The 72,089-nt window shown below is 37.7% G+C and overlaps 3 protein-coding genes across 3 annotated transcripts; 1 reads left to right on the forward strand and 2 right to left on the reverse strand.

Moving 5' to 3' along the window:
• Positions 1–8,229: 8,229 nt before the first annotated feature.
• LOC104239965 (auxin-responsive protein SAUR32-like) lies at positions 8,230–8,577 on the forward strand. The gene has a single exon (XM_009794736.2). The coding sequence runs from the start codon at positions 8,230–8,232 to the stop codon at positions 8,575–8,577; it is 348 nt and encodes a 115-aa protein (XP_009793038.1).
• Positions 8,578–16,611: 8,034 nt separating this feature from the next.
• LOC138870775 (uncharacterized) lies at positions 16,612–18,354 on the reverse strand. The gene is made up of 4 exons (XM_070148614.1): positions 17,955–18,354; positions 17,650–17,792; positions 17,356–17,592; positions 16,612–16,956 (listed from the first exon to the last, which is right to left on the reverse strand). The coding sequence occupies exons 1-4, from the start codon at positions 18,352–18,354 to the stop codon at positions 16,612–16,614; spliced, it is 1,125 nt and encodes a 374-aa protein (XP_070004715.1).
• Positions 18,355–25,528: 7,174 nt separating this feature from the next.
• On the reverse strand, positions 25,529–25,990 carry LOC138870776 (uncharacterized). The gene has a single exon (XM_070148615.1). It carries the CDS (start codon positions 25,988–25,990, stop codon positions 25,529–25,531), a length of 462 nt encoding a protein of 153 aa, XP_070004716.1.
• Positions 25,991–72,089: the final 46,099 nt, after the last annotated feature.

Raw genomic sequence — 72,089 nt, forward strand, 5'->3', positions numbered from 1 at the left:
GCCTCGGCCTCTAGCACGGCCTCTCCCTCTGCCCCTGATAGGAGCTGGGGGCTCAGGCTGCTGCGCGGTAGAAGAGGAAGCACGTGTTCTCACCATCTGCGAAAGAACAGAGTAGGAGGACGATCAATACTTAAGAATCAGAATCGCACGACACGAACGAACAAAGTGAAGTTTTCCTAACTCAGTAGCCTCTGCGGGATAAATACAGATGTCTCTGTACCGATCCCTCAGACTCTACTGAACTTGTCCGTGAGTTGTGAGACCTAAGTAACCTAGTGATGTGATACCAACTTGTCACGACTCGGATTTCCCACCATCGGGTGTCGTGATGGCGCCTACTATCGGAGCTAGGCAAGCCAAATATATAAAACATTTTTCCTGCTTTCTTCCAAACAATATAATAAACGAGACAAAATTTAAACGGAAGACTTTAAATCTAAAGCAACTGAGAACCAAAAGTGCGGAAGTTTAATACACATCACTACCCAAGGTCTGGTGTCACAAGCTCACAGACTACTACAGAATACTACAAACATTGTCTGAAAGGAAATACATCATGTTTGTCTGATACAAGATGAACAAACGAAAAACATGGAAAGGGACTTCGGCCTGCGAATGCCAGCTAGGCTACCTCGAGAGTCCCTGGACTGAAGAAAGCTCCCAGAAATCCTACTGCTGTGGTCCGTAAGCTGCTCCCTGATCTGTGCACAAAAATGCACAGAGTGTAGCATCAGCACAACCGACCCCATGTGCTGGTAAGTGCCTGGCCTAACCCCGGCGAAGTAGTGACGAGGCTAGACAGTACCTACCACAATTAACCTGTACAGATATATATACAACAAGTGCAAGAAAACAATAACAAGATAATACAAAGTAAAACTGGGAGGGGACATGCTATCGGGGAGTAACAGATAAAAATGAAATATCGGAAATAAACAGAAGAAACTCCGGTTTCCATGATATATATATATATATATATATATATATATATATATATATATATATATATATATATATATATATATATATATATATAGTGGACGGCGTGCCACACGATCCCATAATATCATATATAAGTGGACGGCGTGCCACACGATCCCATAATATCATATATAAGTGGAGGGCGTGCCACACGATCCCATAATATAGTATATAAGTGGACGGCGTGCCACACGATCCCAATTCATATCATATATAAGTGGACGGTGTGCCACACGATCCCATAATATCATATATAAGTGGACGGCGTGCCACACGATCCCATAATATATATATAAGTGGACGGTGTGCCACACGATCCCATAATATCATATATAAGTGGACGGCGTGCCACACGATCCCATAATATCATATATAAGTGGACGGCGTGCCACACGATCCCATAATATCATATATAAGTGGACAGCGTGCCACACAATCCCATAATATCATATATAAGTGGACGGCGTGCCACACGATCCCATAATATCATATATAAGTGGACGGCGTGCCACACGATCCCATAGTATAGTATATAATATCTGACTTCATATAGTAGACCCCTTCAGGGGAGAATAACAACTCAATACCTTTAACCCGGCAAGGGTACAGTTAACAGCCCAAAATATCCCGACAAGGGAGAATATATATATCAGTCTACACATCCCGGCAAGGGAGTATTCACAACACATTCTCCTTTTTAAATCCATTCTTCCTCAACTAACACATTCATGTTCGAGCTAACGCTCCAAAAGTACACCAATCACAATTTTACCTCAACCGTTCACATTATATGAAACTCATCAAATAAACAAGGAGCTTGTGTCACATTATTCGAATTAAAAGCAATCAAGACTCACGGTCATGCTAGACTCCGGTGCATAGATAACCGTCACCATGCCTATACACCGTACTCCACATTAGCAAGTAGCAAATATCATCCTAATCCTATTCCCTCAAGCCAAAGTTAGAACAAACACTTACCTCGAATGCTCCAAACTCAACTCACGCTTCTAGTATAGCTTTACCTCTTGATTCCACCACCAATCCGCTCGAATCTAGTCATAAGTTACTTAATCACATTAATAATTACTAAATGAATCATCCCCAATGCATGAAAATAGATTTTTCAAGGTTTTTCCCAAAAAGGTCAAAAATACCCCCGGACCCACGTGGTCGAAACTCGAGGTTCGGACCAAAACCCGGTTACCCATTCCCCCATGAATCCAAATATATGATTTGTTTTTAAATCGGACCCCAAATTGAGGTCCAACTTCTCAATTTGTAGAAAACCTAGGTTCTACCCAAAACACCCAATTTTCCCCATGAAAATCTTTGATTTGAAGTTGAAATTATGTTAAAAGATGTTAAGGAATAAAGAAATTAAGTTAGAAATCACTTACCAATCGTTTTGGAGAAGAAAAGTTGTTTGGAAAATCGCCTCTTAGGTTTTGGGTTTTTGAAAAGTGAAAAATGACTGAGATTTTCCGAACTTGTATACCTTTCTGAGGACCTGGCGCGGACCGCACAAAAATGTGTTGCGGCCGCGCCGAGTGGGAGAAAAATTGGGGCTTCTCTGAATCCTTCTAGCGCGGACCGCACTGTTTTGGTGCGCGGCCGCGCTGGTTGACCTAATACCCTAGCCCTCAGACTCAGCCACGTGGACCGCACAGAAAGGCATCACGGTCGTGCGGCTCCAGCGCCGACCGCGCGGAAATGACCGCGGCCGGGCTGGTGTCTGCAACACCTGAACCTGCATTTTCTTAAGTCCAAGACCTCCCGGGCCCCATTCAAAACTCACTCGAGCCCTCGGGGCTCCAAACCAAACATGCACACAACCTTAAAAACATCTTACGGACTTACTCGTGCGATCAAATCGCCAAAATAACATCATATACATAGGATCAAGCCTCAAACACATGATTTTCTTTCTTCAACTTTCATAACTCAAATTCTCCATTTTTAGTCCGAAACACGTCATATGACGTCCGTTTTTAGCCAAACTTTACAGATAGTGCTTAACACATATTTAAGACTTGTACCGGGCGTCGGAACCAAAATACGAGCCCGATACCTATATTTTCTAACTCCTTTTCATTTCAAATTTTCATATCAAATTTCAGAAAAACAATTTCTTTCAAAAATTCATTTCTCGGGATTGGGACCTTAGAATTTGATTCCGGGCACACGCCCAAGTCTTATATTTTTCTACGGACCCTCCGGGACCGTCGAATCACAGGTCCGGGTCCGTTTACCCAAATATTGACCGAAGTCAACATTATGCATATTAATACCAAAAATCATCAAATGTTTCACATAATTCACATATTTTAACATAAAAACTTTCTGGCTACGCGCCCGAACTGCGCACGCCAATCGAGACAACTAAAAGCGAGATTTTCAAGGCCTCGAAAGCGCAGAATAAGGAAGAACTACGGGGATGACCCTTCGGGTCGTCACAGTAAAGGAAAATAATATATGTAAACAAAGCAAAGCATCAAATAAATTAACAAATTAAATATAGAATTTGTTAAAGTGAAACATGGTAACAAATTTGAGTAAAGTAAAACATCAAATGGGTAATAATTTTAATTTGAGAACCATTTAAAGTAGTCATTATAACGATATAAATATAGTAAAGTACCGAGTCAGATGACAGATTTTATCTTAAGAGTCACAACAAGTAAACATGTTGACAATTTAAACCTGTTATGTTACCAATAACTCAACAGAATATGAGACGATGAATCCCCACAATAAATTCATCTTGACAATAAATTCACCAAGTAACAATGGTAGCACAAATTGGCACATTAAAGTAATACAATGAATCACGTAGAATACATGACCCGCACAAGAAGCACTATGGTTCAAATACTAGAATGCCAAAAGCCAACCAAATATGATAAAAAATACAAGTGAAATGATGTAAGAAAAAATAATAATTATTCGCCCGATAAATCGTTCCAACGTAGAATGTACCATGAGAATCACAACTGATGATAACTTTATTGTCACAACAATTACAACATATCAATTTGTTGTGGCATGCAACCCGATCCCACATATATCATATCATTTGTCCTTATCTCTTCATATCATATCATATCATTTCATTACTGTTGTAGCGTGCAACCCGATCCCCAAATAATATAAATTGAACAAACAAACTACAATCAACTACGGCGTATCACAAAATTAAATGCAATAAAGAAACGAAACAAAGAAAGTCACAAGCGGATAAAATAGTTACCTGATAACTCACAAAATCAAATAGCAAGAAATGACAACTCATAAATAAAGTCAAGGTGTCAGAGATTCAATTAACAATTAAGGCACAATTAACAATTAAGGCACATAACAAATAAGGCATGAATACAACAAGTAATTGCAGTTAACAATTAAAGCATGTATGAGTGAACTTGACAATATAAGATAGAACATGTACTGACAACTTCAAGTAAAACATGTAAGAGCAAGCCTAACAATAGAAGATATAACATGAAATGGCAACTTCAATTAAATGCATGAAAGAAGTCTAATAGTCTAAACCGGTCAAATACCGAATATAAGCCTGTGTACACACTCGTCACTTCGTGTACACATCTTCCACAATTTTTAAAAAGTACAATCAACCCAAATCCTAAGGGGTAGTTTCCCTCGTACAAAGTTAGGCAAGATACTTACCTCAATAAGGCCAAATAAATACTCAAAATAGCTTTTCCTTTAAAGGTCACCTCTACTCAGCTCAAATCTAGCCAAAAATGTCTTAATAATATCAATCAATGTAAGAGAAACCAACTTCAATTAAAAAAAGTTATGATCTTTATTCAATTCCCCATAAATCAACAAAAGTCAACCCCGGGCTCGCCTAGTCAAAATTCAAGTCGAAGGGTAGGTCTTGACTGCCTATAGACCTATGAGTTCATATATGTATTTTATTTTAAAATTCGAGTCAAATTCGACTCTCAAATCTCAAGTTTTTATTTTTCAAAACATAGACAAAAATCCCTAAATTTTTCTTTCAAATCCTATGATTTTGATGTTAAACCACAAAAATAATCATGTAATATAATTGAAAATTAATCAATTTCATTTACCTAATGGTTTAGTATGAAAATCTCTCCACAAAATCGTCTCCCACCGAATCTAGGGTTCAAAATATAATAAAATAAAGCTAAATCTCGAAATACTCAGCTATAATGAAGCTACAGATGTCACATTTGCGACATGGGGTTCGCAAATGTGAATCCCGCAAATGCAAAAACTTAATCGCGAAAGCGATCACAGACCAACTCTGTTGACATCGCAAATGCGTCATAAAGCTCGCAAACGTGAAACTTGGAACTTCGCAAAAGCAACAGGAATGTCGCAAATGCGGAAAATCCCAAGCCTAGTTGGAATCGCAAATGCGATCAATTTATTCGCAAATGCATACTCCACTGTGCCACCCCAACCTCACAAATGCAGAACCCTCCTAGCAAATGAGAACAGAATCTCGCATTTGCGAGACCTAGAGCACCAGGCTAAAAACTAGCAAAACTTATATTCTTCCAAACACTCCCAAACGCGTACAAAACTTATCGAGCCCTCGGGGCTCCATATCAAACATTAAAACAAGTGCATAAATATCGTACAAACTCGCTTGCACGATCAAAACGCCAAAATAACATCTAGAACCACAAATCGGACACCAAAACGCATGAAAATCTCAATGAATTTCAAGAACATCTAGAATTGCAACCAAGCATCTGAATCATATCAAACCAACTCCAAATGATACCAAATTTTGCTGACAAATCAAATAGCAAAATGGACCTATTCTAAGTCCCAAAATAAAAATCCGAACCCGATAGCCATAAAGTCAAACCATGGTCAAACTTAAGAAAATTCTAACCCTTTAAATTGCCACCTTTCTGCCTAACAAGTCAAATCAACCTAGGAATCTCCGAATTCAATTCCTAGCATACTCTCAAGTCCAAAATCATCATCCAGGCCTAACGAAATTATCAGAACTCCAATCTGAGGTCAAATACATAAAATCAAACCTTGTCCACTCTTCCAACTTAAAGCTTCTAAAATGAGAATCATTCATCCAAACAAATCCGGAACCACTCGAAAATCAAAACCAACGATACATACAAGTCCTAATACACCATATGAAGCTATTTATGACCTCAAACCGCTGAACTGAAAGCAAATGCTCAAAACGACTGGTCGAATTGTTACAGTAAGCCCCAATACTTTACCACGTTCTTAAAGAATAAGTTGACAGCTTTCTTGGTTGTTTAACCCAGTGATGCAGGCATGAAAGTAGCATATTTACAAAAATTATCCACAACCATCACAATAGTATCATAAACGTCGGACTTGGAGTAGACAAGTGATCAATTCCATATTCACGCTCTCCCACAGACCCTCCGCAATTGGTAGTGAATCCAAAAAAGATAAGGATGAGTTATTTAGAAAGTGTTTGGATTAACTTTTAAGATTGTCAAATCAGCTTTTTAGTTTTTTTTTCAGTGATTAATAATGTTAAAAAGTGCTTAAAATAAGATAAAAACTGCTTAAAACAAACCAAAAGCAATAAGCTGCACGTGATAGTCTGTCCAATTGAAGTATATATTTGAATGATAGTATAACGGTAGGTCGAAATAACCAAATAGTAGAAGGAATGATATTTTTAAATACATGGTATATTTAGCCCTTTTATGTAAAATATGAAATAGAGAAAGTAGAGCACTTTCTTTTTCCTCCGTTTTTGGACTAGATCATTTACCACACGGATATGTACCATTTTAGCTATTCATATTTTTATCCTTCGAAGTATAGAAGTATTCCTCATGCCCCTATAAACCCTACGCATATATATAGACTTAGAGCGGTTAATATGGGCCAGACCGGGCTAGCCCGGCCCGGCCCACATGGGCTTTAGCAATTGACGGGCTGGGCTAGGCTAGCCCACCATTTTGATGGGCCTTATAATGGTCAGCCCACCCCAGCCTTATGTGGGCTGCGGGGCCCCACAGGCCGGCCCATCATTTTTAAAAATATAATTTTATATTTTTTCTTTAAGTACTAACCTAAAAAAGATATAATTATTTAAAAGTTAAAAAATATCTTATTGGAAAAATTTTGCAAAACTTAATAGCTTTTTATATTGTTCCAATATATCATAATAAACACTAAAAAAAAGTAAAAGACAAGACTATATTTCATTCACTAAAAGTCAAAACTTAAAACAAACTATTCAAGAGAACATTCATGATGCTTATGAGATATCCAACACATCATCTTCATCAAACACATTTGAATTCGCTTGTGACAAGGTTATCGTAACATCTTCACTTTCATCTACAATTCGTATGCAATATTAATTAATTAAATATTAAAAATAATTAAATTTAAAAAATTAATAATATTTAAATTCACATAAAAAAATATTAGTAGTTTGAGTTTGGAAAAACCTGTGCAGCCAATTTCGAGTAGTAACAAGTGTTTGAACATTTTCATAATAATTACAACTTCTGTACTTAGTAAGAACACGCTACCAATGCTAATTGTTGATTCCGATGCTACAATAATAATAAGAATATTAAGTACATCACTCACCATCATTGAAAGATCGAGATATTTTCTAGAATTGTCCTTCCAATACATGACAACATCCATCTCTTGAAACTTCTCAAGATCAAGTTTTGGTAACATGACAACATCCTCATAGTAAAGATCCAATTCTGACTTTCCATCTTCAAAGGCATTATACTTTTTATTTTTTATATATTTTAAATAAATATTTTATTAGGCCCACGGGTCGGCCCGGCCCAGCCTCAGCCAAGCCTCTCGGGCCGGGCTTAAAAATCTCGTTGTTAAACGGGCTACAAAAATTCTAGCTCAACCCTGCTAAATCACGGGTTGGGCTGGGCTGGGCTGGGCTGGCCAACGGGCCAAGCCCATATTCACCGCTCTATTTAGACTTCTCTGTCTCTTGGAAAAACTCCGACTTTCATCATCAGAATTTTATTCAGTGCAAGATTTATGCAGTAGAACATGAGCAACATCCCAAAATCCTTAACCGAGTCTTCCTTTACCCTCTTTAAACTTGCCATCTCGGCTTCTGATCCTTGGCCTTTCTCTCTTGTTTTATTATAACCTCTTGTATACTCTTTTGTCAAACAAGAAAAGAAGTCCCTCTATATAGCGGTTTATAGGGTATTCTTGTTTTTCAATTAATTCTTCAATCGTATAGTGATGGGACATCATCATCTGAATTTCCATTTTCATGTGCCTCAAATTCACTTTCATCATAACCATGGCCATGGAAAGAAAGAATTGAAAGATATTCCAAAAGGGTGTCTGGCAATTACTGTGGGATATGGTGAAGAGCACCAGAGGTTTGTTATTCCTGTCACGTACATCAATCATCCGCTGTTTATGCAGCTATTGAAGGAAGCAGAGGAAGAATATGGATTTGGTCATAAAGGTCCAATTAAGATTCCTTGTCATATTGAGGAATTTCGACATGTTCAAGGGGTGATTGACAAGGAAGCTGCCTCTCACAATCACCATAATCACAACCCTTGGTGCTTCAAAGCGTGATTTTCTTATTTTAGTTTGTGATACTACTTTTCTACTCAAAATTTTATTTGTGCTTGCCTTTTCCTTTGTGTTTTCTCTTCTATAAAAAAATGTTCATATATCAAAATTATGTTGAAACACGATGACGGAAATTGACTGATATTGTAGTAATGCGTTTTCTTTGTTCACATTGGAGGAATCTTAGTAGCTTGGCTACCTAAATTTTTCGATTTCCCACCTTATAATCCCCCCCCCCCCCCATTTTCCCCTTACCCTACCCCCAATTAAAAAAAAAAATATTTGAATCTTGATAGATTGTTAATGTGCTCTCAAGACTGCTTTGTATCAAGAATATGAGAGATGAGAGAAGAATGAATGGCCTAATAAGTTCATACTTACTATTTGTTGTAATTTTTAAAGACATTTACGTATAAATTTATACATCTTAAATAGAATACTTCAAAGCTCCATTCGCATCTAGTTGTTTTTCTTTTTCATATTTGTGCGGTCTAGGAAGTAGGAAGTAGGAAGAAACATAATTTGCAATTCTTAAATCTTCAACTGTGTTTCTTTTGTTCTGTTTTATTTGATTGCATAAATATTCTTTATAGGATTAGAGTGCATAAAACTTGCACGCTAAAAATATTGAGGGTTTGGTGGACATCATTATTTCAACGGCAAAAAACAGAAGGGTTAGAAAGTCTGATCAGATAACATCAGGTGGTGGGTGAGCCAGAAATGAGTTTTGAGAAGGTATAGGGGACGTCCCAACTACTTAATTGTCATCAACTTTGTTCTTTTCTTTATTAGGGTGTAGACCCGTTAAATTGGCCCTTTTGGCTCCCTAAAATTCTCAAAGTAGGCCTCAGTTTGCTCATACTTTTGGTTTTTCTATGGCGAAATACATAAAATGCCACCAAATCTTGCAGTCAAATCTCTCTTACACACTCGGTAACTACGGGAGTATTATTATACACCCAAAATTTTTAAAGTATGTCTATTACCCACAACTTTAGGTAGGCAGCACTCCGCGTATCCTACACATGAATCAGGCGCGTGAATAGAAAATTTTGTATGTTTGAAGCTCTCTATGGAAGCCGTGTGTCCAACTGTTTCATTTTTTCATTTTTTAAATTTTATCATTTTCCCAATCGTTATCCCTCGTCTTCAGGTGACTATTATCCCCATTTTCAAATTCAAGTAAACCTCCATTGTGGGTAACCCCATTTCTATTGGAGTTTGAATTTTGAGTTGTTGAATAAAGCGATATTGGGTGTTGGAAGTTGATTAATTAACTACTTTGGATCGAGTATTATTACTCACTCAAATTTTCGAATTTGAAGAGTAAAAAAAAAAAGAGGTACCATTGAAGAAGCCTTCAATTGTACTCCTATTTAAAAATCCAGATTTGAAATCCGAATGTATTGGCGATTTATTGTTAAAAACTGACCTGGGAAGTCTAACATGGATTACCATGTGCACTTCACTAAATTTGAGCTCAAAAAAATATAAAAGGGAAGCTCAATCGCCGGAAAATATGGATGTCTTGCCGGAAAATGTGATATTCTTTTGTCAATCAGTGCACTTTTTTTCTTCCTCTTTATTCTCTCTTTCTTCCAGTTCTATCCATATTTTTTAACTCTTCAAATTCGTTTTCAGTTATGTTCAACACATCATTCAAGGGATTCAAAGCTAAGAGAAAATCTTAACTCGATAGAAAATCAACTGTTGGGTGGGGGAGATTAAAGAATCGGGGAGGGGACTTGGGGAAGATGAGGATAGGGGTGGAGGGGAATTTCTTTTCTGTTTTTCTTTTTTTTTTCTAAAATATTATTATTTGTGGTGTAAATTAGGTTCTTTTTTTTCTTTTTAGTTATGACACGTGTCACACTCTAATTAGTACGTGTGATGCAATTTTCAAAAAGAAGTTGTCAAACACAAAAGTGGCGTATAATAGACACACTTTAAAATGTTTAGATGTCTAATAATATTCCCGCGATTACAGAGTGTACAAGAGGGATTTGTCTACCAGATTTAGTGTCATTTTATTTATTTCGCCTTTTTCAATCAATTCTGCACTTATGATTAGAGATGATTATTTTATGTATGCTTTTGGCGCTCCATCATCCCAATACTCTTGGATTCCCTTTAGTGGGAGATAACGGTAGTGGTGGAGTGGGAAATTGAAATTCATTACCAGTTCTAAAATTTTAAGATAAGTATAATTATAACTGGACAACTGTTATCTTGTTTAACTATGAAAACACATTTTCTAAAGGAATTTGCATAATTCCTTCAAAAATAAAATATCTTGAAGGGTACAGAGAGCTCCTTCTCACTTATTTTCAGAAGAGATATAGTATCTTTTTGTGTATGAATATTTCCAACTAATAATTGCTACTTTGCTTAATGTCGAAGGCTGGTTATGATGATGTAATGATGTCGTACTATTGAGGAAGGAATTTTTACATTCCTATGTCATATAGGAAATATATTATTCTCAATGTTTAAGGTTTGATTTAATTATATTTAGTATACATAATTATCAATTCTATACCATAAGGTGTTTTAACTGTACATTAATTGTACCTTATATCACTCCTAAATTAATGGTACTGTATATTCCCTCATATCCCCACCCCCACAAGTTTCTCTCTCCTAAACCCACAACCTCACCCACGTATCACGACACACACACGATTCTATCCATTATTCCCTCTGCTAAAATCAGAAAAACAAAGGTAACCATCTACCATTAACGTCCAAAATCAAGGTTTTTCTTCTACAAAACCAGTCAAAATTGAAGTCAAATCTTCAATTTCGTTCATACACACATTTAGCTACAGCTTCAAAATTTCTCAATGAAGAAGAACAAAGCTTCAAAACATAGCCCTAAAAAAGATCTAGAATCAAATGTACCTTCTTTCGATTTGGGTGTATTATCACCACATTCACCCCAAAAGCAAGGAAAATCCGCACATGCAATTGTAGATATGAAGCATAGTGTTTCTCCGCGTCAAATCAGGGCTGAAGCTAGAACTAAACAAAAACATGATTTCGATGTTGGAGAATCTTCGAGGTCAATCAAACAAGCGGATAGGAAACGAAAAGGGATAGTTCTAGATGATGATTTTGTAGAAGATGTGCCTATTAGTAAACCTGAAAAGAAATCTAAGGTGGCTCCCGGTTCAAAAACTCCCAAAAAGAAGAAATATTCAAAAAAAGCCCCTAGTGTTAAAACTCCTAAAAATGTTCGAAAACACTCATTGGTGAAGGTAAGAAATTTTTAATTTCTTCACTACTTATTTCGCCTGTTTTAGTTGTTAAAAATCTACATAATCTGTGGGTTTTTTTATTTGTAGATTTTTATAGAAATGTTATATATAAATTGCATATGTATCTATGTTTTTAAGCAATGAAATTATGTGAGATTAATTGTCTTAATTTTGTAGTTTAATTGTAGATTTGTTGATCTATTTAACATTGTTGTTATATTGTATATTTTTGAAGTTATTTTGTAGAAACATACAAATGTATCAGTGTTTTTTAATTACTGTATTAATGTTAGATTACATTTGTTGAATTTTGCAGAATGGACATTTTTTTGCATCCCATAATGTTGATTATGGGGTGCTTAGATTCCAGACATTATGTGACCCTAACATTCCTAGCCAAATTAAAGCGCTTTTGTCTCCAAATGGTTTGAAGCTGTTCAAGAAGACATGCTTTGGTTATGTACTGTCATTTCCCAATTTATGCATGCAAAATCAAGCTATTCATCTTCTTATGAAGTATGAATTGAAATCATCTGATGTTTCCTATTTTATAGCTGAGTTAAAAGGTGAGAGGTTAAATTTTGGATTGAGAGAGTTTGCAGTAATAACTGGTCTTAGATGTCATACTGAGGTGATAGACTTTGGTTACACTCCTAGTTATGTCAATAAGATAATGAACAGTTACTTTCCAAACAAGGTAAAAGTGGAGAAGACATACCTAAAACAGATAGTAACCACCAAAAGCTGGATCAACGATGAGGATGCAGTTAAGTTATGTATTCTATATCTCATAGAATATTTCATTTGTCCTTCATAGAGAGACCATATTGGATTGGTAGATCATTTTAGATTTTATTTGGTTGAATCCGGTCAGTACGAGTCATTTCCATGGGGTGTTCAGTCTTACAGACAGTTGATTGAATCTGTTAGGCACAGGCTAAATCCTTTCGTTCATTCTTATCTCATTCAAGGATTCCTACTAGCCATGCAAGTATAGTTGTATGAGTGTTGCTCCTCCGTCAACATTGATATAGCTACAAAGATTTCGAATTCAATCCCTCGCATACTAAACTGGTCAACTACTAAGGGTCAGATTTGGTTAGCTGCAGTTGAAGACAAAATGATCAAGCCTGAATGGATGAAGGTAAATGGTCTTTATTTATGATAATATAATTTATCTACAAAAAATCTACATTTTGTATACATATTCTGCCTTAAACAAGCTAATTTATTTTTTTCATCATTCAGTTCACCAACATAAATGAATCACCTGAAGAGCTTTCAGTGATGTCTTTGCCTGATAAAGTTGAGTACATAATTGAAGAGCTTGAACATGTTTTTGAGAATCCACAAGTTTATGCTCCTCCATTGGAACCCAAAGAATCAATTGGAAAAGAGGAAAATGAGTCTATTCTTCGTAAAATAAAAAAGTTAAAAAGAGGTGTTGAGAAGGTAACATGTAGTTCTAAAAAGCATTCTGATTTTTATATAATAGTGTATCTGTTTTTTAATACATATTTCTGAAGGTAACTATGTATTTTTTTTATTATGTAGGTCGATGAAAAGCTTGAAAATTTTAGGAAAGATGTATTTGAAGAACTAGGTAGCCTTCGAGACCTAATAAAGGATTCAGTCAAGACTGTTTTGCAGGTGATAAACAATCCAAATGATCAAGTTGATGCAAAGGTAACATTTGATTCTTAATCATATTAACAAAACTATTTATGTCACCTCTAAAATATATATCCTAACTAATATAAAACTTACAGTTTGCTGGGAGTTCAACAAAAAATACTGACCAACCAAAAGACAAGAACAATCAGCAATTTCAGTTCAATAGTGGTGAAACATGCAGGTCAGCCCCAGCAAAACAGGTATCTACAATATATCTCCAGTATATCTACAATTACATACAAAATATCTACAAAATAACTACAAATTATCTATAATATAACTACAATTTATCTACATTATATATACACAATATATACAATTAAATCCAGCTTATTTACACAACAATACATATTTATGTAGATATTATGACACACCTTCATATCTTCATAAGTTGTCAAGCCAATATTATCCAGTATTATTTAACATTTTTAATGGAAAAAACAGAACATGTTGAATGTGCACATGGTGAAGAAAATCATCTGGCACGTATTGATTTATATACACATTTTGAAGGGGTCGTTGATGAAGAGAATGCAGGTTTGAAATTGTTTTCAGAGATATTTTTTTTGTTTCAATATTTTTACCATTCTATTAAATTATATATACATGGTGTTTCAGACAGGGAAGATATGCATGCACAATCTCCAATTCACGGAGTGACAGTAGCAGCTCAAACAGAACAACAGAATCTGGAAGATGACAATGTAGGTGAAGAGGCAGAGTATGTGAATGTAGGTGATTTAGAAGAATCCGAAGGTGAGAAGAAGGAGGTTACGCTTGATGATTTCGAGCTGCCTGATAACTTCTCCCAGTTGGTTAAGTTCGGCGAGCCTATGCAAGATGAAACAACACCCGTGCATCAAGGTAGAACAAGGCAGTCGGGAAAGCATGCCCGATCACCATTTCTCCCTTTATACAGTTCTGGTGGCAGCACCTCGGTTGGACCTCAAATATTTCACCTCAAGCACCCGTTTACTAGTGTTATTGGTCAAAATGTAGACCCTGAGTTGTTGGATCAATTCCACAAGTGGTTATACAACGGTACCGGCACAGGTCCAAAGAGGTTAGGTTGCACAATTTGACATTTTTATTCCAGTATTCATCTTTTATACATCCACTTCATTCAACAATTATATTTTAATTTCTATTTGTTTATATAGGAAGAAGGCTCCGTATTCTATAAAGGACAACCAAATTAAGCCATGGTTGGATCTTGGAGTTGAAAAGGTTGACAAGAAGGAGTGGTTCTTTTCCCTGCACACCCAGGACAAGTCTTTAATGACTCGGTAAGATTCAATGTATTTAATTTGTAGATATTTTGTAGATAAATTATAGATAGTTTGTATTCTGAATGAATAGATGCTTTGTATTTCTGATTGTAGAATATTGTAGTTATTTGTAATTTTGTGTAGTATATTTTGAGATAACATGTAGAATAACTGCAATATGTTTTTATTGCAGCACATTAATATTATAATGTATTACTTGAGAAAAAGAGGCAAGTATGACCCCCACAACAACACCAGATTGTGTGTTCAAGACTAGGATTGATCAGATTTATGAAAAGTTCAAAAATTCTCCTCAAGAAAAGAAGTTTTCTATTGCCAAACCCCAGGATGTTGTAGCAGAATATATATTGGGGTATAGACTACTCGCAAATGTTGCATGGGATGAAGTTGATTATGTCATCATGTCTGTCAACATTGTAGAAAAATTCCACTGTGTGTTGGTTGTTTTTGACATTGCAGAAAGGTATCTTTATATGTATGATTCCATGGTCTCTTCACACAGTCACTCTATTGTTGAATCTTGTGTCAACAAGTTTTCTATTATTATCCCTTTGTATTTGTAATGCACCGGATTTTATGGGAAGCGTAAAGACATCAACTTCAAGAATACAAAAGCATACATTGAGAAACCTATTACTGATCCTTTTAACATTCAGTGGATCGTCGGAGAGATACCACAGTAAAAATAAGGATCACTGTAATAAAAATCCTCTTTCTTTCTTTACATTTAACCCTTTTTTCTGATGGTTTGGTAAATATTGATATTTTTTTTATCTTTTGCAGCGATTGTGGTGTATTTGTTGTTGCCTTTGCAGAGTATGTTAGTATTGGAGAATTATCAATTCCGACAGAAGACCTTTCTGATATTGACCAATACCGTAGACGCTATGGAGCGCTACTTTAGGACTATGCTAGAAAGAAGCAGGAGATTGGGGCAATTAGTGATAGTGAGGTGACAGGCATATTGGCAAGGAGGAAAGGTGCACCAGCTTTGAATGAGAAAACAAGAGTCTAGATGAAGAAGAAGTAGTTGTAATGTTTGGAATGGAACATGTATTACAATTTCGTAGTTGATGCTAGTTTATAAGATAGATGGTAGACAAGTTTTTGAACAATTTATTATGTTTTAATTGTAACAAACTTGTTTATAGTAGCCTTTGTTTCTTTTTTCTTATCCAGTATAGTAGTACAAATGGTAACAGTTTGTTGGGTTTATATTCACTTGTTGAATATGTACAGTACTTGATCTTCATTATTTTTAGCATTTAAATCCTTTGCAACTGAAATTTTATACAGTTATTCTGATCTACATTATTTTCATCATGAAGATTCTTTTTACCTGAATTTTAATCTATATATTATATCAGCTACAGATATTGTAATTTTTTTGTAGTTATATTTGTAGATAATTTGTAGAATATTTTAACAGTGTGCTTTGTTTCTTTTATATTCATTTTTTTAATGTAAACAATACTTCATCTACAATATTTTAAGTTTTTAACTGCTTTCCTACAGATTTATAATGTATATATTCTGTAAATTCCAGATAATGTATTTTTTTGTATTTTTATTGTAGATAAACTGCAAACACACATTAACAACTATGTAAAGGATTCCATATATAGTAAAAAAGTTATAGATTATATATATAGAAAACAATCATAAACAAATCAATCTATGAAAGTATTATCTCAGTATAGAAACATCCTAACTAGCTACATTATGATCTTAAAAAAAAACAACGATTACACATCAAAATCTATTATCCAGAACTAAATAATAAATTTTATGAAATATTTAGTTAACTACATAAAATTTTATTTCATTTTGGGTGCATTCTTGCAAGATCTTTTGTTATGCCCTTCTCCTCCGCAGTTGCCGCATGAAACCTTGTACTTCTTTGAATTTATTTCATCATATGTTTTGTATCTTTCTTTTTGAGGTCTTCCTGGCTGCCTTTTCCCTCCTTTAGGTGGATTTACTACTTCTTCAGTTATATGTTGTGGCACATTCCATTTGCTTTCATCAGGCAGTGGATTTATTGGTATTTCATATGTACGCAAGAGGTTCGCCCTTGTGTAATAAGGAGAACAATATTCTTCAAAAGACTCATCCCTTTGTCTTAAAACAGCCAAAACATGTGGACAAGGTAGTTCATCAAGCTGAAATTGCCCACAACTACATTTCTTATTTTCAAGACAAACAATATAGCAACTCATACCATCTATTAATGTATGGATGTACTATGTTAAAGCCCTCACCTACGAGTACATTACAAACAAAAAAACAATTCATATATGGTTAAAATCAAGCTATATACAAAATATCTACAAAGAATCTACATTGTGTTGTTTATGAATTTGATTCAATAAATAATCAGATCCTAATCTAAGCTTGTGCGACAATGTTCTATTGTCATCTAACTCTTTGTTGAATTTGTATCCAAGGTATGTGAATGTACCCTTTGCTTTCAAAAAATTTTCTTTCGTCTAACGTTCAAGAAAGGTCCTCATATACTCTAATAGTTCTACTATCGGCAGCTCTCTTGCATATTTTGTTACAGCATTCAACGACACTGCAATGTTTGATGACATAGTCCAAGTTCTGTTCACCATAGCATGTACTCGAGACCATCTATGATATCCAATATCGTATAAGTATGCTTTAACACGAGGGTCAATCTCCTCAATTTTTGACATCCTTTCATTAAATTCATCAAGTTTGTATGACCGCATCGTGGCAAAGTATAATTCACTTAGCTTAAGATGTCCCTTCTTGAACTTTGCCCGTATATTTGTCTAAATATGCCACATGCAAGAATAATGTGGCATGCCGGGATAACCAATAGATGTTGCCTTCAAGATACTCTCATTCCGATCCGAAATAGTACACATATTTGGTCTTTCACCATACGAGAGCTTGAATTGCTCAAAAAACCACTTCCATGATGCGTCATTCTCTGAATCAACAACAACATATGCCAATGATAATATGGTACCTACATTATGTGGCAAAAAGCAATTAATTGGCTGCAGTAAAAATGCAGAAGAAGACATATATATACAAACTACAATTATTCTACAATATATCTACAATTAATCTGCAAGTACTACAAAAAAACATACAAGCTACAATATTTCTACAAATAAAACTTCAGTACCTGCTGCATCCATTGTACTGGCTGTTAGCATTATTCCCCTGTATGCTAACTTTAAAAAGGTCCCATCAACTACTACAACTGGCCTACAATATTCCCAACCACTTTTTGACGTACAAATCGTAACAAATACATACAAGAAGCAGTCATCGTTTGTCTTCTTCAATTTAACTATAGACCCCGGATAAGTCTTCTCTAGAATATACAAATAACTAGGCAATTTGTTGTAGGAGTCAGCAGGATGACCTCTCAAAAACTGTAAAACCTTTTCCTTTGCTCTCCAGGCTTGCATGTAGGTTAGATTCACGTCGTGTTCAGAAAACATGTCAAATTGAATGTCTTTTGGGGTGTAAATTATCTTAGGATCAGAATATTTTGGAATAACCATGTTGCCAACTACCATGGCAGTAGGTTTGCGTTGTATGAATGTATTGTCCATTAAAGAGCATGCGTGCTGGTTGTCGAAATTTCTGACCTTGAACATTGCAGAATCATTTATGCTAGTTGCATTGAAGTGTCATGTACAGTTTTCACCAACACATATCAGCCACTAGCTACAAAATAAATACATTTTAAATAATGGGTTAAAATTTAGATTAAAAAAACCTGTTGTAGCTTAAAAAATCACATTATACAATATAAATACAACATAACTACAATTCAACTATAATTCTGTTAAACATTATCGCAAGGAAAACTGAAGAACTAAAAAATTACAAATAAACTACAAAATTATAAAAATAATAATCTTTGACTATTCATATGTTATACCTTCTAGCACTAGATCTTTTAACCCTGAATTGGAACTTGTGCATGACAGAATAGTACTTCATTACAGTTGCAATTATTTCCTTGTCTTAGTATACTTGTCATACTTCAATAGAACTTGGTGTACTATCTGTTATTATTATACTTTCATATTCCTCTATAACTGGAGATGTTGGCATATCAAGTAACTTTAGTATTCCAGACGAACTTGCATGAAAATAAATATAAATATTGTTATCACCAGTTTGTAGAAAATTTGTAGAAAGATTGAAATTCAGTATTTCATATTAATTTTTTAATTTTTTTGTAGTTTTAATGTAGAATAAATGTAGAAATTTTGTAGATATTACAGAAATCCATACTTATATATATATATATATATATATATATATATATATATATATATATATATATATATATATATATATATGTATATGTAGTTTATTTGTAGATAAAATGTAGATAATTTGTAGTTCATTTACAAATTACCAGAATTTCATAGAAAAAATAACATCACATACCTGCAGCTGTGTTCTCATTTGTGATACTCAATTCCATATTGAAATCACGAACAGTTATACATAGCGGATATGATCCTAAGTTTTTGTTTTTCTTTTTCGTCTTCATGTATACACGAACACCCATATCATTCCTAATTTCCATTGGAGGACAATGCTCGTTCACAATGTATTTGATTTCTATAATTTTTTCGTATGTATCAATCATTAATTGATGTGATATTGTAGAAACCAATAGATTGTAACTCGCATCGTCATCGACTACAATACCATCGACCTCGAATTCTCTAAATCGACCAAAGCTATCCCAATTCCCATTCGATTGTAACATAATTGGTATTTTCGTCATAATTGCTTTTGTTGCAGAAGAATTGTAGAAGATTTTGTCGATTTTGATTTGTGAAATTAGAGAAAAAGTTGAAACAGAGTCTATCTCTAAAACAGAGTACGGAAATTTTGTAACGAAGTTGACGATAGTTATTACTGTGTGTGATTTGCGTTGTGGAAGATCTTGAAAATATTAAATTCCCTTTTTTTAGCGCGCCTATATAAGGAATCCTACAGTTACAATGATTCCTTATTTAATGCATTATATATATTATATAGAAATACTATTAGTATGAAGGTATTATGCAAACTATGAACATATTTGGTAATATAGTTTCCTATATTCTATAGGAATGAAAATTTCCCTTGAGGAATCCAAAAGTGTTTTGTGGATCTCATAATTTGAATGTGAAAACCACAAACCATATTGGCCCATGTGAAGAATTCTACAAGTAATCATTCTTGATGGCAAATGGGTTGGTGATAGGTGCTAGATTTCTTTAGTCCAACAACGATAAAGTTGAACTTGCAAATAACGATAACTGAAGGATAACATCTACGCCTCATTCCAAACTAATTGGGTAGGTTAACAAGAATCCTCAAAGCGATTAATATTGAGTTATTATTATTTTTAATCCGCGTCAGAAATTATTTATATCGGTAGTCGAAAAAGTGTATAAAATTTGTATAAATTTGTATATAACATACAGAATGTATATATATACAAAAAATATTTTTTTCAGTTATTATTTTAAGAGCTGCTATAAAGGGAGAAATTCAAAAATAGCTAGATTTACAACTGGTCATTCAAAAATAGCCCAGTTTCAAAAGTAATCGAAATTTAGCAACTTTTCATGTAAAGATAAATGTGAGCGAAAATACTGTTCAAAATCCGGAAAATATGCCAGTATATTATACTGGAGTTCCAGCATAAGTATGCTTGAACTCCAGCATATTATACTGGAGTTGGTATGCTGGAACTCCAGCATAATATGATGGAGTTCCAGCATAAGTACACTAGAACTCCAGCATAATATACTGGAGTTCCAGCAAGTATAATTGTCCAATATAATATACTGGAGTCAGCAAAGTATACCGGTCCAGCATAATATGCTGGAATTCATACACAGGTGCACCGAACTCCATTATACTATGCTGGACCAGTCTCTGTTGCAGCAAAATGTGGCTATTTTTCATTGACTTCGTAAACGCTGGCTATTTTTAAATGACCAATCCGAAAACTGACTATACCGTGCTATTTTTACCTGCTATAAAGTGTCATTTTCCTATATTCTGTTTGGATCCATAATATTTTAATACGCATTACTTAAAGATTATCTAACGTTAGGGGTTCTGCAATATATTCTAACAATTATATCTTTAACATACTAAAAAAAGAGTTTTTGTTATAAAATATAACCCAAAATAATAAGATAGAACAAGCAAAAACAAACTAAGAGATATAGAGAGAAAGAGAGGAAGAGGGATTCTTATTTCTTCTTCAATTGTATGTATTTTCCTATCTATTACAAGGCCTTTATATAGGCATAAAAAGTGAAGAAAATATGTCATGGAATATGTCATTGAACATACAAAATATGTCATTGAATATGTTATTAAGCATTTGAGATGAAGATCATGGAAGAAGAGTAGACATCCACCATAATGTGATATTTATCATAACGCTCCCCCGTGGATGTCCAAAGATAATGTGCCTCGTTAAAACATTACTAGGAAAAAACCCTATGGGAAAAAAAATCCTAGTGAAGGAAAAAGAGTACACATGATTAGAAATACGCCCTTTTATTGCCTCGTTAAAAACCTTGCAAGGAAAACTCAGTAGGACAAAACCTTGTAAGGGAAAAAGAATACAACGCGTATTAACTCCTCCTGATGAGAGCATCAACTCACATTCTTGAGCCTTCGCATCCCAATTTTGTACACCAGTTTCTTGAAGGTTGATGTTGATAGAGATTTGGTAAACAAATCAGTCATATTATCACTTGAACGAATCTGTTGCACATTGATATCACCATTCTTTTGAAGATCATGTGTAAAAAATAACTTTGGTGAAATGTGTTTTGTCCTATCTCCTTTTATGAATCCTCCCTTCAATTGGGCTATGCATGCTGCATTGTCTTCATACAAAATTGTGGGTAGTTTTTCACACTTCAAACCACATTTGTCTCGGATAAGATGTATTATAGACCTCAACCAAATACATTCTCGACTTGCTTCATGAATAGCAATTATCTCAGCATGATTAGAAGAAGTAGCTACGATTGATTGCTTAGTCGATCGCCAAGATATGACAGTGCCGCCACATGTAAACACATAACCTATTTGAGATCGAGCCTTATGCGGGTCAGATAAATACCCAGCATCGGCATAACCAACAATATCGGGATTGCAATCATTGCCATAAAATAAGCCCATATTGGTAGTCCCTTTTAGATATCGCAATATGTGTTTGATCCCATTCCAGTGTCTCCTTGTAGGAGCAGAGCTATATCTTGCTAAGACATTAACCGAAAAAGTTATGTCAGCCCTTGTAGTGTTAGCAAGATACATTAGTGCACCAATTGCACTAAGATATGGTACTTCAGGACCAAGAAGCTCTTCATTCTTTTCTTGAGGTCGAAACGGGTCCTTATTCACATCAAGTGATCGAACAATCATCGGAGCCCTTAATGGATGTGCTCCATCCATGTAAAACCATTTCAATACCTTTTTAATGTAGGCAAATTGATGAATAAAAATCCCATTTGTCAAATGTTCAATTTGCAAACCGAGACATAATTTTGTCTTTCCGAGATCTTTCATCTCGAATTCCTTCTTTAAATAATCAATTGCCTTTTGGAGTTCTGTAGGAGTTCCAATAAGGTTTATGTCATCGACATATATGGCAAGTATAACAAATTCCGATGTTGTTTTCTTTATAAAAACACATGGACAAATGACATCATTTATTTAACCCTCCTTTAATAAATACTCACTAAGACGGTTATACCATATTTTTCTTGATTGCTTTAGACCATACAAAGATCTTTGCAATTTGATTGAAAATATTTTCCGGGACTTTGAATTCTGTGCGTTAGGCATTTTAAATCCCTCGGGAATTTTCATGTATATCTCATTATCAAGTGAGCCGTAAAGGTAGGCTGTAACTACATCCATTAAATGCATGTCAAGCTTTTCATGGACAGCAAAACTAATGAGATAACGGAATGTTATAGCATCCATAACAGGAGAATATGTCTCTTCATAATCGACACCAGGCCTTTGTGAAAATCCTTGTGCAACAAGGCGTGCCTTATATCTTTGTACCTCATTTTTCTCATTCCTTTTGCGTACAAAGACCCATTTATAGCCAACAGTCTTAACACCATTAGGTGTTTGGACTACAGGCCCAAAAACATCACGTTTTGCAAGTGAACTTAACTCTAATTGGATTGCTTCTTGCCATTTTGGCCAATCAAGTCTTTGTCGACATTCTCCAATAGATTGAGGTTCAAGATCCTCACTTTCTTGCATAATGCTAGATGCAACATTATATGCAAAGATGTAATCCACCACTATATCCATTCGATTCAAATTTGTCTCAATATCGATTGGATTTATTGATAGTTCCTTATTTTCTTGAGTCTCAGGCTCATTGATTTCCTCATGAATCTCAGGATTGTTTAAATCGTGAATTTCATTATGAGACTCTTTCGTAGTGTCATCTTGATCATTTGTTTTCTTTTTTCTAGGATTTTGATCCTTAGAACCTAATGGTCTGCCACGTTTTAGGCGTGCTTTTGACTCATTAGCTATGACACTAGAAGATTGTCCAATAGGGACATCAATACGGATTGGAACATTCTCTGCAGGGATATGTGATTTTGTTATCCTTTTCAGATCCGTAAATGCATCTGGCATTTGATTTGCTATTTTCTGCAAATGGATAATCTTTTGCACCTCTGTGTCACAAATAGAGGCACGTGGATCAAGATGAGACAATGATGTATTTTTTCACAAAATTTCATGTTTGGTTTCACTAATTTCTCCCCCTAATTTTGGGAAAAATGCCTCATCGAATCGACAATCTGCAAAACGAGCAGTGAACAAATCTCCCGTTAATGTTTCAAGGTAGCGAATAATGGAGGGCAATTCAAACCCAACATATATTCCTAACCTTCTTTGGGGACCCATCTTGGTGCGATATGGGGGTGCTACAGGCACATATACAACGCATCTAAAAATTCTTAGATGAGATATATTAGGTTCATGACCCAAAACTAATTGCAACGGGGAATATTTGTGATAATTTGTCGGTCTGAGATGAATTAGCATTGCTGCATGAAAAATGGCGTGACCCCAAACAAAAGTGGGCAACTTCGTTTTCATGAGTAACAGTCTTGCTATCAATTGCAGACGTTTAATTAAAGACTCTGCAAGACCATTTTGAGTGTGAACATGAGCTACAGGATGTTCCACTTTTATCCCAATTGATAAGCAATAATAATTAAATGTTTGGGATGAAAACTCAGCAGCATTATCAAGTCTAATAGACTTAATTGGATTATCGGGAAATTGTGCCCGTAATCGGATTATTTGTGCCATTAATTTTGCAAACGCGAGGTTGCGAGATGACAATAGGCATACATGAGACCATCTAGAGGATGCATCTATTAAGACCATAAAATATCTAAACGACCCACTAGGTGGGTGAATAGATCCACAAATGTCCCCTTGTATACGTTCTAAAAACGCAGGGGACTCAATCCCAACCTTTGTTGGTGATGGTCTTATAATTAACTTGCCTTGATAACAAGAAGTGCAAGAAAATTCATTATTTAAAAGAATTTTCAAATTCTTTGAGTTTTCTATGATTCGTATCATCATAATTGATCCAGGATGGCCCAATCGATCATGCCAAAGTACAAAAGTATTGGAAGCAGTAACCTTTTGGTTTAAGGTAGAATGTCCCTCAATTGCACTAATTTTTGTCCAATACATGCCACAAGATAAAAATGGGAACTTCTCAATAATTCTTTTCTGGCCAGAGACATTCTTGATAATGATGAGATATTCCATATTATTCTCATCTATTGTCTCAATATGAAATCCATTTATGCGGATATCTTTAAAACTCAACAAGTTCCTCTTGGACTTGGAGGAGAACATTGCATTCTCTATGATAATTATTGTTCCCATAGGCAGAGTTATAGTAGCTCTTCCAGAGCCATCAATTAGATTACTACTACCAGAAATTGTAGTAATATCTGCCTTACACATACTTAAATGAGAGAAATGTTTCTTCTCTTTGAATATTGTATATGTCGTACATGAATCAATTAAGCAAATATTTTTACAATTGAACTTTGATCCAAGATTGCTTTGAAAGATATCCATATTTGCTTCCCGTAGTTTGACATACAAAAGAAGATTATGAATAAATATTAGTATTTTTAGAGAAAAATGGAAAAGAAATAAAGTTAAACCAATAATTGAATATTAGCCTTTAATGCATTTTCTGGCAAATTCTAATTATTATACAAATAATTACAAAAAAAATAATACAAGTACACATATGACTAATACAACTACAATAAATTTATTTACATGTATAAATTATTTGCATTTTCCTATACATTGTATGAAAAATAATTGATCCGTGTAAGAAAAGAACATACTCATAAAAAAAATTGAGGGTGAAGCAACAAAAGTTGTTCCAGGGTGCTTGTAAACCTTTTCTTAAAGAGAATTAAAGCAATGTAAAGGAAAGTTAAATTTTTTAAAAGATCACTGAGATTAGAATACTAATTAATAGGATATTACTCCTTGTTTGTGAAATTTATAAAATTTCGGAAATAAAAATATTCTTAAGAACTACATAAGAAGAATTATAAAGTGCAATAAAAATTACAAGATGTTTATTCATTACATACTACGAGTAGGAAAGCATAAAAATTAAATTGCTCAATCATCTCTAACCACAGATCCATCACCGATCAAATGGTTTATTTTTTCATCAGGGTGCTTAAAAAAATCTGCCACGTCCAAGTGGGTGATGTCAAATTCATTGTCATAGACAAGATTAGCTTCAGGGCCTTTATTCTTCAGAGATGCTTGATAAAGCTCAACCAAATGTTTTGGTATGCGACAAATTTTTGCCCAATGCCCTTTTCCACCGCAACGATAGCATTTAGTTTCTGAACCCTCTGCGTTTCGCTTCTCATCTTTACCTTTCCATTTTTGGAAGTTATTTTTTGGTGGAGGATGATTAACACCAGGAAATTTTCTTCCTTGGATATGGCCATGACCACGACCACAACCACGAATACGACCACGACCTTTTCCACGATTAGCATAATGGGAATACACCTCATCCTCTTTAGGCAATGGTGTAGACCCAGTGGGTCGATTTTTGTGATTTCTCATAAGAATTCATTGTTTCGTTCAGCCAGAAGTAGAAGAGAAATCAACTGAGAGTACTTTGTGAAGCCTTTCTCTCGGTACTGCTGTTGCAAGACCATATTGGAGGCATGAAACGTTGTAAACGTTTTTCAAGCATATCATAGTCACTGATATTATCTCCACAGAGTTTCAATTTAGAAGTAATTCTAAACATAGCAGAATTATATTCAGAAACAGACTTGGTTTTGAATGATGATGATGATTTTATTGATGAATGAAAATGCTGATTACAATGATGCGGTGTCGAGGGGAGAGACACCAGAAAATGCTTGCTTGAAAATGTTTGATTGTTTGGTCCCCCTTAATAATGCTTAAAAAAATAAACCAACATTACAAGACTAGCCCTAATAAAGCTGTAGAAGCACACTGAAATGAAAATGATGAAAACTAGCCTATGATTACAATGAAAAGGACTAAGACACCGCATCATTGTAATCAGCATTTTCATTCATCAATAAAATCATCATCATCATTCAAAACCCAATTCTCTCTCAGCTTCCGCAATTTGCTCACGACATTGGTTTTCCCGCACGGCACTGACAATCTAGTCTAGCGTGCGGCGAGGACCTCATTGGCGGACAGCAACCGCACTGACATCGGTTGCTTAGCCTTACGTTGCCCTTCCAAAGATCATCAGGAAGGCGTTGCGTAACAGTTGGTATCAGAGCCTAGGCTCGACATCGGACGAGGGAAAACATTTGCCATCATCACCATTTCTGACCATGGTGAATCATGGGGAGCGTCTAGCATCCCTAGAAGAGACGGTTGACCGATTACGACCCATCGTAGAAACGGTGCCTGATCAAAGCAACAACCTAGTGCAAAGGTTGGACGACCTGGACCGCCGAATGCGGCAGGCCGAAAATGACATTGCAAACATCAGTCGTGACTCCGACGAGGACCGACAAACGGCAGCCATTGAAACTGCCAACATCCATGGCAAATTTGAGGACCTCCAACAGGAGCGTGCCGATAACGTGTTATAAAATATAACCCAAAATAACAATATAGAACAAGCAAAAACAAACTAAGAGATATAGAGAGAAAGAGAGGAAGATGGATTCTTATTTCTTCTTCAATTGTGTGTATTTTCCTATCTATTACAAGGCCTTTATATAGGCATAAAAAGTGAAGAAAATATGTCATGGAATATGTCATTGAACATACAAAATATGTCATTGAATATGTCATTAAGCATTTGAGATGAAGATCATGGAAGAAGAGTAGACATCCACCATAATGTGATATTTATCATAACAATTTTAAAGTACTAGTCTTTTAGTTGGTATCATCTACATTATTTTTCTATTTCGATTTTTCTATATTTTGATAAATCTGTATGAATTTTAGGATATTCTAAATCTTTTGAGACTTTCTTTTTTATGGTATATTTTTCTCTTAAAATACATTCAGTATCATCTGGAAGTGACATTCTCTCATTATGTTTCTTGCACCTTTAGACGGACGTATTCATTTATGATGTTATTGCAAATAACTAAAGTACTTTTTTAATCATACTATACTAAAAATAGGAACATCCTACCTTCAAATATATTTTACTGAAATATCCTTTAAAAACTATGTGACCATTTTATTCTTGAGCAAAAAAAAAAAAAAAATATTTCTATTACTTTTATTACATGGGCTATCAGTTTTGTAAGTTTAATTATCTTTATTATTCAGCTTTGATTGTGTATTTCTTTATTTTCCACAGATGATTACTTCTATGTCATTAGTTTTGTAAGTTTAATTATCTTAGTTATTCAGCCTTAATTTCTTATTTCTTTATCTTCCATGGTTATAATGTCTAAAATATAAAGACATCTTATATTATAGTAATAAACGACACTAATACTGCGGTAGTCTCTCTTGTTATCTATACTGGTATTAGTACCTGCACGATGTGCGGATAATATTATGATCCTGTTAAATTATATAAATTAAAAGAGCAAATTATATGAATAACTATTGACATAAACTTAAATATTATAACCTCATATATAGCCGGTGATACAAACAAATAAAAATACAATAAGATTCAAAAATAAATACTCATTCCCTTTCAATTTACATAAAATATTTTTTCTTATTAGTCTGTTCCAAAAGAATGACACATTTATATATTTGAAAATAATTTAACTTTAAATTTTTTATTTTACCCATTTTACATATAATGAGAAGTTCTTATACCCATGCAAATATCATGGTCCCACAAAACTATTAGGATCATAAGTTTCAAAAGTTTTCTTTTTCGTTCTTAAATTTCGTGTCAAGTCAAACTATCTCATCTATATTAAAACTGAGTGAAGTCCTACTATATAGAGTAATAACAAATAAAAATACATTTAGTAATATCTTAATTTAAATTATAAAAATATATTATTTTATTATCTCAACATAATAAATTCTCACATCAACATCAACTTCTACCAACCTAAAATTACACGGGTGACAAATTAATATATACATGATAATTTATTAACAACCAATATATTCTAACTTTTGGGAGTTACTAACTTATAAAACTGTTGGATCGTAATATGCTCAATAATTTTGCTAGTTACCTCAATTTTAACCACACAATTAAAGTCAAATTGTTTTTAACAATTTAAATCATACCTTTGGGATATAGTTAAGATTAATATATTATAATTAAATAAATGTTACCCTACTTTAAATATTTTTCTTCCACGATGCACATGTACAAAAAGAAGATGAGTTCTTACATGTAATTCTTAATTAAATGAATCTTACCTTATGATTTTACGATCCACTTTATTTTGTGCAAATAGCAATCTCAAATAGTGCAATTATATTTATCTATGTGTTTACCCTATCCAAATCTATTTCGTTCTAATTGACACACACACACACATAATATATATATTCGACAGTTGCTCGATCAATTGACTTATACAATTTGAGAGAACATAAATATCAACAACGCGCTACAAAGTCATTGTCCATACCTAAACCATTAGAGAAGAATCTATCCTCCCTTATTGTATATTTTAGCATAGCAACTACTAGCACTAATAGAAAAATAAATAAAAAAACAAAAAAGATGTATGTATTGCTTCCAAACAATTGAGATATAAAATAAATTATAAAATATTGGATAATTAATTTTATCGAATGGCAACACAATTGGCATTTGTTTAGCCAATGTCTGAGTCGATTCATAGTTAAACATTATCCCTAAGGTAGTTACGAAAGTTAAGTTTTGATCCAACAACTCGATAATTATGATTATGGGTTCGAGTCTAGATTTTTTAGTCTTATTTCTAGTAACAAACATGTTTTTATTTTTTCTGTTATTTTTGTTGTGAACTCAAATTTAAAAAAACTTTTTCTCATTATTTAGAACAATTCGCCTCACTCGTTGAGCCTCCCGTTTGAATTGGAGCATTTATGTGTTGATTAGCTTTCCTAATTAATTAATCAATCAATTCAAATTTAACTTTCTTTCCATTCAGATTCAAAAGAATCTTATTTACTATCTTTCTATTTAAATTTAAATAAATATCATGTCTTTCAATTAAAATTAAATACTATAACAAATATTGTCATAATTTGCCAAGTGGCTTTTTGTATTAGCTTGCCACTTGGCTTAATCATAATGTACACTTGCTATATTGCCATGTGACTTTTTATTAGCTTATCGCGCTACTTAATGTCCTTACTCATTGCTCTACTTTTAGTATAATATAATGAATATAGTTTTGTATTACCCTAAAATTTAATTTAACATTGTTCTTTTATTCCGTAGCTCTAATTATTTTGTTTAAATTTATCAATAATATTATTTTTCCTATTTAATTATTTTATTGAACAAATTTAAAGTGCAAACCCCTTCACATTACTTCTATTCTCCTCTATATACATTATTTTCTATCATATAATATTTTAATTATTTTTCACATTTCGTATTGTATCGCTAATATAAATATTATCGTATTATTTTTCTAATTCTTTTGAAAATATGCCAAAGTTTAAACGAAGAAGTTCTTTTATTATTTTCCATAAATCTACACGTTTAGTAATTATTATTTAGTATTATGTGCAATAAGCAATTAATTTTTTTTCTTTTGTTTTCATATAGAGTTTTGACTTTAATTTTTTTATAACTTAACCACATGACAATTTTAATTACATTTTTATATTGTTAATTTGTTGCTTGGTGTTATTTCGTCGTAAATGCTTTAAATTTTAGGTTTATAAATTATGTTTTCAATTGCGTGATATTATCCATATAATATATTTTTTCTCGTAATAATTTTAAAAGTTTTCTTATATCAAACTTAAATGTCTAATTCTTCTATATATCTACAATTATATTATTTGTTTACAAAAAAAAATTCTCTATTTTTTGTTCTTTGTTTATTGTTATTGTGTTACCCGTTACTTAATATGGTTACATTATTACTTAACTTTTTATTAGCTTGGCACCTACTTTATATCCCTATCTGCTACTTCTATTATAATATACTATAATGAATATGATTTTTCTTTCTCTTAAAATAATCTTTTTATTTATTTTTAATCTTTCACTATATAATATTTGAATTTATCAATAATATTTTTGAGTATTAAATATTTATTTGTTTTATTTTATCATTTAAATTAATTCAAAGTATGAAATTCTCTCACACTATCTTTATAACCCTTTTTCTAAATTATTTCCCCTAGTAAGTGTGATATTTGTGACGACCCAAAGGGTCATCACCGGTTTTCTCCCTTTTTCCGTGCTTCTGAGGCTTGAAAACCTCACCTTTAGTTGCCTCGATTTGCGTGCGCAGTCCGGACGCGTAGCCGGAAAAGCTTATGTGTTAAATTATGTGAAGTTTGATAAATTGTGGCTTTAAAATGGTTAAAGTTGACTTTGGTCAACATTTTAGGTAAACGGACGTGGACCCGTGATTTTACGGTCCCGGAGGGTCCGTAGAAAAATATGGGACTCGGGCGTATGCCCGGAATCGAAATCCGAGGTCCCGAGCCCGAGAAATGAATTTTTAAAAGAAATTATTTTTCTGAAATTTATTTGAAAATTTGAAATGAAAATGGATTAGAAAGCGTTAGTATCGGGCCCGTATTTTGATTCCGGCGCCCGCTACAGGTCTTATATGTGGTTTAAGCGCTTCCTGTGAAATTTGGTTGAAATCGGACGTCATTTGACGTGTTTCGGACCTAAAACTCTAAGTTTGAAAGTTTATGAAGTTTGATAAAAAAAATGATGATTTTGAGGCTTGATTCATTGATTTTGATGTTATTTTGGCGATTTTATCGCTCGAGTAAGTTCGTAGGATGTTATTGAGTTAGTGTGTGTTTCGTTAGGAGCCCCGAGGGCTCGGGAGTGATTCGGAGGCGGTTCGGGGTGTTTTTGGCCTTAGGAAATGTTGCAGAATTTCTGCAGTCAGTGCCCAGTCATTTTCTTCTATGCGATCGCATAGGTATGTTTGCGATCGCGTAGAGTTATTTTGGAGTCGCCCAGTTTTGTTCTATGCGATCGCGTATAGGCCATGCGATCACGTACCTCTGCAAACTCATTCTATGCGATCACACACTCCCTTCTGCGATCACAATTCACAAAAGACCCAGCCCCGCTTTGACCCTCTATGCGATCACACTCGTCATCCCGCGATCGCAGTGACCAGCCTACCTTCCCCTATGCGATCGCATTCCCTTTACCGCGATCGCATAGGGCAATTCCGCCCAGTTATTTTAAAAGTCCAAAACAGACCCATTACGGGAGTTCTACCATTTTTCATAAAGCTTGTCTTCTCCAAGCTCTAGGGGCGATTTTTGAAGCTCTTCTTCATCAAAGTCTTTTGGGTAAGTAATTTTCCACCTATTTTCTTCACTTTTCTTCATTAATTACTGAAATTCTAAACCTAAATCATGTAATTTAGGGTAGAAATTGGGGGAGTGGGGTAGAGTTAGGGCTTTTTACTTTTTCTTGATTTGGACCTCGTTTTGGGGTCGAATTTGTAAACAAATTATATATTCGGGCTCGTGGATGAATGGGTGATATGAATTTGGTTCGAACCTCGTGTTTGGACCATGTGGGCCTGGGGTCGAATTTTGGTATTTTGGAAGAATGCTAGGAACTTCATATCTAAGCTATGGGATTTTGTTATCGAGTCTTTATTGATATTATTGAATTAATTATGCCTAGATATCGTTGTTTCGGAGTCGGATTATAAAGGAAAGGCGGTATTTGAGGGTTGATTGCTATTCTTTGGACCGAGGTAAGTGTTTGTTCTAACTTTGGCTTGAGGAAATAGGATTAGAGTGATATTTTCTATTTGCTAATTGTTGAGTACGGTGTATAGGCATGGTGACGAGCATCTATACACCGGAGTCTAGCATGACCGTGAGTCTTATTTGTGTTTATTCGGATTTTGTGATACCTCTTCCTTGTTAAATTGATAAATTTCATATAATGTGAAGAGTTTGAGGAAGAGTTATGATTGGTACATTCTTGGAGCATTGGCTCGAGTATATCATAAAGCGTGAAAGTATATGAAATGATGGAACCCCTTTGGAGCGTTGGCTCAGGTGGTAAAGTGAGATAAGAGGTAAAAGTGAAAGAAAGAGAAAGAATTATTGAATTGCTCCCTTGCCGAGATACTTGTTGCTTTGTTGACTATCTCCCTTGCCGGGATGCTGAAATTATTGATATTGTTCCCTTGCCGGGTTTTTAACTGCTTAATTATGCTCCCTTGCCGAGAGTTAGCTGTTTATTTGTATTCCCTTGCCGGGATTTCAATCATTATTTGTCTACTCCCTTGCCCCTTGTTTGTGATTGTTGCTTGGGTGAGGAAGAGTGATAAAGCACGAAGGGTGACGCCGTGCATGGTTTGCTATTGTGAGGAAAGAGTGTAAAGCACGAATGGTGATGCCGTGCCGCACGATGTACCATTCCGTGCCGATTTTATTGATTATATGGTGAGGAAAGAGAGTAAAAGCACGAAGGGTGATGCCGTGCATATTTCATTTATATGATTGCTTTGGTGAGGATGAGAGCGTAAAGCACGAAGGGTGATGTCGTGTATTTGTTGCTTTCTGATTCTTTGTTGATATCCGAGTTATGTTATTTCTTTCATTACTTGTTCTTATTTGATTTACTTCGAGGTTATAGATTTCCTTACCCTGTTTGCCTTGTGATTGTTGTTTGGGTGAGGGAGAGCGTAAAGCACGAAGGGTGATGCCGTGTATTGTTTTGGTGAGGACGAGAGTAAAAGCACGAAGGGTGATGTCGTGCAAATTGTTGACTTTTGATTCTTGTTGACATTCTAGCTTTGTTACTTCTTTCTGTTATTGAGGATTTATATTTGAAACTGTTAGCTCCCCATAGCATGCTCCCCCCTCTTAGCTTTTTAAATTCTGTATATTTCCTTTTATTGCATATATCTGCACAGGTTGTTTTTGGTAGGTCCTGTCTAGCCTCGTCACTACTTTTCCGTGGTTAGGCCAGACACTTACCAGCACATGGGGTCGGTTGTGCTGATGCTATACTCTGTGCATCTTTTTGCACAGCTCCAGGAGCAGCTTTTGCACCTCAACAGTAGGATTTGGTCGGGAGCTGACTTTAGTCCAGAGACACCGAGGTAGCCTTGCTGACGTCCGCAGGCCCGGAGTCTCTCTCTCTCTTTATTCAGTTTGTTATCTTTTGTACCGAAACAAACAATTTATAATTTTCTTTCAGACGATTGTATTTAGTAAATCTTAGAAGTTCGTGAGCATTGTGACACCAATCTTGGGTAGAGGATTATGTTAAACTTTCCGCATTTCTATTCAGTTTTTATATAAGTTAAGACTTCCGCTTGAAATTTTTAATTATGTTGCCTTTATTACATGTTGATAATTATGGAAAAGAATGTGTGTTAAACGGAAGGTAATTTAAGTTGGCTTTCCTAGCTCCTATTAGTAGGCACCATCACGACCCCGAGGGTGGGAAATCCGGGTCGTGACAAGTTGGTATCAGAGCACTATGTTACTTAGGTCTCACAACTCACGGACAAGCTCGATAGAGTCTGAGGGATCGGTACAGGGACGTCTGTATTTATCCCGCAGAGGCTACTGAGTTAGGAAAACTTCACATCTGTTCTTTCTTGTCGTGCGGTTCTGTTTCCCCAATACTGATTGAATTTCTACTTCGTTCTTTCGCAGATGGCGAGGACACGCGCTTCTTCTTCGACCGCGCAGCAGCCCGAGCCCCCAGTAGTAGCTCCTATTAGGGGCAGAGGGCGAGGCCATGCCAGAGGCCGAGGCAGGGGCAAAGCTCAGCCCCGAGAAGCAGTTCCAGAGGTGGAGCCTCATGTTGATTATGATAAGGAGGTTCCAGCTCCAGCAGCTCTGGTAGGCCCAGCTCAGGTCTCAGAGGGTTTCATTGCCACCCAGTTCTTCAGGACGCCCTGGTTCGATTAGTGGGCCTTATGGATAGAGTCACCCAAACGGGTTTGCTTTTTGTAGCACCAGCCACTTCTCAGGCTGGAGGAGGGGCTCAGACTCCTGCTACACGCACTCTGGAGTAGGTAGCTCCCCAGATAGAGACTCCAGCAGTTCAGCCAGTTGGGGTAGTTTAGCCGGGTGCCATAGCTCAGACCGGCGATGGAGCGACTATGTCCGCCGATGCTTTGTGGAGACTGGATAGGTTCACCAAGCTCTTCACTTCTACTTTTGCCGGTGCATCTATTGAGGATCCCCAGGATTACCTAGACAGCTGCCACGAGGTTCTAAAAAACATAGGTATTGTTGAGACCAATGGGGTTGATTTTGCTGCATTTCGTTTGTCTGGATCTGCCAAGACTTGGTGGAGGGATTATTGCTTAGCGAGACCAGCCGATCGCCATATTTGACTTGGGAGCAGTTTACAGTGTTGTTTCTAGAGAAGTTTCTCCCTGTTACTCAGAGAGAGGCCTATCGGAGGCAGTTTGAGCGCCTCCAGCAGGGTTCCATGACTGTTACCCAGTATGAGACCAGGTTCATCGATTTAGCTCGCCATGCTCTCATCATACTTCCCACCGAGAGAGACAGAGAGGGTGAGAAGGTTTATTGATGGTCTTATTCTGCCGATTCGTCTTCAGATGGCGAAGGAGGCCGGGAGCGAGATCACATTTCAGGAGGCGGTCAATGTGGCCCATAGAGTTGAGATGGTTCTATCACAGGGAGGTGGTCATGGGTCGGATAAGAGGCCCCGTCATTCAGGCAGATTTAGTGGTACCTCGTCTGGAGGTAGAGATTCGTATGGTAGAGGCCATCCTCCTAGGCCCTTTTAGTCAGCTCTCCAGGTATCACATGGTATCTTAGGTGGTCATGGTTCTTAGATGCATTATTTGGATCAGCAGTCCTTCAGTGCACCACCAGCTCCCATCAGTGCACCGCCGCTTCAGAGTTTCTGAGGTGGTCATTCAGGGCGACAGGGTCTGCAGTCTCAGCAGCCAAGGGCTTGTTATACTTGTGGTGATATGGGTCACATTGCCAGGTTTTTCCCTCGAGCTTCGGGTAGTTTTCAGCAGCAGGGTCCTCGTCCTATGATTTAGACACCAGTTGCTCCACAGCTTGCCCAACCAGCTAGAGGTAGGGGTAGAGGACATAGAGGTGGAGGTAGAGGTCATAAAGGTGGAGCTCAGACTGCCAGAGGTAGGGGTCATCCAGCAGCCGATCGTCCAAGGGATATGATTCAGGGAGGTGGGGCCCAGCCCCGATGTTATGCTTTGCCAGCCAGGCCAGAGGCTGAGTCATCCGATGCTGTTATTATGGGTACTATTTTGGTCTGTGATAGAGATGCTTCAGTGCTATTTGACTCTGGATCTACGTATTCATATGTGTCTTCCTATTTTGCACCCTACCTGGTTATGCCTAGTGAGGCCTTGAGTATTCCTGTGTATGTATCTACACCAATGGGTGATTCTATAGTGGTTGATCGGGTTCATTGTTCCTGTGTTGTGGTGTTTAGGGGACTTGAGACCCGTGTTGATTTGTTGCTCTTAGATATGGTGGATTTTGACGTTATATTAGGGATGGATTGATTGTCCCTGTATCATGCGATCTTGGATTGTCATGCCAAGACTGTGACTTTAGCCTTACCGGATTTGCCCCGTTTAAAGTGGAGAAGGACTCCTGGTCATTTTACCCGCAGTGTTATTTCGTATGTGAAGGCTCGACGTATGGTCGAGAAGGGGTGTTTGGCCTACTTGGCTTATGTTCGTGATTCTAGTGCTGAGATTCCCTCTATTGATTTTGTACCCGTGGTTCGTGAGTTTCCTGAGGTTTTCCCATCAGACTTGCCAGGGATACCACCCGATAGAGATATTGATTTTTGCATCGATTTGGCTCCGGGCACTCAGCCCATTTCTATTCCGCCATATTGCATGGCCCCGCCAGAGTTTAAAGAGTTGAAAGAGCAGTTGCAAGACTTGCTTGAGAAGGGTTTTGTTAGACCCAGCGTATCGCCTTGGGGTGCGCTGGTTCTGTTTGTAAAGAAAAAGGATGGCTCGATGAGAATGTGCATTGATTACCAGCAATTGAACAAGGTTACAATTAAGAATAAGTATCCACTGCCGAGGATTGATGGTTTGTTCGATTAGCTTCAGGGTGCCAAGGTAATAGATTGACTTGAGATCTGGCTACCATCAGTTGAGGATTAGGGTATCCGATGTCCCTAAGACAGCATTCCGCACTCGGTACGGGAATTATGAGTTCTTGGTTATGTCATTTTTTTCCAATGCCCCAACAGCCTTTATGGATTTGATGAACCGAGTGTTCAGGCCTTATTTGGACTCGTTCGTGATAGTCTTCATTGATGATATTTTGATATATTCCCGCAGCCGGGAGGAGCACGAGCAACATCTTAGAGTGGTTCTTCAGACCTTGAGGGATAGTCAGTTGTATGCTAAGTTCTCGAAGTGCGAGTTCTGGTTGAGCTCAGTTGCATTTCTGGGTCATGTTGTATCAGCAGATGGTATTCAGGTTGATCCAAAGAAGATTGAGGTAGTCAAGAACTGGCCTAGACTAGCATCAGCCACAAAGATTCGGAGTTTCTTGGGGTTAGCAGGTTACTATTGTCGGTTCATGGAGGGGTTCTCATCTATTGCAGCCCCGATGACCAGGTTGACCCAGAAGGGAGCCCAGTTCATATGGTCGGACGAGTGTGAGGTGAGCTTTCAGAAGCTCAAGATAGCTCTGACTATGGCACCAGTATTGGTTTTGCCCACAGGTTTAGGGCCTTATACAGTCTATTGTGATGCATCTCATATTGGACTTGGTGCAGTGCTGATGCAGGATGGCAAGGTCATTGCCTATGCTTCGAGGCAGTTGAAGGTTCATGAGAAGAACTATCCAGTGCATGATTTGGAGTTGGCAGCCATTGTTCACGCATTGATGATTTGGAGGCACTATTTGTATGGCATGGCGTGTGAGGTGTTCACGGATCATAAGAGTCTTCAGTATTTGTTCAAGCAAAAGGAATTGAATTTGAGGCAGAGGAGGTGGTTGGAGTTGTTGAAAGATTATGACATCACTATCCTATATCACCCGGGAAAGGCCAATGTGGTGGCCGATGCCTTGAGTAGGAAGTCAGCCAGTATGGGCAGTCTTGCTTATATTCCGGTCGGTGAGAGACCGCTTGCTTTGGACGTTCAGGCTTTGGCCAATCAGTTAGTGAGGTTGGATATTTCTGAACCTAGTAGAGTATTAGCTTGCACGGTCGCTCGTTCTTCGTTATGGGAGCGCATCCGTGATCGGCAGATTGATGATCCCCATTTGTGTGTCCTTAGAGACACGGTGCAACGTGGAGGTGCCAAGCAGGTTACCTTAGGTAATGATGGAGTTTTGAGATTGTAGGGTCGAGTTCGTGTGTCTAATGTGGATGGGCTTCGAGAGTTGATTTTAGAGGAGGCCCACAGATCCCGGTACTCTATTCATCCGGGCGCCGCGAAGATGTATCAAGACTTGCGATAGCATTATTAGTGGCGTAGAATGAAGAAGGATATCGTTGCCTATGTGGCTCGGTGTTTGAATTGTCAGCAGGTTAAGTATGAGCATCAGAGACCTGGTGATTTATTTCAGAGGATTGATCTTCTCGAGTGGAAGTGGGAGCGGATCACTATGGACTTCGTTGTTGGGCTCCCGCAGACTCGGAGGAAGTTCGACGCAGTTTGGGTCATTGTTGATAAGCTGACCAAGTCAGCGCATTTCATTCCTATGGCAGTCTCCTATTCATCCGAGAGGTTAGATGAGATCTATATCCGGGAGATTGTTCGCCTTCATGGTGTGCCGGTATCTATCATCTCGGACCGAGGTACGCAGTTTACATCACGTTTCTAGAAAGCTGTCTAGCGAGAGTTAGGCACCCAGGTTGAGTTGAGTACAACATTTCATCCTCAGACGGACTAGCAGTCCGAGCGGACTATTCAGATATTAGAGGATATTCTCTGAGCTTGTGTCATTGACTTTGGAGGTTCGTGGGATCAGTTCTTGCCTTTAGCAGAGTTTGCCTACAACAACAACTACCAGTCGAGTATTCAGATGGCTCCTTATGAGGCTTTGTATGGTAGGCGATGTCGATCTCCAGTTGGATGGTTTGAGCCGGAAGAGTCGGTTGTTGGGTACAGATTTGGTTCAGGAGGCTTTGGACAAGGTCAGGATCATTCAGGATAGACTTCGTACAGCTCAGTCCAGGAAAAAGAACTATGCAGATCGAAAGGTTTGAGATGTGGATTTCATGGTTGGTGAGCGGGTATTGCTCCGAGTGTCGCCTATGAAGGGCGTGATGAGATTTGGGAAGAAGGGCAAGCTTAGCCCTAGGTTCATTGGTCCATTTGAGATTCTTGATCGAGTGGGAGAGGTGGCTTATAGACTTGCATTGCCATCGAGCTTATCAGCCGTACATCCAGTGTTTCATATGTCCATGCTTCGGAAATATCACGGCGATCCATCCCACGTGTTAGATTTCAGCACTGTCCAGTTGGACAAGGACTTAGCTTATGAGGAGGAGCCAGTAGCTATTCTAGACCGGCAGGTTCGCCAGTTGAGGTCGAAGAGTTTTCCTTCGGTTCGTGTTCAGTGGAGAGGTCAGCCTCCTGAGGCATAGACCCGGGAGTCCGAGTCCGATATGCGGGACCGTTATCCTCACCTTTTCCCCGACTCAGGTACTTCCTTCTTATGTCCGTTCGAGGACGAACGGTTGTTTTAGAGGTGGAGAATATGACGACCCAAAGGGTCATCACCGGTTTTCTCCCCTTTTCCGTACTTCTGAGGCCTTAAAAACCTCACCTTTAGTTTCCTCGATTTGCGTGCACAGTCCAGGCGCGTTGTCGGAAAAGCTTATGTGTTAAATTATGTGAAGTTTGATAAATTGTGGCTTTAAAATGGTTAAAGTTGACTTTGGTCAACATTTTGGGAAAACGGACCCAGACCCGTGATTTGACGGTCCCAGAGGGTCCGTAGAAAAATATGGGACTCGAGCGTATGCCCGGAATCGAATCCGAGGTCCCGAGCCCGAGAAATGAATTTTTAAAAGAAATTGTTTTTCTGAAATTTATTTGGAAATTTGAAATGAAAATGGATTAGAAAGCGTTGGTATCGGGCCCATATTTTTGTTTCGGCGCCCGGTATAGGTCTTATATGTAGTTTAAGCGCTTCCTGTGAAATTTGGTTGAAATCGGACGTCATTTGACGTTTTTCGGACCTAAAACTCTAAGTTTGAAAGTTTATGAAGTTTGATAAAAAAAATGATGATTTTGAGGCTTGATTCATTGATTTTGATGTTATTTTGGCGATTTGATCGCTTGAGTAAGTTCGTAGGATGTTATTGAGTTAGTGTGTGTGTTTCGTTAGGAGCCCCGAGGGCTCGGGAGTGATTCGGAGGCAGTTCGGGGTGTTTTTGGCCTTAGGAAGTGTTGCAGAATTTCTGCAGTCAGTGCCCAGTCATTTTCTTCTATGTGATCGCATAGGTATGTCTGCGATCGCGTAGAGTTATTTTGGAGTCGCCCAGTTTTGTTCTATGCGATCGCGTACCTCTGCAAACTCATTCTATGCGATCACACACTCCCTTCTGCGATCGCAATTCACAAAAGGCCCAGCCCCGCTTTGACCCTCTATGCGATCGCATTCGTCATCCCGCGATCGTAGTGACCAACCTACCTTCCCCTATGCGATCGCATTCCCTTTCCCGCGATCGCTTAGGGCAATTCCGCCCAGTTATTTTAAAAGTCCAAAACAGACCCATTACGGGAGTTCTACCATTTTTCATAAAGCTTGTCTTCTCCAAGCTCTAGGGGCGATTTTTGAAGCTCTTCTTCATCAAAGTCTTTTGGGTAAGTAATTTCCCACCTATTTCCTTCACTCTTCTTCATTAATTACTATAATTCTAAACATAAATCATGTAATTTAGGGTAGAAACTGGGGGAGTGGGGTAGAGTTAGGGCTTTTTACTTTTTCTTGATTTGGACCTCGTTTTGGGGTCAAATTTGAAAACAAATTATATATTCGGGCTCGTGGATGAATGAGTGATATGAATTTGGTCCGAACCTCATGTTTGGACCATGTGGGCCAGGGGTCGAATTTTGGTATTTTTGGAAGAATGCTAGGAACTTCATATCTAAGCTATGAGATTTTGTTATCGAGTCTTTATTGATATTATTGAATTAATTATGCCTAGATATCGTTGTTTCGGAGTCGGATTATAAAGGAAAGGCTGTATTTGAGGGTTGATTGCTATTATTTGGACCGAGGTAAGTGTTTGTTCTAACTTTGGCTTGAGGGAATAGGATTAGAGTGTTGTTTTCTATTTGCTAATTGTTGAGTACGGTGTATAGGCATGGTGACGAGTATCTATACACCGGAGTCTAGCATGACCGTGAGTCTTATTTGTGTTTATTCGGATTTTGTGATACCCCTTCCTTGTTAATGATGAATTTCATATAATGTGAAGAGTTTGAGGAAGAGTTATGATTTGTACATTCTTGGAGCATTGGCTCGAGTATATCATAAAGCATGAAAGTATATGAAATGATGGAACCCCTTTGGAGCGTTGGCTCAGGTGGTAAAGTGAGATAAGAGGTAAAAGTGAAAGAAAGTGAAAGAATTATTGAATTGCTCCCTTGTCGGGATGCTGAGATTATTGATATTGTTCCCTTGCCGGGTTTTTAATTGCTTAATTGTGATCCCTTGCCGGGAGTTAGCTGTTTATTTGTATTCCCTTGCCGGGATTTCTATCATTATTTGTCTACTCCCTTGCCCCTTGTTTGTGATTGTTGCTTGGGTGAGGAAGAGTGATAAAACACGAAGGGTGATGCCGTGCATGGTTTGCTATTGTGAGGAAAGAGTGTAAAGCATGAATGGTGATGCCGTGCCGCATGATGTACCATTCCGTGCCGATTTTATTGATTATATGGTAAGGAAAGAGAGTAAAAGCACGAAGGGTGATGCCGTGCATATTTCATTTATATGATTGCTTTGGTGAGGACGAGAGCGTAAAGCACAAAGGGTGATGCCATGTATTTGTTGCTTTCTGATTCTTTGTTGATATCCGAGTTATGTTGTTTCTTTCATTACTTGTTCTTATTTTATTTACTTCAATGTTATAGATTTCCTTACCCTGTTTGCCTTGTGATTGTTGTTTGGGTGAGGAAGAGCGTAAAGCACGAAGGGTGATACCGTGTATTATTTTGGTGAGGACGAGAGTAAAAACACGAAGGGTGATGCCGTGCAAATTGTTGACTTTTGATTCTTGTTGACATTCTGGCTTTGTTAATTCTTTCTGTTTTTGAGGATTTCTATTTGAAACTGTTAGCTCCCCATAGCATGCTCCCCTCTCTTAGCTGTTTAAATTCTGTATATTTCCTTTTATTGCATATATCTGCACAGGTTGTTTTTGGTAGGTCCTGTCTAGCCTCGTCACTACTTCGCCGGGGTTAGGCCAGGCACTTACCAGCATATGGGGTCGGTTGTGCTGATGCTACACTCTGTGCATCTTTTTGCACAGCTCCAGAAGCAACTTTGGGACCTCAGCAGTAGGATTTGATCGGGAGCTGACTTCAGTCCAGAGACACCGAGGTAGCCTTGCTGACGTCCGCAGGTCCGGAGTCTCTCTCTCTTTTTTCAGTTTGTTATCTTTTGTACCGAAACAAACAATTTATAATTTTCTTTCAGACGATTGTATTTAGTAAATCTTAGAAGTCCGTGAGCATTGTGACACCAATCTTGGGTAGAGGATTATGTTAAACTTTCCGCATTTCTATTCAGTTTTTATATAAGTTAAGACTTCCGCTTGAAATTTTTAATTATGTTGTCTTTATTACATGTAGATAATTATGAAAAAGAATGTGTGTTAAACGGAAGGTAATTTAAGTTGGCTTGCCTAGCTCCTATTAGTAGACGCCATCACGACCCCGAGGGTGGGAAATCCGGGTCGTGACAATATTTTGTTTAATTTTTTCATTTAGTGTTTTATTCAATAATAGACAAAAATGAAAGTGCATATGATCAAACTATATAGTACTTCACCAAAATATTATGGTATTTTTATTATTAAACTTCTAGTAATTATTATTTTTGTTGAAGCTTTTAGCCTTTAAAACAATTATTTTTATTGTACACTTGTTTAAAATTCAGAAAATTTAGTCTAAAACAGATACTTTAGATTATCCATTATGAAATAAATAAATTATTAAATATATTTACATTCTGAACTTTAGGTTAAAACCATAAAATATATTCTTCAACTCATTAAAAAGTATTGAATTTTTAAAATAAATTAAAATTGCACATTAGATTACGGTAGGATTTATTCTTCTCACTCGATATTAGAAAAGGAATCCAAATATTATTGATATCAAAATTCTTTACTTTCCAAATATAAAATTTCAGTTAGAAAATATTAGTACAGTGATTGAACTTTATTTTTTTAAAAGAATTCTTATTTCAATTTAATTTCAATAAATGAAATTCCATATATAGTTTTTAAGTGATATTTTCTTATTTGACAATTTCCCACAAACTCTTTAAAATTGCCAAGTGGCTTTATAATAACTTGCCACTTGGCTTAACCACACTGCAAACTTTCTTGCTTTAATATATATATAAACAGAGTATCTTACTTTTTCCTCGCATGAATATATAAGATACATTGTACAAGAAAAGTTGTATTCTAGAAACTTGTAATAATTCTTTATATTATCTGTCAAATTTAACTGAATGTAAAAGGAGAAGAAGACTGACTAGAAAAGAAAAGAACAACAGAGAAACTTGAAGAGAGAGCTAACTCAACTCTCATTCCTTCAGGTGTATGAAATTAAGTGTACAAGCCCCCTATTTATACAAAGCAGCTAACACAAATAAGAAAGCAAAACAACTAGCTAACCAGTTGCAACTAACATAAGTTAAGCTAACAAACTAACAACTCTTTAACATGTGATGCCCATGACGGAGGGCGGGTTGTGAGGGCGGGTCAAGCAAGACGGACATGCTTCTAGGCTGATAAACTTCTGAATGAGGGGTGCACATGTCATCTTAAGCGAATCCCATATTAGAATGGAAGAGGAAAATAAAGAGCTTTATAAGGCATGACGCAAGTTCATATGGTACTCGCGCTTTTGGGGATCGAGGTGGCGTAATCCAAAAAGGACAAATATGTACGGGCCTAGGCCCAAAAGCAGACAATACGTATTATAGGCTTGGGTCATAAAAAATATGGTATCAAAATTAATTCTCCCTCAGTATGATGGTAGGGCAAACCTCAATGAGGACACTGATCCCCAATAGGGGTGAATGTGGTGCCCATGATGGAGGGCGGGCCAATCAGGATTGATAGGCTTCTAGGCTGATAAATTTCTGAAGAAGCAGTGCACATGCCACCTCAGGAAAATCCCACATCGGAATAGGAGAGAAATGTGAAGAGCTTTATAACGCATGACACAAGTTCATATGGTACGCGCGCTTTTGGGGCATGAGATGGTGTAGCCCAAAAAGGATAAATCTATTCGGGCCTAGACCTAAAACGGACAATACGTGTCATGGACATGAATCGTGACATAATAACTCTTGCCACATCAGCAAGCTGCACTTCATACACTTCCCTCAAGTTGATGGCCTAAATATATTTTCAACTCTAAGCTGGTTCAACAAGAACTCATGTTGTGCTTTACCGATGCCCTTTGTTAACAGATATGCCAATGGGTCCCTTGTTGATTGATGATGTGCTGTAATCATCCCTTAGCTAAGTTTTTCCTCACAATTATTAACAGATATGACAATTGGTCCCTTGTTGATTTATGGTGTGCTGTAATCATCCCTTAGCTAAGTTTTTCCTCACAAAATAATAGTCTATATGTATGTGTTTAGTCTTTTCATGAAATATAGGATGAGCTGCTATTTGGATTGCATCTTTGTTGTCACATAATAGATCAATAGGCTGATGTAATTCAACTCCAAGTTTCTTAAACAGATCTAATAGACATGTTACTTCAACTACACACGGTGCATACTCTTGAACTCAGCTTCAGCTAAGCATCTGGTGACTCAATACATATATTATCCAAAATAGTCACACATGGAAGTTGCTCTAAGGATTGTGACATACTTGAAGAGATCACCAGGCCTAGGGATTTTAATGCCAGCAGAAGAGACTAAGTAGCTCAAAGCATACTTTGACTTTGATTGGGGTTCATGTCTGTAGACCAGAAAATCTATTACAAGTTATCTTGTGAAGTTTGGTGAAGCTTTAATATCCTAAAAGTAAAAAAAGCAGGATTCTTGCACACCAAATAATATATCTGGCTTGGTCATATACAATATCCTTCCCATCAGTCTCTGATATTTATCAAGATCACTCAATAAGGAGTCTTCATTTCTAGAATCCTTTCTAAATGCTTTGTCATACTCAACTGAAGTAAGTTTTCAATTGCATTTTGGGGAGGTGTCAGTCGTCTTTGCTCCCCTAAGCCAAGTCCTGAGATCAATTCTAAGGATACTTTCTTTGACACGTGCATTCCCATTTTGACCTAGCAAATTCAATTCCCAGAGAGAACCTTAATTTCCCTAGATCTTTCATCTTAAACTTCATCTGAAGATCCTTCCCGATCTTGACCAACAACTCATGATTACTCCCAATAATGATCGATAAGATCATCTATTGAAATTTTCAAATATCCCACATTGGTGGTTGACACTTTTGTTTGGGATTTTTTTCCTATAAAAGGAGGCATAATATTTAGGATTTAAATACACCTCTCATTTGCCTTCTATCTTCTTAAGGCATTTGTATCTTCTCTCTTTAGTATTATTTCACTTGCATTTTTGGAGTGGAATAAAATATTGGTTGTGTCCGAGGAAGTAGGCAAAATTGGCCGAACCTCGTAAATTCTGGTGTTCCTTTTATTGTTGCTTTATTGTCTTATTTATTATTTAGTGGTTGCCATAATTTTTGGTATAGTAGTTGTGACTCATTCACACTATATACATTTGGCTTCCGCAACAATTGGTATCAGAGCCAAGGTACTATCTAAGTATGCTCTGTGGTTGCAGCATAGTCTGATCTTCCACATCAGAAAAGATTTATCTTGGTAACTGAGTCAAGGTTCTGTCTGAGTATGCTCTGTGGTTGTAGCTTAGTCTGATCTTCCACACCAGAAAGGAAATAATCTTGATTTGTATCGTCAACTATTAAATAATATTTGTGTCAAAGATGGGAGACAATAAACAAGAAGAATCTACATCAAGTGTCAACAATACGTCATCATTGGCATCTTCGCTTATGACAAGAATTGTGTCAAATGCGAAATTTGCGGTAGAAATTTTTGACGGGTCCGGACATTTTGGGATGTGGCAAGGCGAGGTTCTAGATGTCCTTTTTCAACAAGGGCTAGATCTGGCCATTGAAGAAAAGAAACCAGATGTTATTGGAGAAGAAGATTGGAGAATTATCAACCGTGTTGCTTGCGGTACCATTCGATCCTACCTTGCTAGAGAGCAGAAATATCCATACACAAAGGAAACTTCTGCAAGTAAATTATGGAAAGCACTAGAGGATAAATTTTTGAAGAAAAACAGTCAAAATAAATTGTACATGAAGAAGAGACTGTTTCACTTCACCTATGTTCCTGGTACCACAATGAACGAACATATCACCAGTTTCAATAAGTTGGTCACATATTTACAAAATATGGATGCAACTTTTGATGATGGTGACTTGGCCTTGATGTTGTTGGGGTCACTTCCTGATGAGTACGAGCACCTTGAAACTACTCTACTCCATGGGAATGACGAAATTTCTCTCAGAGAAGTTTATTCGGCTTTGTACAGCTATGAACAAAGAAAGGGAAAAAAACAAAAGGGCGGAGAAGGAGAAGCACTGGCTGTGAGGGTTCGTCCTCAAAATCAAATGAGGACAAAGAAAAATCTAGACCCAGCAAAGATGAATGTGCCTTTTGTCGAGAAAAGGGACACTGGAAGAAAGACTGTCCGAAGTTGAAGAATAAGGCCAAACATAACAATGGAAAGGCCATTATGGATTCAAATGTAGTTGATTGTGATGATTCAGACTTCTCATTAGTTACAACAAAGCCATCAACATCACCAGACATATGGTTAATGGACTCTGCTTGTAGCTATCATATGTGTCCCAACAGGGACTGGTTCGTGGATTTTCAAGAAGGAGAATATGGAGTCATCTACACAGCAAATAACAGCCCTCTTACCTCATATGGCATTGGTTCAATACGATTAAGGAACCATGATGGAATGATCAGAACATTGATAGATGTTCGATATGTACCGGATTTGAAGAAGAATCTCATCTCTGTGGGAGCCCTAGAATCAAAAGGGTTCAAAATCATTGCAGAAAATGGAGTGATGAGAGTATGCTCCGGTGCACTAGTGGTAATGAAGGCTAATCGGAAGAATAATAATATGTACCGCTATCGTGGCAGTACAGTTATTGGGACAGCGACAGTGACATCCAGTGACGACAAAGAGGCAGAAGCAACCAAGCTATGGCACATGCGCTTGGGACATGCTGGAGGAAAATCCTTGAAAACTCTATCAGATCAAGGATTGTTAAAAGGAGTAAAGGCTTGCAACTTGGAGTTTTGTGAGCATTGTGTCAAAGGGAAACAGACAAGGGTTAAATTTGGTACAGCGATCCATAATACTAAAGGCATTTTGGATTATGTACACTCTGATGTTTGGGGTCCTTCCAAAACACCTTCATTGGGTGGGAAGCACTATTTTGTAACCTTTGTTGATGATTTTTCTCGAAGAGTGTGGGTGTATACAATGAAAAACAAAGATGAAGTGCTGGGAATTTTTCTCAAATGGAAGACGATGGTGGAGAATCAAACAGGCAGGAGGATCAAGTGTATTCGCACAGACAATGGAGGTGAATACAAAAATGATCATTTCAATAAGGTCTGTGAAAATGATGGCATCGTCCGACACTTCACTGTTAGACATACACCACAACAGAATGGAGTGGCAGAACGTATGAACCGGACCTTGCTGGAGAAGGTACGGTGTATGTTGTCCAATGCTGGCTTGGGCAAAGAATTTTGGGCTGAGGCAATTACATATGCATGCCACCTCATTAATCGTCTACCATCTGCTGCTATTGATGGCAAGACACCATTTGAAAAATGGTATGGAAAGCCTGCTGTAGATTATGACTCTTTGCACGTGTTTGGCTCAACTGCATATTATCATGTGACAGAGTCAAAATTGGATCCAAGGGCAAAGAAGGCTATTTTTATGGGAATTACTTCTGGAGTCAAAGGATATCGCTTATGGTGTCCTATGACAAAGAAAGTAATATTCAGCAGGGATGTTACCTTTGATGAATCTGCTATGGTAAATAAGGTAACAGAAGATACCAAACAAAATGAGGGTGCTTCTAAGCAGGTGGAGTTTGAGGGAAAATTTATTTTTCCTACACAAGAAGCAGAGGAGGAAACAAATGAAGATTATCCTCTGGAAGAAGAGCCAGTAGAGAGGGAGATTCCAACTCAGGAACCTCAACAACAACTTGAATCAATAGCAACCAGCAGGCCAAAAAGGACAATAACAAAACCTGTTCGTCTCATAGAGACAGTTGCTTGTGCAACCTCAATTGTAGCTGATGATGTTCCTACCACTTATAAAGACGCAGTCCAAAGTTCAGAAGAAGATAAGTGGAGGATTGCCATGAATGATGAAATACAGTCCCTTCATCAGAATCATACATGGAGATTGGCCAATCTCCCGAAGGGAAAGAAAGCAATTGGGTGCAAATGGGTATTTGCAAAGAAAGAAGGATTTCCTAACCAAGAAGATGTTCGCTACAAAGCAAGATTGGTGGCCAAAGGATATGCTCAAAAGGAGGGAATTGATTACAATGAAGTATTTTCTCCAGTTGTAAAACATTCCTCCATTAGAATTATGTTGGCTTTGGTAGCACAGTTGGATTTGGAAGTAGTTCAGATGGATGTAAAAACTGCGTTTTACATGGAAACTTGGAAGAGAAAATCTACATGACTCAGCCAGAAGGATTTAAAGTTGCTGGAAAAGAAAATATGGTGTGCAAACTTGAAAAATCATTGTACGGATTGAAACAATCTTCTAGACAATGGTACAAGCGATTTGACAAGTTTATGTTGCGGCAAGGGTACAAGAGAAGCAAATACGATCATTGTGTGTATTTGCGAAAGCTTGAAGATGGTTCCTTTGATATCTTCTCCTATATGTTGATGATATGTTGATAGCTTCCAAGAATTCGGAAGAAATTGATAAGTTGAAGATTCAACTGAAGAAGGAGTTCGAGATGAAGGATTTGGGTGAGGCAAAGAAAATTCTTGGCATGGAGATAATTAGAGATAGACGTTCAAAGAAACTCTGTTTATCTCAAAAGGAATATTTGAAGAGAGTACTTCAACGTTTTGGCATAGATGACAAGACTAAGCCAGTTAGTACTCCACTTGCTTCCCATTTTAAGCTAAGTACTACTATGTCGCCAATGGATGAAGCTGAACGAGAGTATATGTCAAAGGTACCATACGCAAATGTTGTTGGTAGCTTGATGTATGCAATGGTTTGCACAAGGCCTGACATTTCACAAGCTGTTGGAGTTATTAGCAGATATATGCACAATCCAGGGAAGGAGCATTGGCAAGCTGTGAAGTGGATTCTACGGTATATTCATAATACTGTAGATGTCGGGTTAGTTTTTGAGCAGGAAGACAATCAGTCTGTAGTTGGATATTGTGACTCAGATTTTGCGGGTGATCTGGACAAACGAAGATCAACTACTGGTTATGTGTTTACTTTTGCAAAGGCACCAGTTAGTTGGAAGTCTACTTTGCAGTCAACAGTTGCTTTGTCTACAACAGAGGCAGAGTACATGGCTATTACAGAGGTTGTGAAAGAGGCAATTTGGCTTCAAGGATTGCTAAAGGAGCTTGGTGTTGAACAAAAAGGTATCACAATTTTTTGTGATAGTCAAAGTGCTATTCAATTAGCGAAGAACCAAATTTATCATGCAAGGACAAAGCACATTGATGTTCGGTATCATTTTGTACGAGAAATCATAGAAGAAGGTGGAGTCACGGTAAAGAAAATTCATACTACGGAGAATCCTGCTGGTATGCTGACAAAGGTGGTGACTGCGGTCAAGTTTCAACATTGTTTGGATTTGATCAACATTGTTGAACACTGAATATTGAAGATGAAGACAACCAAAATTTGTTATTGAGAGAAAATTGAAGATGTGGAATTTTGCCAAGGTGAAAATTTATTGAAGTTGTCAAATATCCCACATCGGTGGTTGACACTTTTGTTTGGGATTTTTTCCCTAAAAAAGGAGGCATAATGTTTAGGATTTAAATACACCTCTCATTTGCCTTCTATCTTCTTAAGACATTTGTATCTTCTCTCTTTAGTATTATTTTACTTGTATTTTTGGAGTGGAATAAAATATTGGTTGTATCCGAGGAAGTAGGCAAAATTGGCCGAACCTCGTAAATTCTGGTGTTCCTTTTATTGTTGCTTTATTGTCTTATTTATTATTTAGTAGATGCCATAATTTTTGGTATAGTATTTGTGACTCATTCACACTATATACATTTGGCTTCCGCAACATCATCAACATAGATCAAAATCGCTACTAGATCAGTTTTCAACTTCTGAGTAAATAGAGAGTAGTCAAAGTGGTTATGCAGAAATTCCAACTGATGCAATGCTTCAGCTAGTTTCAAGTTTCACTATTGTGGTGCTTGCTTGAGGCTATATAATGACTTATTTAGTTTACAAACCTTCTTGACCCCCCCCCCTCCCCCGTCTTATGAACCCATCAGGAATTATCATATAGACATTCTCTTGCAAATACCCTCGTAAGAAAGTATTGTGAACATCCATTTGATAGATGAACTAATATCCTGAAGTAGCTAAAACAATAACTGATCTGACAGTGACCCTCTTGGCCATTTGTTGAGAATGCTTCTTTATAGTGTACATCTTCTTATTGACTATAATTGTTTTCCACTAATCATGTCTTATACCTTTCTACCTCTCCTGAGGATTTGTACTTGACCTTGAACAATTATTTACATGTAATAGGAACCTTTCCTTTAGGTAGGTCTACTATACTCCATGTGTTATTTTCCTCAAGTTCATCAATCTCCAATTTCATTGCTTCAATCCACTTAAGATCTACAGTTTCCTCCTTGAAAGTAGAAGGTTCCACAATAGAAGAGTAAATGTTTAAAAGGAAACAAATCTTCCCTGGATACCATATTCCTACTAGCAAAGAGTACCTTAAAATGTAAATCATAAGGCTTATAGCCCTTTTAAATGAAAGAATATCCCATTAAAACGGCTGGAATAGACCTTGGTGACATCTTGTTAGTAACACTTGTGGTAGATGCATAGCCAAGACATCTAAAAGTCCTCAAATGATCCAAACCTGGAGGCTGCAAATAGAGCATCTCAAAAGTGGATTTGTTCTGCAAAATAACTAACGGTACTCTGTTTAGAAGATACAGAGTTGTATAGACACTCTCCCCAAAACATCAAAAGCACAGTTTCTTGGAACCTCACGGTTGCCACATTTAAGATTGATCTATGCTTCTTGTCTACCATAGTATTCTGATAGTGTGTGCAGTAGACACAAGAGGTTTGATGTACAATACTATTTTCTTTAATAAACTCATCAAAATGAGAACTGAAATCTCACAACTATTATCTATTCATGACTTGAATATTCACCAAAAATAAGTTCTTTATAATACACTACTAAAAAAAATAGGAATTAGCGATGGAAAAATTTTATAGCTAAAAAAATCCTTCGCTAATCCTATTCAGTGACGAACTAGCGACAAATTTTTTTGATGTTGCGACAGATTAGTAACGAACTTTATAGCCAATTTCTGTTTTTTTAGTAGTGATAGCTAAGAATTATTTCATAACAATAGTTTCAGATTATATTCAACAAGAATACCATGTATACCTGGAAAAATCATCTACCAGAGTTAGAAAGTATCTCATTTCATCATGTGTAGACACTTATAATGACTCCAAACGTCACCATAAACTAGCTGAAAAGGTTTGTTTGTACTAGTAATACTAACAGAAAATAGAAATTGACTGCTTTGCGAGTGGATATACTATGTAGTGATGATTATTATCTAGTCTAGATTATTTTATAGATTCTATCTTCCTGATTACAGCAAAAGATGCATGACCTAGTCTATTATACCAAACAGACATATGAACTTTAGTAGAAATATAGAGAAACAAACTTCTCTAACTTCCTTTTGTGATAAGATGCATGTATACTGATATACTAAAAAAGGATACTAAGGATCATTGTATCCCATATAAAAAAAATATCGATTAAGAAAACGGAGATAGAAGGTGCATTTACGTAGTAGATGCATTAAATATTTAGAAAATTCCATACTTATTATCGTGTTCGTTGAAATTAATGTGGCATAGCACCAGCTTATTTACATAAAGCATGTAGCATTCATTTAATTAAGCAATCAACAGTACTATATAAATACCTATAATTAGCGTTATACAAATTAACATTAATATGGATCCATACAAAAGAATCTGCATCAATAGTCTTTTATCATTGCCAGAGAATGTACTTGCAAAGATCCTTGTTGCACTATCCAGTGAGATAACGCAGATATATCTTTGGTGTAAGATTTATTGTTGCTTTATTGCGTTATTCTGTCGTAACTTTCTAAATGTATGAATTAGTATATTTATTGTGTTGCATGTGTAAGTCACCATAACAAGTTTTTCACGACACAAAATTTCACTTAGGTAAGCCAAACTGTAAGAAATCATAAATATTATAATAAGACTACGAAATAAGTTAATACAACTATCCCAAGGACTGGTAATACAAATCATGAGCCACTAAGATTTAGATTTATAAAACTGATGTGGGAAATAAATACAATATATGTTTGAAAGTTACATAAACAGAAATAAAATCCTAGGTTACCGAGAATAAAAGGGTAGAATGTCTGGTACGCTGGTACATCTCCAATGCAAAGCCCCGTCTTCGCAGCTACCTAGCTCGAAATCTGCACGTAAGGTACATAAATGTAGTATGAGTACAACCGATTCCATGTACTCAAAAAGTATCTTAACTAACCTCAAAGAAGTAGTGACGAGGTTTTTAAGTTAAAAGATACTCTCTAGTCAAATAACCTGTGCAATATATCAAAGTCTGGCAACAAGAAAAGCAAAAAACAATAACTAAAATCTCATCATAACAAGTGATAACAATTTAATACAAGTAAAGATTCAGCTTCAACAATAAGTCATTAACTAGAATAGCACACATATAGCACCTCGACACCCACATTATCAATCACCCTTGTACGGTAAAGACCCCGTGCCACAGCATATGTCACACCCGCATGGAAAGGACCTCGTGCCATAATATAAATCACACTTGCATGACAAAGACCTCGTACCACAATATAATATGATTTTTTGTCAATTGCCAAATAACACGTTCAATAGAACTTTTCAAGAATCAAATATAGTAATGCATGATAACAACTTTCTTTTTACTTCAATTCGCTATGATACCAATAACTCAACAGAATATGAGATGATAACTCCACGTAGGTAAATCTTCTTAGCAACCAATTCATCAAGTAATAATAGAGGTACAGATTAACATATTAAAAACAACGCAACAAATTATGTAAAAGTGCATGACACACATAAAAAAGTCATAAGCACAAACATGAAGGCCCCTCTTGCACCACTACACAAACATAATCAATCAAAATACCCGGGGCTATCACATATTATCCCCATAATGCCACCCTTATTTCACTGCGTGTGCTAAAATAAAATAATTGCCCGCCTTGTCTCTCCACATGCATATTAACAAATTATCCCACCTTTGTCTCACCAAATATGTAAACCCGATATAGCCTGTCATATCTCGCCATATGTGCAATATCAATAATAATAATAGCACGAATATCACATCATCATCAAGACGCATACCCTCATAACTCATCAATCAAGTGCACAAGGATATGATCAATAAAAGAGCGGATATGGTTAAATTTATAAGGCATGACCACGGCAAAATCAGGTATAGCAACCAAGTTCAAATAGTCATACAAGAAATCACATATGTGTCACAGAGTGCACATGTTCTAATCAGGGCTCAACACAAAAGAAAATAAAAAAGAGAATTTATGATTGGAAAAAAAAATTATTGTCCGAAGAACAAGTACGAATGTGTGTTCATAACATACAAGTATCAACCTTTGAGGCAAGCTTAGAATAACTCTCAAAAAATTTTTATCGTGTTCAACATAAGGTACCAATAGCCTCAACTTTTCTGTACCATGGTTTATTGTGGTCACGTAATCAATTAATAGAATAGTACATGGAATCAAGTAGAACACTCAATCAAATAAAATATAAAGTAAGCTAGAATCTACCTCGAGCAGGGATACTCATGGCACATGTATATACGCTCGTCACCTCATATATATATCGCCCTTGCATGTAGCAAATAATATCAATTAGAAGAAAAAAAATTCAACCAATGCTAGGCAAGACACTTACCTCATTGAGCCCAAAATCAAACCTCTATAGATAGCCTTTCCTTAAAAATTACCTCTGTCCTTCCCAAATTTTGCTAAAATAACTCAATAACATCAAATAACATTATGGGAATCAATTCCAATCGATAAAGTTACAAACTTTACCTAATTTTTAAAAAGTCAACAAAAGTCAACCCCGGGCCCACTGTCGCTCCCCGTTTTCTTACGAAAGCGGGTTTCGACGTGTGACAAATCTTTTAAATGGGCATTAACGAGAAGAGTCACCACCCAATGATTTTAAGGTGCGTTAGGGCACCTATTTGCAAGTAACTCTAATTAAAACTAGTCTGTTCCACCAAAGATCGGATAAGGGCTCAAATTACCTCGAAGAGAAGGGGTTAGGCACTCTTCGAGATCCACAATTGTGGTTCCCGACCAAATTTTACGTTATGTGGGATTATTGATTTATAATTGTCTATCATGTACATTAAAGGAAGATAGGGTATCTAAATATCCAACTACAATGTGAAACAAGTATAAAGAACATTGCACATATAGAGGACGTAGACTATACTTTAATAAGTTATTGGTACAATACCTTGGAGATTACAAAGTACAACCTAATTTGTTCCAAGTCAAAACAGAGGTGCAAGTAGTAAACATATAGGGGATCCTATATTTTTTAGCCTAAAGGATCAACCTGTGCAATATAAATAATACTTAGCAACTCCCTTAAGGTAGGGGTTGCTCATATTATTCAGCAAGCACAGACTATCATCTCCTGCTACCCAATTACTATCTTAAAGTTATTTACCTACAACGCTCTAGTTCAATTCTAAACCGCGTCCTATGCGTGCATTACCCGTCTCATGCCTATGGTCTAGGAGGCTTTGGACCTACTACTTGGGTTGTTCTAGACTTTACTAGGATGTTCAAAATGATAAAACTAGGTGCACATTCAAAACATGTAGGACTGCACATAATAGCGATCAAGGGCTCAACTTAGCCTCCACACATAGGCACAAATACACGCAAAACAATCATGAGTTTCATAGTAACAAGGTTCCAGATTATGCAGTAAGCGGTCATAGGCAATTTTGGATTTGAAACGCATAAAGTTGTTCAAGACCTATAGACATGGTTTCTATGTGATTGACGGACTTAATAAAATCTCGTTGACAGTACTTCTAATCAGATTGTGACGACCCAGCCAGTCATCTCATAAGTTACCCCACCGATTCCCCCATTTCTACTTCTTATTGCTTTGTCTATAGGTTATAGGTGTGATTGGGTTGGTTGGCTCGGGTTCAGAAAGGTTTTGGTGCTGTTTGAGACACTTAGTCTCTTTTGAGAAAACTTAAGTTGGAAAAGTCAACCGGATGTTGATGTTGACTTATGTTTTAGAGGGCTCGGATGTGAGTTATGATGAACTGGATAGCTTTGGGAGGTAATTTGGGACTTAGGAGCGTGATCGGAATGTGTTTTAAAGGTCTGGAGTAGATTTAAGCTTGAATTGGCGAAAGTGGATTTTTTGGAGTTTTCCGATTGATAGGTGAGATTTTGATATAGGGGTCAGAATGGAATTCCGAGAGTTGCAATAGTTCTGTTGTGTGAATTGAGATTGTGTGCAAAATTACAGGTCATTCGGATGTGGTTTGGTTGGGTTTTTGATCAAAAATGGAATTCAGAAGATTTTGGAAACTTAGGCTTGAATCCGATGTCTTTTAGTTGATTCGATGATGTTTGAGGTGTTTTGAAGATTGGTATAAGTTTGAATGAGGTTATGGGATATGTTTGTGTTTTTGGTTGAGGTCCCGGAGGCCTCGGGGTGATTTCGGATGGTTGATGGAAGGAATGGAAGTTTGAATGGTAGCTGAAGTTGGAAATCTACTGTCATAACCGCATTTACGGTTGGGATGCCGCAGGTGCGACCCCCACAAATGCGAAAAAGAGTCGCAGAAGCGGAAGCTGGTGAAGTTGGCAGGAACCGCAGAAGTGGTGGAAGAACCGTACCTGCGATGGCACAGGTGCGGGCTAGGCATTGGAGATACGGAGCTGGGCGACTTAAGTGAGGATCGCAAATGCGGTTCAAGGACCGCAAATGCGGTACCGAGAAGCGGGAATTTGGCCGCAGATGCAAAATCCCTAGGCTAGATGGTATAAATTATTTTCTTCGCGATTTTTGAGTTATTCCACCATTTCTAAGTTGGTTTTGGAGCATTTTAGGCGATTTTGAAGATGGAATTCAAGGGAACTTTAGTGAGGTAAGGATTTTGGAACCCGTTCCTATGGTATTATTTCACGGATTAGAGCTGTAATTAATGGAATTGAAGGGTTAAAATTGGGGAAACTAGGCCTTGGTATTGAAGACCTAGACTTGAGGATTTGAGGGACCATTTGTTGTCGGATTTTGGTACTTTTGATATGTATGAACTCGTGTGGAGATAAGAAATCTATTAATGTAAAATTTATCGAATTCTAAGACATGGGCCCGGGGGTCGGGTTTTGGTCATTTCGGGATTTATGTTATAAATTGACTATTTTTGCATGGGCTTCGTTCCCCTAGCATATTTTGACATCGTGATTCTGATTTTAGTTATATTTGACGTGAGTTGAGGCTGATTCGAGGGGCAAAGGTGTTGCGGGCTAGATTTTGCACCGGTTTGAGGTGAGTAATGATTGTAAATATTGTCCTAAGGGTATGAAACCCCGGATTTGCACATCGTTGTGCTATATTGAGGCAACGCACATGCTAGATGATGAGCATGGAGTCGTGCACTATTGGGGATTGTGACGTAGTCCATCTCGAATGACTATTTTACCGCGTATTTGACTGAAAACTATTTGCTATCATCATGTTTTGGGCCTTGTGCCAACTATTTGAACCCTTAGGGGATCTTTACTGATATTTCCTCACTGTTTTGACTTTATACTTGAACTCAGTCATGCTACATTCTACTATTTTTCATAATTCAACCATGTTTACTATGTTTTAACACTTAAATGATATTTTAAATGATATTCTGGGCTGAGCATCATGTTTTACTGTTGCCCGAGTGGCTTGTGAGATTCGGACTGAGTAAGGCCAGGGGTCTATGTTGTGAGGAAACACTTATTATGATTATGAGGCTGAGGGCTTGAGATTTTTACGCCACAAGGTGGCTTGTTGATATGAAGCCGAGAGCCTAGTGATGATGCCACGAGATGGCATGATATTGCGCTTGGGTAATAAGGGGCCCCTTCAGGAGTCAGCACACCCCCAATGAGCACGGGTACCCATTGTGATGTGAGATATAGCTCGAGGGGCGATCCTTTATATGTTTATCTTTCCTAGTTGCCTATCATTTACCTGCTTAACCGTTAAAAAGGCATTTCATGAAGTTTAAACTAAACTAAAATGACTTTACATATCTTCACTGATTCACTATTTTTACTGGCTTTTACTGCTTCATTATAGCCTGTAATGTGCCTTACATGATTTCATTTTTCTCAGTCTTTATTTATGATTATTACTCACTGAGTTGGAGTACTCACTTTACTCTCTGCACCCTGTGTGCAGATTCAGGCATTGCTGATCCTGCTTGCAGGGGTTGAGAGCTCCTGGCAGATTTGAGTCCACGAGGTAGCTGCTCGGCATCCGCAGCCCCGTGTTTGTCCCCATTTATCTCATTTCCTTTCTCTTGTTAGTGATTCTGTAATAGCATTGTAGACACTTCAGACTTGTAGTATATTGATAGATGCTCATGACTAGTGACACCTCGATGTCGGGCTATGTTGCTTATATTTTTTGCAATTATACTGTTTCACCTTATCTATTTGGGATATTTATTATGTTTAAGACTTACTTGCATTATCTTAACTGCTTTAAAATGAATTGGGAATCTGTCGGTTGGCCTTGTCTTCAAGAGAGGCGCCATCACGACCGGGTTCAGGTTTAGGGTTATGACAAATTGGTATCAGAGCCTAGGTTACATAGGTCTCACGAGTCATGAGCAGGTTTAGTAGAGTCTCGCGGATCCGTATGGAGACGTCTGTATTTATTCTCGAGAGGCTGCAGAACCTTTAGGAAAACCTCATATTCTTGAAATTCTTGTCGTGCGAATCTGTTGATTCGAGTACTAAACTTTTGTTATTATATTCTCTCACAGATGGTGAGGACATGCGCTACTGGTCAGGATTGATGACCGCCAGTACCACTAGCTATGACCACTAGAGGCCTAGGATGCGGTCGTGGTCGCGGTAGGGCCATAGGTGTGGCCTGCACAGCACCTAGGGCAGCACCTACAGATCCACCAGCCGCCCTAGTTCAGGATCAGGTCCCAGTTGTAGATGCTCCAGCAGCACCAGCTGTGCCTATTGTGATTCTGGGACTTTAGGAGGCCTTGGCTCAGATCCTATCAGTATGCACTGGCCTAGCTCAGGTGGTCTCAGTTACTACAGCCGTAGCTACTTCTCAGGCCGGGGGAGGCACTCAGACTCCTGCCGCTCGTACACCTGAGCAGGTCGTGCAGGGACTTCAGACACCGGGGGTACATCTAGCCCAGCCGGTCGCAGCTGCTCAGGACTATGTAGTTCCTGCCATGCCAGAGGACGAGCAGTATAGGTTGGAGAGGTTTAGTAAACTTCAGCCTCCGACTTTCAGTGGTGCAGAGGGCGAGGATGCCCAAGGTTTCTTAGATAAGTGTCAGATGTTGCTTCGTACAACGGATATTTTGAGACCAGAAGGGTCACTTTCACTACTTAATAGTTTTCTAGAGCTGCCTTCACTTGGTAGAAGACTTTTGAGAGGCGTAGGCCTGTTGGTACAACACCCATTACCTGGCAGCAGTTCTCCGTTCTCTTTTAGGAGAAGTATGTGCTGCAGTCTCTCATAGAGGAGCTACACAGGTAGTTTGAGTGGTTGCGTCAGGGAGAGATGACTGTGATATAGTATGAGATGAGGTTCTCCGAGTTAGCTCGTCATGCTATTTGGTTGGTTTCGACAGATAGAGAGAGAATTAAGAGGTTTGTTGATGGCCTCACTTATCAGCTTCGTATTCTCATGACTAGGGAGAGGGTGACTAGTGCTACTTTTGAGGAGGTGGTAGACATTGCTCGTGAGATTGAGTCTGTTCGTCGCTAGGAGCGAGAGGAGAGGGAGGCCAAGAGGCCTCGAGGATCCGGTAGTTATAGTGGTGCTCCTTTGAGAGGTTAGTTTTAGCACAGTAGAGGCCGTCCATTCAGGCATGCTCAGCCAGCTCACCCAGGTTATCGTGGGGCGTCATCGGGTCATGATTCTCACAGTTCTCATCAGGGCCAGTCATCACTTAGTACCCTTCCAGTTCAGTGTTCATCCCGTGCTCCATTAATTTAGGGCTCTTCTATGCTAGGTGCATCTGCTAGTCATTCCGGTATGAGGGGTTCCTTTCAGTCCCCTTCTCCAGCACCTAGGAGTTGCTATGAGTGTAAAGAGATGGGTCATATGTGGAGGCAGTGTCCTCGTCGTCTTGCGGGTCTATCTTAGCAGAGGGGTCAGCCATCGGCTTCAGCGCCAGTTACTTCATCATCACCCACCCAACTAGCTAGGGGTGGAGGTCAGATAGTTAGAGGCCTTCCCAAAGAGGGAGGTCGATCAGGTGGCGGTCAGGCCCGTTTCTATGCACTTCCAGCTAGACCTGATGTTATTGCTTTTGATGTTGTTATCACAGGTACTGTTTCAGTCTGCCATATAGATGCCTCTATATTATTAGATCCCGGTTCCACCTTTTCTTATGTGTCATCATAATTTGCTCGTTATTTGGGTATGCCCCGTGAGTTTTTTGTTTCACCTGTTCATGTATCTATACCGGTGGGTGATACTGTTGTTGAAGACCGTGTGTACCGGTCATGTGTGATGGCTATTGGGGGTCTGGAGACCCAAGTGGATCTTTTATTATTGTGTATGGTGGATTTTGATGTTATTTTGGGCATGGATTGGCTATCTTCGTGTCATGTTATTCTGGACTGTCATGCCAAGATAATGACATTAGCTATACCGAGTGTGCCACGGATTGAGTGGCAAGGTTTGACTGATTATGTTCCCAATAGGGTAATATCGTTCTTAAAGGCCTAACGTATAGTTGGGAAGGGTTGTCTTTCATATCTAGCCTTTGTGAGGGATGTCGGTGCAGAGACTCCCGGTATTGATTCTGTTCCAGTTGCAAAGGATTTTACCGATGTGTTTCCTGTAGACCTGTCGGGCATGCCGCCGGATAGGGATATTGATTTTAGTATTGATCTGGTGTCGGGCACTCAGCCCATTTCTATTCCGTCGTATCGTATGGCACCAGCGGAGTTAAAAGAGTTAAAGGAACAACTTGAGGAACTCCTTGATAAGGGGTTCATTCAGCCTAGTGTGTCACCTTAGGGTACGCCGGTTCTATTTATGAAGAAGAAGAAGTATGGCACTATGAGGATGTGCATTGGTTATAGGCAATTGAACAAAGTAATAGTTAAGAACAAGTATCCTTTGCCTCGTATTGATGACTTATTCGACCAGCTTCAGGGAGCGAGAGTGTTCTCCAAAATTGATCTCCGTTCAGGTTATCACCAGTTGAAGATCAGGGACTCGGATATTTTTAAGACAACTTTCAGGACCCGATATGGTCATTATTAGTTCTTGATGATGTCTTTTGGGCTGACCAATGCCCCAACAGCGTTCATGCATTTGATGAATAGCGTGTTCCGTCCTTATCTCGACTCATTTGTCATAGTCTTCATTGATGATATTCTGGTGTATTCGCGTAGTCAGGAGGAGCACGCGAAGCATTTGAGAGTAGTGTTGCAGAGATTGAGGGAGGAGAAACTTTATGCAAAATTTTCCAAGTGTAAGTTTTGGCTCAGTTCAGTGGCTTTCTTGGGGCACGTGGTGTCCAGCAAGGGTATTCAGGTTGATCCGAAGAAGGTAGAGGCGGTTCAAAGTTGGCCCAGGCCATCCTCAGCCACAGAGATTCACAACTTTCTTGGTTTGGCGGGTTATTATCGCTAGTTTGTTCAGGGTTTCTCATCTATCGCATCGCCCTTGACCAAGTTGACTCAGAAAAGTGCTTCATTTGTATGGTCGGATGAGTGTGAGGAGAGCTTTCAGAAGCTCAAGACAGCCTGGACCACAACTCTAGTGTTAGTTTTGCCATCAGCTTCAGGTTTATATACCGTGTATTATGATGCTTCGAGAGTTGGTATTGGTTGTGTATTGATGCAGGAGGGTAGACTTATTGCTTATGCTTCTCGTCAGTTGACGCCCCATGAGAAGAACTACCCCGTTCATGATTTGGAGTTGGCTGCCATTGTTCACGAGTTGAAGATTTGGAGGCATTATCTGTATGGTGTGTCTTGTGAGGTGTTTACTGATCATCGTAGCCTCCATTACTTGTTCAAGTAGAAGGATCTCAATTTGAGGCAGCGGAGGTGGTTGGAGTTGCTAAAGGATTATGATATTACTATATTGTATCATCCGGGAAAGGCCAATATGATGGCCGATGCTTTAGCCGAAAGGTGGTGAGTATGGGGAGTTTAGCATATATTCTAGTTGGGGAGAAACCTCTTGCAGTTGATGTTCAGGCCTTGGCCAATCGGTTTGTGAGGTTAGATATTTCGGGGTCCAGTCGGGTATTGGCTTGTGTGATTTCTCGGTCTTCCTTATATGATCGCATTAGAGAGCACCAGTATGATGATCCGCATTTGCTTGTCCTCAAGGACAGAGTTTAGCACGATGATGTCAGAGATGTGACCATTGGTAAAGATGGGGTGTTGAGGATGTAGGGCTGGATATGTGTGCCCAATGTAGATGGGCTTCGGGAGTTGATTCTGGAGGAGGCCAATAGCTTGCGGTATTCCATTCATTCGGATGCCGCGAAGATATATCAGGATTTAAGGTAGCGGAGCTTTGTGAGAGGTGGTTTAGAAAAGGTGAAGGTAATCCAGGAGAGGCTTCGTACAACGTAGTCGAGGCAAAAGAGTTATGCTGACATGAAGGTTCGACATGTATCCTACATGGTTGGTGAGAAGGTTCTGTTGAAGGTTTCACCCACGAAGGGTGTTATGAGGTTTGGGAAGAAGGGTAAATTGAGTCCTTGGTTCATTGCGCCTTTTGAGGTGCTTCGGAGGATTGGGGAGGTGGCTTATGCGCTTGGTTTGCCACCCAACTTGTCGAGTGTGCATCCGGTATTTCATGTTTCTATGCTCCGAAAGTATATTGGGGATCCGTCTCATGTTTTGGATTTCAGCACGGTTCAGTTGGATGGTGATTTGACTTATGATGTGGAGCCAGTAGCTATTGTGGGTCACCTGGATCGAAAGTTGAGATCAAAGGATATAGCTTCAGTGAAAGTGCAGTGGAGAGGTCGGCCCATGGAGGAGGCTACCTGGGAGACCGAGCGGGAGATACGAAGCAGATATCCTCACCTGTTTGAGGCTTCAGGTATGTTTCTTGACTCGTTTGAGGACAAACGTTTGTTTAAGAGAGGGAGTATATGACGACCCAGCCAATCGTCTCATGAGTTACCGCTCTATTTCCCCCATTTCTGCTTCTTATTGCTTTTTCTATCAGTTCTAGGTGTGATTGGGTTGTTGGCTCGGGTTCGGAAAGGTTTTGGTGCAGTTTGAGACACTTAGTCATTTTTGAGAAAGCTTAAGTTGGAAAAGTCAATCGGATGTTGACTTATATGTTAGAGGGCTCGGATGTGAGTTCCGATGATTCGGATAGCTTCGGGAGGTGATTTGGGACTTAGGAGCGTGATTAGAATGTATTTTGGAGGTCCGGAGTAGATTTAGGCTTGAATTGGCGAAAGTGGATTTTTTGGCATTTTCCGGTTGATAAGTGAGATTTCGATATAGGCATCGGAATGGAATTCCGAGAGTTGCAGTAGTTTCGTTGTGTCATTTGGGATGTGTGCAAAATTTCAGGTCATTCGGACTTGGTTTGGTTGGATTTTTTATCAAAAGTGGAATTCAGAAGATTTTGGAAACTTAGGCTTGAATCCGATGTGTTTTGGTTGATTCGATGTTGTTTGAGGAATTTTGAAGATTGGTATAAGTTTGAATGAGGTTATGAGATATGTTTGTATTTTTTGTTGAGGTCCCGGGGGCCTCGGGGTAATTTCGGATGGTTGACAGAAGGAATGGAAAGTTGAATGGCAGCTGAAGTTGGAAATCTACTATCATAATCGCATCTACGGTTGGGAGGCCGCAGGTGTGACCCCCCCAGATATAGAAAAGAGTCACAGAAGCGGAAGCTGGCAGGAACCGCAGAAGTGGTGAAAGAACCGCATCTGTGATGGCGCAAGTGCGGGCTAGGCATCGCAGATGCGGATCTGGGCGACTTAAGTGAGGACCGTAAATGCGGTATCGCAGAAGCGGGAATTCGGCCGCATATGCGAAATCCCTGCGCCAGAAGGTATAAATTGTTTCCTTCACGATATTTGAGTTATTCCACCATTTCTAAGTCGGTTTTGGAGCATTTTGGGCGATTTTGAAGAGGGAATTCAAGGGAACTTCATTGAGGTAAGGATTTTGGACCTAAAATCCGTTACTATGGTATTATTTCACGGATTAGAGCTGTAATTAATGAAATTTAAGGGTTAAAACTGGGGAAACTAGGGCTTGGTATTGGAGACCTAGACTTGAGGATTTGAGGGACCATTTGTGGTCGGGTTTTGGTACTTTTGATATGTATGAACTCGTGAGGAGATAAGGAATCTATTGATGTAAAATTTATCAAATTTCGAGATGTGGGCCCAGGGTCAGGTTTTGGTAATTTCGAGATTTATGTTGTAAATTGACTATCTTCGCATGGGCTTCATTCCATTAGCATATGTTGACGTCGTGATTCTGATTTTGGTAAGATTTGACATGAGTTGATACCGATTCGAGGGGAAAAGGCATCGCGGGCCAGATTTTGCTCCGGTTTGAAGTGAGTAATGATTGTAAATGTTGTCCCGAGGGTATGAAACCCCAGATTTGCACATCGTTGTGCTATATTGAGGTGACGCACACGCTAGATGACGAGCGTGGGGTCGTGCACTATTGGAAATTGTGACGTAGTCCATCCCGAATGACTATTTTACCGCGTATTTGACTGAAAACTATTTGCTATCATCATGTTTTGGGCTGAATGCCATATTTGGGCCTTATACCAACTATTTAAACACTTAGGGGATCGTTACTAATATTTCCTCACTATTTTGACTTTATACTTGAACTCAGTCATGCTACATTCTACTATTTTGATAACTCACCCATGTTTACTCTATTTTAACACTTAAATGATATTCTGGGTGGAGTATCATGTTTTACTGTTGCCCGAGTGGCTTGTGAGATTCGGACTGTGTAAGGCCAAGGGCCTATGTTGTGAGGAAACACTGATTATGATTATGAGTCCGAGGGCCTGAGATTTGTATTCCACGAGGTGACTTGTTGATATGAGGCCGAGAGCCTAGTGATGATGCCACGAGATGGCTTGATATTGCGCTTGGGCTGTAAAGGGCCCCTCCAGGAGTCTGCACACCCCCAGTGAGTGCGGGTACCCATTGTGATGTGAGATATAGTCCCAGGGGCGATCCTTTATGTGTTTATCTTTCCTAGTTACCTGTCATTTACCTGCTTAACTGTTAAAAAGGCATTTCATGAAGTTTAAAATGAACTAAAATGACTTTACATATCTTCATCGATTCACTGTTTTTACTGGCTTTTACTGCTTCATTATAGCCTGTAATGTGACTTATGTGATTTCATATTTCTCAGTCTTTATTTATGATTATTACTCACTGAGTTGGAGTACTCACTTTACTCCCTGCACCTCGTTTGTAGATTCAGGCGCTGTTGATCCCGCTTGCGAGGGTTGAGAGCTCCCGGCAGATTTCGGAGTCCACGAGGTAGCTGCTCGGCGTTCGCAGCCCCATATTTCTCCCCCTCTATCTCATTTCCTTTCTCTTGTTAGTGATTCTGTAATAGCTTTGTAGACGCTTCAGACTTGTAGTATATTGATAGATGCTCATGACTAGTGACACCCAGATGTCAGGCTGCGTTGGTTTTATTTTCCACAACTGTACTATTTCATATTATCTATTTGGGATATTTATTATGTTTAAGACTTACTTGCATTATCTTAACTGCTTTAAAATGAATTGGAAATGTGCCGGCTGGCCTTGTCTTCACGAGAGGTGTCATCACGATCGGATTCAGGTTTAGGGTCGTGACACGGATTATCCAAGCTGTTGATTATAATCATTACTAAGAGCCTATAGGCATAATCTTTAGGTGACTTGCGCCTAGGTGTAGAATTCTGCATCTCTGACCCTATAGGAATGCTTTCTGGGCGAGTAGCAATATCCTATAAACATGTTGTCTAAATAATTATTTATCCCTATAGGCATATTTTCTAGGCGGACAATATGATAAGAAGGGCAACAACTGTAGTTTAATTAATCAATTAAGATCCAATAAACATGGTATCTAGTTGAGTCACGTGGCTAGAGGAAATATCAATGGAAGCAAATCTTAACTATTGACGCGATCCTATAAACAAGATATCTAACAACACATAATAATAGAGTAGGTTGAACAAATGGCCAATAATGTTTGCACTATCTAATAGCGTATAGAAGTAGAGCATGTGAACAAGTGAAACACTTAGATTCTTATAGGCATGCTTTCTAACAGTGTACAGAAATATGACATGTTGAGCAAGTGAAGTACTTAGGTTCCTATAGGCATGCTTTCTATTAGTATATAGAAATAGAGCGTGTCAAAAAAGATAGCCGATAAAGCATTTAGACCTTATAGACATGTTTTCTACACATTCATGTGAGAATTAGAGTACCCTAACCTCTTTTTTACTAATTTTCCCATTATTCACTTTTACAAATTACTACAGACCATATTGAATAATTACAGGCTTAATTACAAATATAGAATAACCCAGTAACATATATGAGCCTTCAAATAGGCTTAGAACTTCACGCGGATGGCATGCCAAAACTCTAGGTGTGGACAATGTACTTCATACCCTTAATACCAAAAGCAAGCCCAACAGACCAGGCGCAAATAATTGGAGTTACTATCATGTCTGCCGGTTATTATTAACAAATATTGAAACATAAAGAAAATTGGTGACAGCCTACGCAAGCCACATTATCAAGGAAACTTCAACTTTTAGACAAAAATAGGCACATATTGTCGTTAACGTTATAACTAGCAAGAATTTCTAAATAATATCCTAAAGACATATGAACAGGAACAAGAACACATTTGAGAGCCACATAGAGATTCCCACGGTCATATATAACATGAAGGGTATGCAGAATACATAGGTCCAATAGAATAAACACATACGATCGCTTTCCAGGTTTATCAAATTGATTCAAGTGATGACATAACAGAGGTAGACACTCTAAAAATAGTCAAGACTTAATCACAAAGAATATACCAAACAGGAGTTTAGTGTAAACATGGTCCAGAACGGATTGATAACTAAGGTGAAGTTCATACATGGAAGACATAACATGAAGATCAAAGGCAAGACATGGTCAAAATTGATCCTATAACTAAACAGGAATCCTTACAAGGAAGATTAGCATGAAATTCTAGGGTAGGCAGGGTTAAGGGCTAGTTCAGATAAACTAGCAAGTAGCAATTCACACATGAGTTCACATAAAAGTTTCAACATAAATATCAAAGGAAAGACATAGCTATGAACTCAATACTGCAGACATGACAAACATAAATACCCACATATTAGACTTATCAAAAAACTCAGCGCCAACATGATCGTAAGCACAACAAAATGGGAAAACTCCAAATTCTGAGAAGGTCAAAAATTATTCGAGACAGTCACATAAGAATAGCTTTATGTATCAAACTTTGCCTTAAAGATTTTAGAATTAAGCAGACTTTAATTCTAGTAGGCATAGATTTGCAAAACAACATTTAGACAGTGAAATTGCAGTGAAGTACACCACGATAGTACAATACTAAAATTATCAAATAGCAGGGAAACTGAGTCATGATTACCCATAAAAGTTCAGACAATATTGGTACACAGAACACACATGACATAGACAAGAAGAAGGGAAATAATTAAAATTGTAAGAGTCAAGAACACTAACCAGTTGCAGACTAACGAGCAGGTAAAGAAAAAATCAAATACCAATAGTTGTTCAGTTAGACGTAGTAAAGAAAGAACATCAGGACTCCCAAAATCACAGTGCAACAGAGTTCCCAAAGGTTTAAAGTAAACCCCAGGTAGTGCTCACACTGAAAAAGAGAAACAATTAAATTCTGGTAGCCTTGGCTTTCAGTCAGCCAAGGTCTCAAATTTAAAATAATAGAACAAGTGAGAGTGAAAGAGTAATAGCAGTAGTTAAGGTCTACGTAAAAGGGAAACTGGGGAGGGGTTATATAATGTTCAATCAGGCGAACAAAAAGGAAATAAATAACACAAACAAAAACAAGGAAAGAAAATATCTCATGCAAATTAGTGAAGTGGCCGAAAAAGGGAGAAAGCGAATTTCAAACCCTAATTAGGGTTCAACATTTGAAAATTTGCATGCTGATGTGAGTAATCAACCCTTTTCGTGTATATGGATGGGATATTGTCCAGATCTTGGAGATTGAAGTTGAACGGGCCTGATACTGAGAGATGGTACTTGCCAAATTTAGGAAAGTAGTAAGTGTAAGCACGTGATTTTTGCCCTATATGAGAAATACTCCCAAAAAATTCAAAATCAAATGATTTTCCTTGGTGTGCAATTTTGTGAGATTTTGTGATATTTTTGGATAATTATTTGTATTTGTCTGTGTTTGCTTATTTGTTAAATTAATAAAAAATACAAAAATATGTCGCATTTTGCATGTAGGATTTAATTCTACAATTGTTAGTAATTAAATTAGTTTTACAAAAATTAAAAATTACAAAAATAGGCATCTTTTGCATTTTTAGCATTTAATGTCCAAATGAACAATTTTATGCTTAATTATTACTTAATTGTGCGTTAATTGTTATTGGGAGTTAATTTGCGCTTTTATAACTTAATTTAGTTCTTAATAATAGTTTAAGTATTTTATAATTTAGTTTTAGAAAAATAAAAGAAGAAAAGAGAGCAAAAAATAAAGAAAAGTCGGATTGGGCCACTTCTTCAATTGTAAGCCAAAGGCCCAAATAATTGCCCAACCTTCCCCACGACCCGGTCCACTTCAAACCGGGTCGACCCGGTCCGCCCCATTAACCCAATACCCAACCCCCTTCTTCATTTTTTGTCCAAACATAAAAACAAAACAAAAATAAGAAAACAAAAACCCTAACACTAACTCACCCGCCCCCACACCCTTTTGCTTCTTCTCTTCCAAAGCTCCAAGCACACAACCATGGCTGACCCTTCTGCTGTTGCTTCGTCTCCAAACAAACCCCATCGACGACCAACTCCTGCTCACCTCAAGCTCTTCATCTTCTTTGTCCAAACGACCATCGTCGTCTTATTTCCAAGCTGCTCACCCTCGCCATGGCCAGTCGCCGTTGTTGCTCACGCAGCTGCTACTGCGCTGCCTTCTTCTCCGACCTTCCAAACAGCCCACCTGCTGCTCACGCAGCTGCTACTGCTGCCATTGCCCTCGTCGACCACTGCTTCCGAGCTGCTGCTGCCGAGTTGCTGCGTCGACTTCCTCCCCGTCTGTTGCACCGAACAGCTTCAAGCTCGAACAACCGAACGCACGAACAGCTGCTTCCGTCTCCGAGCTGCTGCCTCACCTTCATCTTCTTCGTCGTCCATGAAGGCTGTTGCTGCTCGAGCAGCACTTCTGCCGTGACAACTGCTGCTGCTGCTGCTTCGGCGCGGCTTCAGTTTGCTTCTTAAGTTTGTTCGTCGTCGTGTGGTCGAGCTTTGGTCGAGGTTTGTCGAGTCAGTCCATACACTCTTCGTTTCAGTCCGGTTAGTAGTTTTTGAGTTTTATTTTTGTCCGTATTTCGTTTTGATATATCTCGAATCTAAAATCGATAGATATTTGATTTTTGGTTTTGTTCATGTTCATATGTTTTGTTAAATTAATTTTCAGATTTCAAAATGGAAGTTTAATTAGTTATTTTATGCTTATTTCATGTTTGTATTATTGTTTAAGTGAATATTTGTTAGTTTAATGTTTGTTAGATTCAAATTGAAATTTAATTAATTATTTCTTCAATTTGTTTCATGTTGTTATGTATTTTCCAGAAATTATTAGTGTTGTTTGAGTCATGTGAATCCGTCATGTTTGTTGCTTAAAAATAGATTTAATTCATGTTCGTCTTGGTTTGAAGTTCATGTTTAAATCCAGTGATTTAATGTGAGTTTATGTTTGTTTGTGATTTGTTGATTTAATTTGAATCATGCATATTGTTGTTTGTATTGTTGTCTCTTTGTTCATCCATTGATGGTCTAAATTAACCAGGATTGGTTCCCGATATGGTTGATTTATTCCCATTAATTTGAAGTTGTGTTGTTCATCGTGTTTGTATAATTTGTTGTTGAAGATTGTTGAGAAATTGGTCATCTTGGCTATATTTTGGTTAAGTTATGATTAATTGAGTGTTTAGAGCTGATGAGGGTAGTTTGGTAAATTGCATTGCATTCGGGGGTATAATGGTAATTGCAATAAGGTCGGAGGGGTAGTTTGGTAATTGAACATTATTTTGATTCTTTATGTTAAGCATGGGGGACAAAATATAATGGGGTGGTTTTTGATGTACTTGTTTAACATAATGGGGGACAAGACAAAACATAATGGGGAGAAATATTGTACTTATTTAATGTAGGCAAGGGAGACAAATTATAATGGGTTGGGAATGTGGTATTTATTTAATGTAGGCATGGGGGACAAGGTTTAAAATAAAGAAGACCTTTAATAGTGGGGACAAAGCATGCCTTGGGGGAAGAATTTGGGGTTGGGAATTCAAGACTTTGCTATATATATAGGGTCATTTGACACATTAAGAGGGACTTGAATTAGAATTATTGGGAAGACTTAGAGACTATTATTGGGAGAATATTTTTGAGAGTAATACATTCTGGAAAATTTCAAGAGTGTTAGAAAGTAAAAGAGAAAGACAACTCGAACTTCTACTTGAATAAATTCCGTTTGTCTTTTCTCGAGTGTCATTCAAAATCAGTAAACTACTGCATCTTGTATCCGCCTCTCTTCTGCTTTTACTGCGACTGCACTTTGGTATTGCTGAGTTTTCAATCTGTTACTGGGTTATTCTACTGGTTGTTACTGGTTTGCGGTGTTGCTGAATCTGCTGTTGCTGTGGTATTATTGTTGCTGACTCCTACTTCGTTTCTTCTTGTATTGCCATTTCCAGGTACACATTTGTACACTCTCAGCTTGAAGCGAAATGAAATATTAATCAGGCTCCTGTTCCTGTTGAATTCTTTTTGTTTAGATTTGTGTTTGAATATAATTTTCCTTTCGTTGTATAAAAATGTAGTTGATTGATTAAATGAGTAATGATGTCGCATATGTATAAATTCTTCATCTAATAATGTTAGTTTACATTAATAGTTAATCTGTTTTGATATTATGGTGTGCCAATCTCATGTTTTACTATAATTGAATAATAGAATGTAGAATGAAAGCAGTTTTTCTTTGTACAAACTTAATCGCAATTTTCCATTCGCATTAGCCGTAACCTAATAACTAATAAGTTACATTTTTCAGCATGTAATTAATTGAGAAATTTTCTTTTATTTTTAGAGACAAACTTAATAGAAGAAATGTAGTCACTGTAGGTTTATCCTTAAAAATAAGAGTGAGACGAGCCTCGCCAAATAAAAACATAAAATTGCGGGGCCCTCACTAAATACATAACCATTGACTAGACTTTGGATTTGACCGTTTAATGAACCTTCACGGCCTCTTCCTAAAATAACAATACGTTAGTCTCTTTAGGACGCGCCTTAATAAATCTTACCTTCTTAAACTCGGGTGCACATTTATGTGACCCAAATCCAAATCTCAACGGAGTCGAAATGTGTTTCTAATCACGGGTACATTGATTGTGACGTGGTTCGAGATGCGTGTCCATGACGTTGCAAATTCCTTTTAAAAATAAGAATGAGATGAGCCTCGCCGAATAGAAATACAAAATTGCGGGGCCCTCAATAAATATTTGCTTTAAAATTGCTTAGACTTCGGGATGGACCGTTTAGCAAAATTCCACGACCCTACCCAAAGTAAACGATACGCTAGTCGCTTTAGGCGCGCCTTTAATAATTTAATTTTCTTAAACTCGGGTGCACATTTATGTGACCCAAATCCAAATCTCAACGGAGTCAAAATGTGTCGACGACCACGGGTACATTGGTTGTAACGCGGATTCGAGATATATTTTCACAACGTTGCAATTCCATGTAAAAAAATAATAATAATAATAATTATGAAAGCGGTAAAAAGTTAAAATTTGCACATAAGTTCATATTTGTATAAAAATCAAATAATCAAGCCAAATATAACAGTTGAGCGACCGTGCTAGAACCACAGAACTCGGGAATGCCTAACACCTTCTCCCGGGTTAACAGAATTCCTTATCCGGATTTCTGGTACGCAGACGGTAATATGGAGTCATTCTTTTCCTCGATTCGGGATTAAAATTGGTGACTTAGGACACCCTAAATCTCCCAAGTGGCGACTCTGAAATAAATAAACAAATCCCGTTTCGATTGCCCTTTAATTGGAAAAAAACTCCCTTGTACCCTCTCGGGGGCGGAAAAAGGAGGTGTGACAGCTCTGGCAACTCTGCTGGGGATTTAGACCCAGAACCACTGGTTCAGGGTTAGAAATTCGAGCTTAGATAAATTGTTATATTTGGTTTTATCTGAATTTTACATGTTTGAGCCTAATGTGCTTAATGCTGCTTTTACCGCTTTAATATTATTTGGACTGTACATATAAACTGTGCCGAACCCTTATCTCTTCTTACCTCCGGGGAGAAGCTCGCTGGTCGAGACTCCCTATTCTGT

This window comes from Nicotiana sylvestris, chromosome 6 (assembly GCF_000393655.2).
Source record: "Nicotiana sylvestris chromosome 6, ASM39365v2, whole genome shotgun sequence".
In the NCBI taxonomy this organism is placed as follows: domain Eukaryota; kingdom Viridiplantae; phylum Streptophyta; class Magnoliopsida; order Solanales; family Solanaceae; genus Nicotiana; species Nicotiana sylvestris.

Coding starts and splice junctions, on each gene's coding strand:
- LOC104239965 (XM_009794736.2), top strand. CDS start 8,230: ATGGGACATCATCATCTGAATTTCCATTTTCATGTGCCTCAAATTCAC.
- LOC138870775 (XM_070148614.1), bottom strand. CDS start 18,354: ATGGTAGTTGGCAACATGGTTATTCCAAAATATTCTGATCCTAAGATA. Junction 17,793..17,954: donor CAGTACAATGGATGCAGCAG/GTACTGAAGTTT, acceptor CACATAATGTAG/GTACCATATTATCATTGGCA. Junction 16,957..17,355: donor TTGCAGTGTCGTTGAATGCT/GTAACAAAATAT, acceptor GGGCAATTTCAG/CTTGATGAACTACCTTGTCC.
- LOC138870776 (XM_070148615.1), bottom strand. CDS start 25,990: ATGAGAAATCACAAAAATCGACCCACTGGGTCTACACCATTGCCTAAA.